Below are 72,089 nucleotides of genomic sequence, written 5' to 3' on the forward strand. Positions count from 1 at the left end.
AGTGCAGCTTTATCGCTAAGGAAAATGTGCCTTTATTCACTTATTTTACCATCAGAGCATGAATTTTTTTTTGTGTGACTGTAATGCTCTCATGGAGGTTGACTTTTCTTCTTCCTGACCTTAGGAATAATAACTTACACTCTGTCGGGGCTAGCAGCACCCTTGTGATCTGCCAGTTCTTCCAGTGTCTGTTATTGGCACTGAGCTCAGACAGGAGATAGGATGGCCTTTCAACTTGACATATTAAGCATAGAGGGAAAACTAACCTTTTAAGTGTCTTCCAAATTTTGACTTTAAGTTATGAAATTGAAAATGATAATGCTTTAACAATAAATATCAGAATAAAAAATGTTTAAGGGCATCATTTGAGATTTTACTTAGTCCCTGTCTAACCCCAAAATACCACCAAACTTGTTTAATGAACCCATAGGGCCAGATTCTCGTATACTGGCGTAAAACTATGCGGGCGTAACGTATCTCGTTTACGCTACCCGGCCGCAAGTTTTACGGGCAAGTGCTTGATTCACAAAGCACTTGCCTGTAAAGTTGCGGCGGCGTAGCGTAAATCCTCTGGCGCAAGCCCGCCTAATTCAAATTATCCAGGTAGGGGGTGTGGATCATTTAAATTAGGCGCGTTCCCGTGCCGATCGTACTGCGCATGCGCCGTCCCTAAAATTTCCCGACATACATTGCGCTAAATGACGTCGCAAGGACGTCATTGGTTTCGACGTTAACGTAAATGGCGTCCAGCGCCATTCACGAACGACTTACACAAACAACGTACATTTTTAAATTTCGACGCGGGAATGACGGCCATACTTAACATTGGTTGCCCCTCATATAGCAGGGGCAACTTTACGCGTCGCAAATGCTACGAAAACGTCGTAAATTCACTACGTCGACCGCGCATACGTTCGGGAATCTCGCGTAAATAGCTAATTTGCATAGACGACGGGGAAAACGACGTCGGCGACACCTAGCGGCGGGAAAAAAATTGCATCTAAGATCTGACAGCGTAAGAGCCTTACGCCTGTCAGATCTAATGGATATCTATGCGTAACTGATTCTAAGAATCAGTCACATAGATTCCCCCGGGCCAGATTAGGACTTACGACGGCGCAAATGGCGTTGCGCCGTCGTAAGCCTTTTGAGAATCTGGCCCATAGTCTTTTCATTGTTGTAGGAGATGTACATGGGGAACATATCAAGGTAAGTTGAAGTGCACTAAAGTTATAGTGGTAACCCAATCCAAGCGTGAAGATAATATCAAGTGGAAAACAGTCTCCAGTCCAAATCCAGGATAAAAGGTATTTTATTAAAAGTGTAATGACAACAGTGCAATCAGATGAACCGTGACAAGCGCCATAGCAAATAAAATTACATACATGTCCTGGTCCCATTAACTTTGCAAGACAATGCAGCCCACAACTCCTGGAGTGATATGGAGATCAGTAATTACAAAATCACTTACTGCCAGTCAGCTTGAGAGAGCAACCACTCCAGACCTGCATGTGTGCAAGGGGAGGATGGGAACCCAACCAAAATGATGGCAGCCCTGTTTATAGAGCAGACATCACCGGAAGTGATGTAATCAGCAAGGCCGTGGACCTCACGTTAAGTGGTGATCCCAGCAGCTGTAACAAAGGTGGGAAGGGACCAGAAACAAGCTTTCACATAGGATAACATGTTTCAAAGCTACACGCTTCTTTATCAGACCCCGTCTTTATGGGACCAGGACATTGTAATGTAATTTTATTTGATACAGTGCCTGTCACTATTCATCTGTTTGCACTGTTGTCATTGCACTTCTCTTTAATAAAATACCATGGATTTGGACTGGAGACTATTTATCACTTGGCATTACTTGCTTGGATGGGGCTACCACCATTTGGTGAGCTGCATCTTACCTTGATATACATTACATAGGCCTATCAAGACATGTTAATGTTTTTAAAAAATATATATCTATTTTATAGTTACATATTACATTTGCTTATTACATGTGCAGACTCATTCTTCACAGTGCAGCATGGTGCTTGTTCTTTACTGCTCCTCTTCACAATGCAAATCTGTGGGTCTTATCCAAACAAAAAGATATGTATACCAGTCTAGGCAAGTGGCTCATTACAGGGCCATCTGAGAAATACTCGAGTGCTGGTCTAGCTTGTTGCACTCCGGCAAAGCAGTGAGAAAATGAATCACCCTACTGCAGCGACTTTTTGTTATTGATTGAGCAGCATAAGGGGTCACCTCTGATATATTTCATGCTAGAAAGCTCTGTTACTATTCCATAAATAAGAAAAGTTACTGAAGCCCAGAGAGTTTACTTTTCCAATCTTATCCAAACAGCTGTTAAGCAAGGAGGCAGGCTAGTTACATTGAAATACAGAGCTTGCTAGATGGCTAATCTTCAAATTCATGTATTTAATACAATAGGAATAAAAAAACATGGAAATAGTGACAGTCACATAAAAAAATACTTCAAAGTACCCCACAATATTAACAATATGCACTGCCTGAACATGTATTAAATGTTACCCTTATACCAGTCCATATAAACTAAGGACTTTGGAACTTATTTCAAATTAAACATTTAATTAAAACTATCTTGTTTGTAAAAAGATTACCCTTGTATCTTTTTTTTTTTTTTTTTTTGCTTTGCTGAATTTTGTAAAAGTACTTGTTCTCAATGTGTTAAAAAAAGGTATGCTTTAGACCTTTATTGATTTTTTTAAATCAATTGGTTAGGTCTTAAATCTATTTAGATCTAGGTTGAAAACAACATCTTTTTTTTAATTTCTTAATATACCTAAGGTCTCCAAATTTGCTCAGATTTTATATTCTATATTCTATATTTATAAGTGTTTACAAATTTAATGTAACATGTAAAAATGCTGCATGAAGCTAAAAAAACACCAGGAGAAAAATTCTAAAATATTCTTACCTCACATCCTTGGCTTCCTCCTGTAGTCACCAGGCAAGAATGATGTCATGGACTTTCCAGTAGAATCCTGGGAATGCAGAGAATCCCAAATCTCAAGAGAAGATGCTCCAGCACAGTTCTGAAGTACCTTATGTCAGTGCTTTTTGTAGCAAACATTCCCTAGTAAATAAGCCTGGGACCAGTTGCTCTGTTGTTGCTGCGCTGGAGGGAACCTGCCGGAGCGAGGAGTAAGACAAGTATTTTCTTCTTGATCCTCTGCCCCTAGACTAAATGAGCATTTAAAACTGGCAAAGTGGAGGGACCCCCTAGAAGTGTGGATTTTTTAATTTGACTGGAATTGGGCCTAGCTATCTTTGGCTTTAATACTTTTTGAGTCTCTCTTAAGCCTGTAAACAGAACTCACAATCTGCATACTTGTTCTAGGTCAGTGATTTATAAGTCAGTAAAGCCATGGAACATAACACCCAGACAGTGAGCACTTAAAGTAGAAAGGGTTAGTAATGGCTTTTGTTGATGTATAATCTCAGCACAGGTTTTCTTGAAAAATGTAATGGTTTTAGTCTTATTCCCATAACAATAAGTATGTTGAAGCAGTTATCACAGACAAGATCTTGAGTTGTCATACATGTTAAAATGATAAATGAGCAGGTCCCTGGTGTATAGTTCATACTTTGCATAAAATGTACACACTATGGCATGTTACAGATATAATTAATAAGGAGAAATTGTGGTTCTCTTAACACTATGGTATCAAATCCTTCCAGGCATGCATGGCAATAACTAAAAAGCTGTAATAAAGTGTAAACCATTAAGAAATTTCCCCCTTTTATGTTTTGAAGACTCAGGTATAGAACAATCCTTCCAGGCATGCATGGAAATATACAAATGGATCTAAGGCAATAACTAAAAAGCTGGAATAAAGAGTAAACAATTAAGAAATCTTCCCCTTGTATGTTTTAAAGACTCGAATATAGAAAAATAAAAAAAATGGCTACATGTTAATTGTTTGTGTATTTGTAGCTATTGCTTTCCCTGGGAGAGTGTTATCAGTGCAGACCAAAGATAACATACAAAACAAAGGAGGTAGAGGGCCCTCTGCATCCAGCACCATCCAGCACCAATGTCAACTTAGCCTTAGATTTTTGGTATGGGATGATTTCCTCCATAGAAAGACTGAAGTGCTGAAAGATCTTAAAGAGGAACTTCACTCTCTCAATCAGCATTGACTATTTTTAATCCTTGTGATGCTAGCATTTGTTTTTGCATTGATTCAGTTTAGTTTTCATGCCTAGGCAAATGATGTCACACATCCCAGAAGTATTCAAGAGGGGAAGAGTTTTTTTTATAGCTAAGCACACCCTCTTGCATGCATGCCTGAGCAAACGGCAAATGCTGTTACTTGCGCTACTATAATATTAAAGCAGAACTCCAGACAAAAATAGCACAATAAAAATATATAGCCTGGGAAAAGATAAAATAACAAAATCAGATTTTGCTGCAATATTTGCCTTCAATTTAGAGATCTTCCCCTCCAAACTTTTTGGTTGCTAAAAGGTCTTCAGTATGATGGCCAGCATCATTCCAACCCATTTTGTCTGAGCTCAGGTCATCCTGGACTTGCATTGAGCCTGCTTCATGTCATTGTGGCCTTTGAATTCATATGTGATCACAGTTATGGAGCTGTCCTGTTGATATGCTTGTTGCTTCCAAATGTATGCAAGTTTTCTACCTTTTCAATAAATTACGTAAGAGATGGTTTTACACTATGTGGACACATCCTGTTGGAATTCATGATCAAACAAGAGGGCTGGTCATTGTGGAGAGTTAGTGGGGTAGATTCAGATAGATTAGCGGATCTTTAGATCCGCGTAATCTATCTGATTTACGATCCGCCGGCGCAAGTTTTTGAGGCTAGTGCTGTATTCAGAAAGGACTTACCTCAAAACTTGCGGCGGCGTATCGTAAATCCCCCGGCGGAATTCAAATTCCGCGGCTAGGGGGCATCTACAATTTAAATCAGGCGCGTCCCCGCGCCGATCCAACAGCGCATGCGCCGTCCGCGATTTTTCCCAGCGTGCATTGCTCCAAATGACGTCGCTAGGACGTCATTGGTTTCTGCGTGAGCGTAACTTATGTCCGGCCGTATTCTGAATCGACTTACACAAACAACGTAAAAATTCAAAACTCGGCGCTGGAACGACGGCCATACTTAACATAGGATACCCCTCACATAGCAGGGGTAACTACCGTATTTATCGGCGTATATCGCGCACTTTTTTGCCCTGAAAATCAGGGCAAAATCGTGGGTGAGCGATATACGCCGATACCCGCTTTCCCGCGCTGAGTTTTGAATACTGCGCCGACATATACCGAGCGCAGTACACTCGGGTATAGTCGGCCAGTCTCGGCTTCTTCCGCGGTCACGTCCTGGACGTACAGGACGTGAGCGCAACAGTTGCCGAGCCTGCCCGAGTGTACTGCGCTCGGTATATGCTGGCGCAGTATTCAAAACTTGGTGCGGGAAACGAGCGGGGAGGACGCGAGGATGCCGCAGAAGGACGCCGGACCCGCCGAAGAGGACACCGGACCCGCCGAAGAGGACACCGGACCCGCCACAGAAGGACAACCGAAGCCGCAGAAGGACGCCGGACCTGCCGAAGAGGACACCCGAAGCCGCAGAAGGACGCCGAACCCGACGAGGCCGCCGATGGACGCCGTGCAAGACACCAAAACTGTAAGTACAAAAATAACTTTTTTTCCACGGGATTGGGGGTCACTTTAGGGGTGTGCGGTATACGCGGGAGCGCGTTATACCGCGATAAATACGGTATACGCCGGAAAAAGCCGAACGCAAGCGACGTAAAAAAAAAGCAATGGGCGGGCGTTCGTTTCTGAATCGGCAGAACTCCTCATTTGCATATTCGTCGCATACAAAAAACGAAATGCCACCTAGCGGCCAGCGGGAGATTGCAGCCTAAGATCCGACGGTGTAAGTCACTTACACCTGTCGGATCTTAGGGAGATCTATGCGGAACCTGATTCTATGAATCAGCCACATAGATCCGACCGTCGGAACTCAGAGATAAGACGGCGTATCAGGAGATACGCCGTCGTATCTCTATCTGAATCCGGGCCACAGTATCAGATCTTTAGTGAATATTCCTTTGACCATCATCCTGGAATTTCCACCTTTATGCATGTTTGACTCATTGCCGCCGGCTTTGGAGTCCATACATTATGGTAAGCGTGTTTACTCTCCCTCCTGGGTAGTGGATGCACGTGTTATGCTGACTCTTTGGCCCCATACACACGGGAGTATTTATCCGCGGATACGGTCCAGCGGACCGTTTCCGCAGATAAATCCTCTCGAGGATTTCAGCAGATTTTAATGCGATGGAGTGTACTCACCATCGCATTGAAATCCGCGCCGAAATCCTCTGGCGATGACGTGTCGCGCCGTCGCCGCGATTATGACGCGGCGATGTGCGCGACGCTGTCATATAAGGAATTCCACGCATGCGTTGAATCATTGCGACGCATGCGGGGGATCCCTTCGGACGGATGGATTCGGTGAATCTGTACAGACCAGCGGATCCATCCGTTGGGATGGATTCCAGCAGATGGATTTTTTCTGCATGTCAGCGAATATCCGATCTGCTGGAATCCATCCCAGGGGAGATATATCCGCGGATAAAGATCCGCTGGCGTGTACACACCATAGGATCTATCCGCTGAAACCCATTTGCTGGGATTTATCTGCGGATGGATTCTATGGTGTGTATGGGGCCTTTGAGTGGACACTGGTTCTCTCTTATAACTATTAGGCCCCATACACACGACCAAACATGTCTGCTGAAACTGGTCCGCGGGCCAGTTTCGGCAGACATGTTCGGTCGTGTGTAGGATCAAGCGGACAGATTCCGAGCAAACATTTGCCCGCCGGGCCTTTTCCCAGCGGACAAATATTCCTGGACTTGTTTTAAAACAGCCCGCTGGAATCCTGTCCGCTCGGACATGTTCGGTTGTCAGTACACAAAAGCAGCGTACAAAAAACCCGCGCATGCTTAGACAAAATGAGGGGGCGGGAGCGCTCGTTCAGGTAAAACTTGCATTTCTTTGGGATATGGCACATTCGTCATTTCAAAGATTTATTCTAGCAAGAGAACAATGAATAAAACGACGCAATAAACAACAGTTTATTGCGTCGTTTTATTCATTGTTCTCTTGCTAGAATAAACCTGTTCTCTTGCTGATGCCATTTCAACTGAGTTGCTTGTGATGTAATATTTCGTAAATGTTTTCTAGCCCAGACATGGCTTTTTTTTGGTGGTTCTCCACATGTATTTTAGGATTTTTTATTTTTAGTTAATGTTCATTTTGTCTTTATTTTTTGGTTGTTTCTAGTTATGTCACCATTTTTTTCATTTTGGTACTTGTTATATTTTTAATTTTTGTCAATTTTTGGAATAAATTTTTTTTTTTGGTTGATTAAAATAGTTTCCCATGTTGGCACACCAAATGTCCCCCCCCCCCCAAGGATTATTTTTTTTTGTAAATGACCCATTGTATTTGTTTTTAATGTTTGATGCCTAATAATCCCCACAGTATAACAAACAATAGACAAGTTTTCAAAATAAAGCAAAAAGCCATTTATTTTGGCAAATGCAAATTTAAACAAAAAACAGAACGGCAGCACTTGAAGAGCTAGCAAAATACATGCAAACTTGCATTTTCAACATGATGAAGGATAAACTAGCAAACCTCAGGAGGCACCCAAAAAAAATCTGAAGCAGCAGCACATAACCAAAGGAACCCAAACTGTGGTAGTCCAAACAAGATGTCTTTTGTGGGGAATCAAATGGAAGGCAGGGAATCAACGTTTCCTCCTCTTTCCAGCCTTCCTTCCAGGCTGCCTTCCAGCGGATCTTCCACGGACCCGTACACGGCCCGTTGCAGGTGGGGATGATGTGGCAGCAGGAGGATGGTGTTCAGCAAGCCGGGCCGGGTCACATAGCCCAGTGTCTGTGGTCAGCAGGTCCCTCTCCATCCACCAAAGGACCTGGTTGATCAGGCCCTTTGCCAGTCTCCTCTGCTCCTTCCCCCCTTGATTAAGATCGTGTGCCACGGAGGCACTGTAGGCCTCTGTGGGGTTGAAGGGGGCCCTCATGATGGCACTGGCCTCCTGGATCATACGGAGGCTCGCCTCCTCAACAACCCTTAAGTGCCTCCTTCGGCCTGGAGGCCTCACCTGGGGGGAGGAGCCTGGCTGGTGGTGGTTGTCCTGGGTGGGGGGACCTGCTGTACGCCACTGGGCCCGGCCTCCTCCTGGCTGCCACTGACCCCTTCGGCCTGGCTGACAGTGACTGGAGGATCTGTCACCTCCTGGCTGGTCCCTTCTTCCTGTGTCAAAAAAAGTGACATGTTTTAATATTTATCCCAATCAAATCACACACATTTTCATGCTTGATTTTATATTCTTTGGGTTCATTTTAACTTGAACAGACTCTCCTTCTGACCCCTGCAGTTGTCATCCCTGACACCTATTTGTGTCGCCACAATTTTTTTAGATATTTCCCAGCTTGGCTTTTATTTTACAATATCAAGTCAATAATCCAACAATAATTATTTAGCCCAGAAATATTTGGGAAACTACTATACCTCATCAGTGAAGAATCGCAGATCTGACTCTCTGTCAGCCAGGCCCTCTTCTTCCGACTCTGCAGGGCTGTGTGGATCTTGGGAAGGTCCGCTGGAAGGTAGCGTGGAGGGAAGGCTGGGAGTCAGACTTGACATCGATTTCCTGCCATCCAGTTGATCCCGCAAAAAAGACATCTGTTTGTAATACCACAGCTTGGGCTCCTTTGGTTGTCTTGCTGCTGCTCCAGATTTGTTTAATTGGTGAGCTTTGTACGCTCTTCTATTTGTGCCCCTGAGGTTGGCAAGTTTATCCTTCACCATGTTGGCAGTGCATTCTGGCACCCATGTTCTCATGTAGTTTGCTAGCTCTTCAAGTGCTGCCGCTCGTACATCTTTATTGCAATAATTAGGTTGCTTAGAATCCCACAGGATGGTCATCTCTCGGAATTTATCCAGCAAGTTCTGGATAACTTCCTGGGTTTGGAGTAGGTCCATTGCTTGGCCTTTTGAATTGATCTTAGTTTAGTCTAGATTAACAAAACATAAATAAGAAAAAAACAAGATTGTAAAACGGCTCAGCGTTGACATTGATAGAATATGTGTCTCCAAATTTATGACCTAGATATAAATACAAACACAGTGTCTCCTGTTTCAAAAAATCTGGCCAGCTCTTCCCCATTGGTTGTCCCAAAAATAGATTTTATACATGCAGCCCCTTTGGTTACATTGCAGTAAATAAGTGGAACCTAGAACCATACCCAATTATTACAAATGAGAGCATTCATCTAGGCACTCTTTCATGTGTAGATATCCTGCCCCTCAGCATTGATGACATAAAAGACACTTCCTAATGACCTCTGTCCAACCAACACAGAACAATACTTGGCCTGATCTGAATACACCATTCCAAAATTTAAATGAGGTATAGCATTGTTCTCATGTATATTTTGTGATATGTCCAAAAGCATTTGGCAACCAAAATACCATTGTGGTACCCAAGAGACATAATAGCTTAACAGGCTGCAACCAACAGATCAAACCCCCATCCCATGGCTCTCCATTTTCTAGGCCTCTGCTGATCCCATGTTGAAATTTCTTACCTTCGTCTCTCTAGCTCCTCGATTCTCACGCTCGACTAATTACAGCGTAACCTACGTAATCACGTTGTAGATAAAATTTGTTTTCAGGGAAATTGGCGCTGCTAAGTTGGTACAAGAATGTTACTTCAAAGTGTTATGAACAGGTGATTAATCCTATAATCAGTGTCGGGTTCCCTCCTACGGCTGGCTCATGTGTGGAGCCACCACTAGGGTAAGGGTTCCCCTTTTATTGGTATTCAGTATATACCCGCGTGGTTCCTTAATTGTTATGATCACCCCGTGTGTGCTCCAAAAAATAAATAAAAATAAAAATAAACCGGAAAAGAAAGATAAGGGACTATTCCACACTTGGTTTCCCTTTTTCTTAAATATAGCAGTACTAGAGGTGTGTCACTTTTACTTCATCCACTAGGTGTCACTCTTGTGCCCATTGGTGGAAAGATTAATACATTAACAGGTGTGTCAGATCAGTCCCCTGTTAGTGTAAAGTGCTAAAAGAGTGAATAAAGGTCATAAATGTCACTTCTGATTTTTTTATAAAATATATATAAAGTAAACGTGTGTATCATAAATCTCTAAATGATACTAGGAAATATTGTGAAAATTGGGCTCTGTTGAGTCGTGTTGTATCACTGCTCTAATAGAAAAAAATATATGTTTTAATAAGTCATACCTGTATTTGTGACAAAAAACATGAATCCCACAATTGGGGTGTGCCACCCTCCGTGATTATGTGCTCCTATCTAGATATATATTTGTGCAATTGTATAATAATGGACGCATCCACTGAAAAATTCCTGTGCTCCACCAATTAACAAACGGATTTACAATCTATACCTCTGATTCCTCAGTTGGGGATATTCAGGTCTGTGACCACCCTGTGAGGTGGGTGTGTAGTCAGAACTGAAACAGATCACAGGTATGTCAACAGTACATCAAATTCCCCATAGGTGGTATACCCGTAGTTATTATTCCAAAATACCCGTAGTTATTATTCCAAAACCGGGTCAGGCAAAACAAAACAAAACCAAACAGAATATTATGGCTTATATATCAGAGAAAAAAATACATATATAATAATGTCTGAAATGAGATTATAAATGACTAAGCAAAAAACAGTTCATTCCTCAATCAAGGGAGTATTATCAATGCTCTCAAGAAGGACAGCCAATTTTTCTTTAAATCCCTGCAGACATTTCTCCCGTCTCCCCACTCAGACGTGGTTCACGATCCCCCCTGCTGGGTCCCCACTCACCGGAAAGATGTCCCCTCGAGGGGGTGTAGAGCTTTACTGAGTGAGCTTCAGTTTGCTACCTGGTGGTGGATGATGTCCTCTACTCGGATGCCCAGTGTGTTGTAAGGTGATATCTCTCCAGTGCACCGTATCTTAACTTAATGGGTGATGGATGTATAAAAAACAGAAAGAAGAATCCACATAGGGTAGTATTGTAGGTACTTGGTAATCGATTTAATGGCAAAAAAGAGATTATACCAAGTTTAAAATGAAAAATGTTGATCAAAAAATAATCACGTTGTTTGCCTTTTATACACTCCGCGTATGTATGAAACGCCGCCCTCGTCACATTTGCCATGCCCCTAATCAATGTGTTTCGGAAATATGGTGTTAACTGTGTATGTTCTGTAATCGCTCGAATAGTCTCCGCGTAACCTACGTAAACACGTTGTTTGCATTCTCTACACTCCGCGTATGTATGAAACGCCGCCCATAATCTCTGTGGGAAGGAAAGATTGCGATGTCACACGAGCGGGCACGATGCTCTCAGACCGCAAGTGAAGGGACAGAGGCAGGGACGTCCCGAACCAGGCAAAAAAGATACAAAGCCACTAATATGGGGTTCGACAAAATGGTGGAGTTAGTTTCCATCATGCGGAGGAAGGACTATGATGTGAATTAGGGCCATACAAGACCCCTAACCGCCGAAAGGCACACATTATGGACAAGGTGGCGAGGAGAATGCAGGAGATGTTTGGGGTCACCAGGTCCAAAGAACAGCTCCGAAAACGCTGGTCCGACTTAAAATTGAGGGAGCCACATCAGATGAAGAAGATCCTTAAAATTCTGCGTAAAAGTAAGTTAATTTTTTTTTGGGGGGGGGGATTGTCTGCAAGAATGTGTTGACATGTATATTTCGACATCTGCCTCCTTGGCCTGCTTGTACTTTTGAAGACATGTTGAAATTTAATGTTTTTTACGTAAATACCTACCTTTTGAAAATAGTGTTTTTAGTAAACCACGTAACATCATATCGTTTCTCATAAATGCAAGGTTATTCCAGGAACAACACACCTGGACATGGCTCACTGGCCAAAAACTTGGTTTGCAAACATTGTCTAAAAGCTAGTTTTGAAAAATCAAATTAAGAGAATGTGAAAGGCAAACAGGATTCATTCTCAACACTGATAATAAAGCAGATGTTTTCCCATCTGCAATGCAGAGCACCTGTGTCTCCAAAATAAATGTCAATTTTTTGGTAGGGTCTCCCAGAAATAAAGTTTAGGGGGGACATCCATGTGTAAGAAGGGGCAGGATCAGAGCTTGGCATAGAAGTCTGTCAAAAATGTAGGTTTGGTGAAAGAAAAAACAAAATAAATGAAAGCCTCTTCTAAGCAATGTATGCGATTTCTGCTCTCCAATATCTGTGTGCTGATGAGTATACCTTTTGTTTTGTGTTATTTAGGGGAAAGAAGACGCCAGCATTTGGAGGAGGCAGAGAGGGCCAGACAAGGCCAAAATCTTCCATCTCGCCATGTGGAGGAGGAGGAGGATGTGGAAGGAGAAGAGGATGTGGAAGGAGAAGAGGATGTGGAAGGAGAAGAGGATGTGGAAGGAGAAGAGGATGTTGAAGGAGAAGAGGATGTGGAAGGAGAGGAGGATGTGGAAGGAGAAGAGGATGTGGAAGGAGAAGAGGATGTGGAAGGAGAGGAGGATGTGGAAGGAGAAGAGGATGTGGAAGGAGAGGAGGATGTGGAAGGAGAAGAGGATGTGGAAGGAGAAGAGGATGTGGAAGGAGAAGAGGATGTGGAAGGAGAGGAGGATGTGGAAGGAGAGGAGGAAGGAAGAAAGGAGGAAGGAAGAGAGGAGGAAGAAGTAATTTTGGATTTAGAATTTATAGCAGATGAAGGGCAAGTTGAGGAAGAAGAATTTGGCGAATTGGAAGAAGGTGGATTGATGGATGAAGGAGGAGTCGATGATGATGGGGAAGTGGTTGAAGAAGGAGGAGTCGTGGAAGATGATGGTGAAGTGGTGGAAGAAGGAGGAGTGATAGAAGATAGCGAAGTTGTGGAGGTGGAAAGGAGCAGACCATCAGGTCAGTGTCACCCCAGCTTTATTTGGCAAAACATATGTAGATAGGCCTCATAAAATATTTTATTTTTGATTGCCCATTTTTATTTTTTTAGGGGATGAAGATGGTGTTGCAAATTTTTCGCGTGCAAGTGCTGCTATAATTATTTAGCAGGTAATGGAGTGCAGCACCGAAATGGACAATATGCGGGAAAGGATGGTTGTCATGGAACAGAATGTAACAAATGTCCTTTTGGAGTGCAGTACGGAAATGGACAATATGCGGCAAAGAATGATGGTCATCGAAGCTAATTTTAAAAATATTATTGACATGATGGGCCGTGTCAAAGACTGAAACACCCCCCGCCCATCCCCCGCCCCCACAACCATTTTTACTTTTTGAATAATGAATACGCCAAAATTTTAAGATGCACACACAGTGTGCCAACATGTGCTATCTGCCATGACAGGATATCGATTGTCTGTGCTTTGTGGGTACAACCCCCTCCTCGCTCCTCAAGTAGTTGAGAGGAAGGGTTTGCTCCCACAAAACACAGACATTGATCACCCATGATGTCAGATAGCACATGTGGCCATTTGTCTGTTTAACCAATGACATTTGGCGAATTGACACTGAATGTGTGCATCTTCAAATTTTGGCGTGTTCCAGTGTGAAAGCACACCATGACTGACTGCTGTTGTGAATTGTTTACATTTTTTTATGTAAGTTCTATTGGTTGGCCATTTTGACATTTTGACCTAAGAAAAATGTGAGAAAAGCAACAACCCAAAACAAAACAAAAAAGAAAAATTTGGGATATATCTATATATTTCTAATTATATATCTTCAAAAAATAAGATAAAAAATTATGAAGTCTATATATACATGAAAAAAAGAAAGCTTTATTTTTCAAAAACTAAAAAAAGAAAAAAAAATCACATTTTGTAGGAAATAATGAAAAATATTACAAATTTAAAAATATTATATTTTTTACGTAAAAAAAAATAAAAATATGAAAATGTTTTTGAAAAACAAAAAAAAAAAGTAAATATTTTTATATTTTGCTAAAAAGCAGACAAATCTATATTTGATGACCTATATCTTTTTATTTTTTTATTTGTTTTGGAAACAATTATATTGTATATATATATATATATATATATATATATATATATATATATATATATATATATATATATATATATATATATATATATATATATATATATAAATAAAAATTATAAAAAATTCCGTAACAATAAATGTCAAAATTTTAACAAATGTATATTGTTACAAAAAATTTGGTTAAAAATAAAATAGTCAAAAAAGATTTAACCAGTTCCCGACGGCTGTACGACTTTGTACGGCCGTCGGGTGGCTCTGAATCTCTGGGAGGCCGTGTTTTTACGGCCGCCCTTTTCCTCGTTCCCCGCGCGCGCTCCCGAGCGCGCATCGGGGAACTCCTGTACTGGCCGTGTCCCTTGGACACAGCCAATTACAGATCGCGGTAAATAGCCAATCACAGCGGCTATTTACAGCGCGATTCTGTGGCCAATGAGAGATGATCTCAAATGTAAACGTATGAGATCATCTCTCATTGCCGGCTCTCCCTCCTCACACACACAGCGCGTGTGAGGAGAGAGATTGTCTGTGATTGTCTGTGAGTAAAAAAAAGCATCTAATGTGAAAAAAAAAAAATGTGCCCAATCAGTGCCCAGTGATACCAGTGTCCATCTGTGCCACCAGTGTCCACCTGTGCCACCAGTGCCCAGTGCCCACCTCTGCCAAGTGCCCACCTCTGCCAAGTGCCCACCTCTGCCAAGTGCCCACCTGTGCCAAGTGCCCACCTGCCACCTCAGTACCCAATCAGTGCCCAGTGATACCTGTGCCACCAGTGTCCACCAGTGTCCACCTGTGCCACCAGTGCCCACCTGTGCCACCAGTGCCCACCTGTGCCAAGTGCCCACCTGTGCCAAGTGCCCACCTCTGCCAAGTGCCCACCTCTGCCAAGTGCCCACCTGCCACCTCAGTACTTTTCAGTGCCCACCTGTGCCACCTCATCAGTGCCTACCTGTGCCACCTCATCAGTGCCTACCTGTGCCACCTCATCAGTGCCTACCTGTGCCACCTCATCAGTGCCTACCTGTGCCACCTCAGTGCACATCTGTGCCGCCTCATCGGTGCACATCAGTACCCATCTCAGTGCCCACCTGTTTCGCCACATTAGTGCCATCTGAGCCGCCTCATCAGTGCCATCTGTGCCGCCTCATCAGTGCACATCTGTGCAATCAATCATCGCACATCTGTGCCGTCTCATCAGTGCACATCTGTGCAATCAATCAGTGCACATCTGTGCCGTCTCATCAGTGCACATCTATTCCACCTCAGTACCCATCTCTGCCACCTCAGTACCCATCTCTGCCACCTCAGTACCCATCTCTGCCACCTCAGTACCCATCTCTGCCCATCTGTGTCGCCTCAGTGCACATCTGTGCCACATCTGTGTGAAGTCGCCAGCAACAATGTCTAAGCGTCTCTATTCCACCGAGCAGGCATTTGCAATTATTGCCGCAAGTGACGAGAGCAACGGGGAGCTCTCGTCTTCCGATTCACAGCTGGATTCGGATGTGGATGTAGACTACGAGCCAGTCTACAGCAGTGGAACCGATACAGGCTCAGAGGGGGAAGATAATCAGCCCGCCAAAAGAAGGCGCTCTGGTGAGGCAGTGCCATCCACCAGCACCGTCATGCCATCCACCAGCCCCGTCATGCCATCCACCAGCCCCGTCATGCCATCCACCAGCCCCGTCGTGCCATCCACCAGCACCGAAGTGCCATCCACCAGCACTGCAGTACCTCGGCAGCAAAGGCCAAGGACCCATGCAAGCCTTCCCTATGCCCTTCAGTACCCCTTGTGGCTTCCTCCAAATTCCGGAGAAGCCAACATTCCCCCTTTTACTGCCCAGCCAGGAGTCCAGGTAAACACGGACAATTTTTCCCCAATACATTTTTTCAATTTATTTTTTACTGAGGAACTGCTTTCTAGCGTTGTGGCCCAGTGCAACCTATATGCCCAACAGTTTATCACCAACAACCCCACATCGTCCTATGCCCGTCCCTACAATTGGAGAGATCTAACAGTGGAGGAGTTCAGAATTTTTTTAGGCCTCACCTTTTGTATGGGACTCAACCCAAAAAACGAAAAACATTCATTTTGGTCCAAACGCCCCATTTATCATATGCCCGTCTTTTCTGCATCAATGCCCCGAAACCGATATTTCACGATCCTGAGGTTCCTCCACTTCAATGATAACACCCAGTGCCTTCCCCGAAATGACCCAAATTTTGATAGGCTTTTCAAAATTCGCCCCTTATTAGATTATTTTTCAGAATTATTCCCCCAAATATATACCCCGGAACAACACATTTGTGTCGACGAGTCCCTAGTAAAATTTTGTGGCCGACTTAAGATCAAACAGTTCATTCCAAGCAAAAGAGCCCGCTATGGGGTGAAGATGTACAAGTTATGTGAACGAGCCACAGGGTACTTGTATTCCTTTTTGGTGTACGAAGGGAAGGACACCCAGCTGAATCCCCCCGATTGCCCAGACTACTTGGGATCAAGTGCAAAAGTTGTCTGGCAACTTATCACCCCCCTCCTGGATAAAGGATACCACCTGTACGTGGACAACTTCTACACGTCTCTTCCTCTGTTCCACAACCTGCACCGAAAGAAGACGCCAGCATGTGGCACCGCCAGAAAGAACCGGAAAGGCTTTCCTCAAAGCCTTGTGAATACAAAGCTGAAGAAAGGGGAATCGGCGAGTCTGCGCAACAAGGAGGTTCTGGCAGTGAAGTGGAGGGACAGAAGAGACGTGTACATGTTGTCGTCCATCCACAACGATTCCTTTGTAGAAACCCGCAGAACGCGTGGCACCACCATCCAAAAACCCACCTGCATTCAGGACTACAATTTGTTCATGGGGGGAGTCGACCTAAATGATCAAATGATGGAACCATATCTACCCACAAGACGCACGTACCATTGGTACAAGAAAGTAGCAATTTATTTTTTTCATTTGGCCGTCTACAACTCCCATATTATTTACCGCAAATCCACCCAAAACCCCCTACCCTTCCTTGGCTACCTGGAGGAAATTACCACTACCCTGATATTCCCGGACGACCTGCCCCAACACATCCGATCAGATGTTCTAAGTCGGCTCTCCGAACGGCACTTCCCGGATAAGGTGCCTCCCACAGCATCAGGCCGACGAGCTCAAAAAAAATGTAGAGTGTGTGCCAGTGTAGGAGTCAGACGGGACACAGTTTATTATTGTGCAGAGTGTCCTTCACAACCAGGCCTCTGTATAATTGACTGTTTCAAACGTTACCATACTAAACTAAAGTATTAGTTTAGTATGGTAAACGTAATCCTCCGTTCCTGCCTTCTCACCCCTTATGCCACTGCCTGCTTTGTAACTGACCCCGGCTTGTTATTGGACCACCCTTCTGCCTAATGATTTTGTAATACCGCTGCCCGATTTGGAATTGACCCTGGACTGTTTTTCGACCATTCTTCTGCCTAACGATTCTGTACTGCCTCTGCCTGATCTGGAACTGACCTCGGACTGTTTGACCATGCCTTTTGCCTGCCTCTTGGACTGATCTTGTACCCTGCTACTGGACTAGTGGGATTCAACACAGGGGTCTCACATATGTGAGGGGCGCCAGAAAAGTTTTTCTGGATGAAGAAAACTTTTTTGTTTTCTCATGCTAGATTAGGGTCTGGTTGCCCGGAGGCTTCAAAGAGATTTGGGTGGGAGAAGCCTCTACCCCTGTCCCCATTCTGTCCTGAACGAGGCCCTCCTGCTGCCTGTAGGACCTATGCCATCATGCCTCTGCCTGTTGCATGAACTGACCACCTGCAGTATCCCTGCCTGGACGTTGCTGACCAGTCCCTGCCTGCTGCCTGGACCAGTGCTATCCTGCTGTGTAGAACTGCGCTACTATTACCAAGGTAATCTTTTGTTTACGCTTTGCTCAGCATAATGTATTTTGGGGTGTAATTCTTGGTATGTGCATGCTATGTGTCTCTGGAACACCTGACGGTGTTCCTTGCATGTTGGATCTCTATATGTGGTCAGGCTGTGTAGAAGTCTCACACATGGGGTATCGTTTTACTCAGGAGGAGTAGCAGAATGTATTTTGGGGTGTCATTTTTGCTATGTACATGCTATGTGTTGGAAATATCTTATCAATGGGCAACTTTGTGTAAAAAATATGCGATTTCATTTTTTTTTCCACATATTCCAAAAAATTCTGGAAAAAAATGAACCGTTCAAAAGACTCATTATGCCTCATAGATTATACGTTGGGGTGTTAGCTTTCCAAAATGGGGTCATTTTGTGGGTAATTCCATTGTCCTGGTGTTCCAGGGCCTTCAAACGTGTAATAGGTTGTCAACTAGTTAGATGTGCAATTTATGCTCCTAAAACCCCTGATGGCGCTCCCTGCATGTTGGGCATCTGTATGTGGCCAGGCAGTGAACAAGTCTCACACATGGGGTATCGTTTTACTCAGGAGGAATAGCAGAATGTATTTTGGGGTGTCATTTTTGCTATGTACATGCTATGTGTTGGAAATATCTTATCAATGGACAACTTTGTGTAAAAAAAATGCGTTTTCATTTTTTTTCCACATATTCCAAAAACTTCTGGAAAAAAATGAACCGTTCAAAAGACTCATTATGCCTCATAGATTATACGTTGGGGTGTTAGCTTTCCAAAATGGGGTCATTTTGTGGGTAATTCCATTGTCCTGGTGTTCCAGGGCCTTCAAAAGTGTAATAGGTTGTCAACTAGTTAGATGTGCAATTTATGCTCCTAAAACCCCTGATGGCGCTCCCTGCATGTTGGGCATCTGTATGTGGCCAGGCAGTGAAAAAGTCTCACACATGGGGTATCGTTTTACTCAGGAGGAATAGCAGAATGTATTTTGGGGTGTCATTTTTGCTATGTACATGCTATGTGTTGGAAATATCTTATCAATGGACAACTTTGTGTAAAAAAAATGCGTTTTCATTTTTTTTCCACATATTCCAAAAACTTCTGGAAAAAAATGAACCGTTCAAAAGACTCATTATGCCTCATAGATTATACGTTAGGGTGTTAGCTTTCCAAAATGGGGTCATTTTGTGGGTAATTCCATTGTCCTGGTGTTCAAGGGCCTTCTAAATTGTAATAGGTTGTCAACTAGTTAGATGTGCAATTTATGCTCCTAAAACCCCTGATGGTGCTCCCTGCAGGTTGGGCATCGGTATGTGGCCAGGCAGTGGAAAAGTCTCACACATGGGGTATCGTTTTACTCAGGAGGAGTAGCAGAATGTATTTTGGGGTGTCATTTGTGGTATGCACATGCCATGTGAGAGAAATAAGCTATTACAATGACACTTTTGAGAAATTTTTTAAATAAAAAATAAAAATCTTAATTTTGCAAAGTGTTTTGGGAAAAAAATTACAACTTCAAATAACTCACCATGCCTCTTACTAAATACCTTGGGATGTCTACTTTCCAAAAAGGGGTTATTTGGGGGGCATTTGTACTTTCCTGGCTTGTTAGGGTCTCAAGAAATGAGATAGGCCTTCAAAACATCAGGTGTGATCAGATGTGATAATTTATTATGATTTGCACTATAGCTTGTAGACTCTAAAACTTTCACACAGACCAAATAATTTCCAAAAAATTTGGGTTATTTTTATCAAAGACATGTAGCAGTATAAATTGTGGCCAAAATTTATGAAGAAAAATTAATATTTTGCAAAATTTTATCACAGAAACTAAGAAAAAAACATTTTTTTTCTAAATTTTCGGTCTTTTTTCATTAATAGCGCAAAAAATAAAAAACACAGAGGTGATCAAATACCACCAAAAGAAAGCTCTATTTGTGGGAAAAAAAGGACAAAAAAATCATTTGGGTACAGTGTTGCATGACTGAGTAATTGTCATTCAAAGTGTGAGAGCCCTGAAAGCTGAAAATTGGTCTGGTCAGGAGAGTGTTTAAGTGCCCAGTATGGAAGTGGTTAAAGAAAAAAACAAAAAAATATGACTCCAAATTTTAAAAACATGTTTGGCGAAAAAAAAGCCTACTTTTTGGTGTGGTCATGAACAAGCTGAAAATAAAAAGCTTGACCTCAAAATTGAAAAAATGAGTGGCTTCTTATTTCTAGACTCAATACCCTGTTTGTAGATGAGTGAATAATGTGCAAATGTGGTTATTTACTAAAAGTGGAGAACTAAATTTCGCACTATAAGTGCAGTAGTTAGTTTGAGAACCAGGAAGACAGATAAAAAGAGAAAAAGCAATAATGACAAACAACTGTATAAAGTCCAATGGTCAAATAATGTATTAGTTCTGTGAATATTTCTTTCTTTTGGGGGCCGAATTAGAAAGAAATATGATCTGGCATAGCAATGGCCCCCCGACCCATGAAGTACTCAACATATTTGTCGCGTACCTCACGAGCAGATTCGGGGGCCAAGCCAGCGCGACCAGTGTCCAGCCCAGGAAGGGTATCTGAGGGTAGTCTTGCCTTAGAACCGATTTCGGGTAGGTACGTCTGGGAGTGCCTGCGTAAAAAGTTGTGCAAAATGCAGCAGGAAAATACAATGGTGTTCAATTTATATTCCGCCAAGTGCATCGCTGTCAGGAACAGGCGGAACCGGTTGGAGAGGATCCCAAAGGCATTCTCGACTACCCTCTGAGCCCTGGCCAACCGATAATTGAACACCCTCCTCTCTGAGGTGAGGGTCCTCTGGGGAAAAGGCCGCATGAGGTGAGGTCCAAGCCCGAAAGCTTTGTCCGCTACAAACACAACGGAAGTCCTTCCACATTATCTTCATCTGATGGCAATGCCAGACCACCAGCTTGGAGACGACTGTAGAAATCTGTCCGCACGAACTCTCCCCCATCAGACATCCGGCCGTTCTTCCCCACGTCCACATATAGAAACTCATACTGTGCCGACACCACCGCCATCAACACAATACTATGATAACCTTTGTAGTTTAAATAGTAGGACCCCGAGTGGGGTGGGGGCACTATGCGGACGTGTTTCCCATCTATTGCTCCACCGCAGTTCGGAAAATCCCACCGCTGGGCAAATTGGGAAGCCACAGACTGCCATTCCTGTGGTGTGGAGGGTAGCTGTGGGGACAAACAAATAAAGAGATTTAGTACTTTGGCACATAAACATTGCAAACATAATCCTACAAGCATCCTTGTGCAACTTCACAGTATTCAAATTGCATTTCTAATTTGTGCAGGGATAATTTCGGGGCACAAATATATAGGCCCACTTAATTAAGAGATTCCACAGCCCTCTGATGGGGACAAAAACAGTTTTAAGGGGGGGGTTTGAACTGAAAAAAAAAAAAGTACAGATAAAAATAGGCTAGGTGGGGTTGTCCCTAGGATAGCATGCTGGACAGGTTAATATTGGGTAAGGTACAAATATGCAGGTAGGCCAAGAAAAAAAACATGGACAGCTTATATCAACATGCATAGGGAGAAAGGGGAACGTTAGTTAAACACACAGCATATCTGGGAAATAAAAGAAAAAGTTAGTTGCCCACATTATTAAAGACAGATTGTGAGGTTAAAATGAGGAAACTTACCTTAATATACTCCTCCTGCAGAACTTTGATGATGGCAGTACACGTGTCCGGTATGATGACCCCAAGCGCCTGCGGAGAGATGCCTGTCGAGAACTTGAGGTCCTGCAGGCTCCTCCCAGTCGCCAGGTACCGCAACGTGGCAATAAGCCTCTGCTCGGCCGTGATGGCTTGGCGCATCACAGTGTCCTGCCTCGTGATATAGGGGGACAGAAGATCCAGCAGACGGTTGAATACGGGGTCCGTCATGCGGAGAAAGTTCCTATAGTCATTAGGATTATTCTCCTGGAGTTCCCTAAGCAGAGGCATATGAGAGAACTGGTCACGCTGGCGCAACCAATTCTTGGCCCAGAAACGCCTCCTCCCCCTGTTCCTGGCCAAACTACTGGAATGATGAGCATATCCAGAAGCCATCCCATAAACAGCACCAACTCGCGAAAATTGACGCTGCTGCTCCATCATGGCTTCAAACCAGCCGGCTGGTCAGTCAAGAACACACTCCTTCAGAAAGCACTCGCAAATCCAGCACTACCTGCAAAGAACGCGCGACAAACAGATACGAGCGGACAGGACGCAACTGCAAAGCAGCACGACCTGAAAGCCTGTACCCGATTGCCAACTACAATCCAGCAAGCACACGCACTGAACCCGAGAATACTACCTGGTAAAGCGCGGAGACCGAAAATCGCGAATCGGCTCTAACCAAACCTTCACTAACACGAGCAAACCCGTAACTAGCAAAAGCGGAACAGAGGGCGGCGCCATTGACTTTGGGCTTTCCCTTTATAGTGACGTCGTACGTGGTTTACGTGCAGCGGACCAAAAGACAAATCTGCTTTGTACGCCGGAAACTGCCCGTCGGACTGTTTCAAACGGACATGTTTGGTCGTCTGTACAAGGCCTTACTGGAACAGATCTTATTTTTCAACTCTCTACATGTGGATTGTTTTGATACACATTTGTTGCTTTTTATCTACAGTTCCTTACCTGTGGATTTTGTCCCTTTTTGGACTTTTTGCACATATTTGTTTATCTGCACAATGCACTGTATTTGACTTATGGTATTAATACTGTTTATGTATATTCATTTATTCATTTGTACCACATTTAGCACTACACTTTTTCATCTCTTCATCCTGGACTTAGAAGATGAGCTCATCTCTGCTTTCTCCTCCGATCACCATACTTCTTGTCAACACAAGAACTGATTGGCTGTTTGTGCCGCTTCTTCCTCTCACACTCCAGCTCTGCTGTAGTGTTGAGCAGAATACACCATATTTGATTTCGCGATATATCACGAATATATAGCCGAATATTCGAGAAATATTCGCTAAATTCGAATATTCGTGATATTTTATCGAAATGAAATTTTTGCGAAATTTCGCTATTGCAAATGCGAAAATAATTGCGAAATTTCGACAACAGCGGAAGGAGCACTCTGATTGGCTCAGAATATTCGTGATATTTTACAATACAAAATAATTGCGAAATTTCGACAAATGCGGAAGGAGCACTCTAATTGGCTCAGAATATTCGTGATATTTTACAATACAAAATAATTGCGAATATTCGGCAAATGCGGAAGGAGCACTCTGATTGGCTCAGAATATTTGTGATATTTTACAATAGAAAATAAAAAGTGTTTTGCATTGGTGGTGATTCTTTACTCTATCCATCTGTCACAGCCGTTTGTCAATCAAACACCTTGAAGATTGAACACGTTCATGCTGCATGCTTTGGACTTTTTTTCACTTCACATATCAAAGACATTTTTATGAAAGATTATTTTTCTATTATTGGGACTATATTTCTTTATATATTTGTTTCACTGTGTATTTCACAAGTTATTTGCGCTTGCTTATTTTATAATTTGCCCACATGTCTTGTCACTAGACATATTTTTTATTCTTGTAGAGCGACTCCATTTTCTGTCTTGTATTAATTTATGTTGTATAACATTTTTGAGTTGCTGCTGTATTCTCCCCTTTTTTTAAGGTATGCGCAATTTTTTCCTTCTTACAAAAAAAAATAATATCAAACATACAAATATTCATAACAGAAACATACATAAAGCCCCCCCCCCCTTTTGCATCAGAGACAATCAGAGTTCTCCTACCACAGTTATCGAAAATTCGCAATCATTTTCGCATTCGCATTAGCGAAATTTCGCAATTTTTTTTTTTTATATTCGGCAACATAAAAGGATCGCCTCAGCTTAGCTACTCGGCCCAGGGTCTCTAATCATACCAGCAATGCTTTTAGACGTCGATAGGATGTGATCTGTTTTAAAAATAAAATTGAAAAAATGTGAATATTCGGAATAGCGAATATTCACCGCAAAATTCAAAATATATCGCGAATACTCGAATATGCCATATTCAAGCCGAATATTCGCAATACGAATATTCGTGAGCAACACTACTCTGCTGTACAGGGACTGCAAGTGGTTGAAATTAAACCTTATTCAGATACTTACACTACTCGCATTAAAAAAATATATTTAACGAAAACAAGTTCTAATGAATACACATCTGCATAAATGTGTGTCGTTTATAGCTGTTAAGAGTTTGTGTTTAAAACATGTCTAAAAAGCACAAACAAGGTTTAGATTAGGGCAGACTCCTGTTCTTTGCTCAGAAAGTGTCATGAGATTAAAGGATTTGTGCTCATATCACCTGTGACCTTTTATGCATTATGATTAGAGATTGATTTGTCACTCTGGTTCCTTACGGCTAGTTTTTCTAGGTAGGTCTTTGGCACACTGAGTAAAAGGTCACCCTCTACTGAGCATTAAGCAGACACACTCCACTTAAGCTCTTTCACTATTGTCAGCCCTTGCTGATAAGTTCACTTCAATCAGCCTAGCTTTAGTGCATCATAATGTCATTATTTAGCCATATGATTCCTGAAGGAAATATGATTTCTGTGTCAATTACTGTGACTGACTGGCCCATGGGAAGTGTGCAGACATAGAGACTTTGCCTTTCATCTTTAATTTCACTAATATTACACTCTCAACATATAGTTTAATAGCCCATAGGAGCCTAGCAACAGACAGTTCTTTTTATTTTTTTATTAAAAAAGGTTTCATACTGTAACGAAAACTCCCCGTGGATAAAATGAATGACTATTGTTGTTTGACTTCGAGTCGCTAACACTTAACATGCTATCTGCAAAATATAGTAATTCAGGAGCAACTAATGAGCCTCTTTTGCTGTTTTTCGATGTTCTAACATTATAAAAAATGTGAAATCTGATTGTTTATCAGTAACTGCACTTTGCTTTTTGCAGTGCCTTATAAAAAAAAGATTATACTAGCCAATACTTAACATTTCACTCTCATAGACTGTGTGCCGGGATGTTCTGTTTTTTACAACATTTTACAAAATTCTGAGAGATACAAATAACTTTACAAACATAAAATCATATACACATGTATTACTACAGTGTTAATCTATATTATTTGCAAAGAACCACTGGCAAAACAGGTCTTTATTTTTGCCTGCTGCCCTAATGCTAAAGATTTGTCATATACACTATGGCCCGGATTCACATACATTGGCGCATATTTATGCCAGCGTAGCGTATCCAATATACGCTACGCCGACGTAGCGCAGAGAGGCAAGCACCGAATTCACAAAGCACTTGCCTCCCAAACTGCGCTGGGTTACCTTGGCGTAAGCTGTCGTAGGTGGAAGTGGGCGTGAGCAATGCTAATGAGGCGTGACCCCATGCAAATGATGGGCCGAGTGCCATACAAGTACTTAAAACGAACGGCGCATGCGTCGTCCCGTGGACGGATCCCAGTGCGCATGCTCAGAATCACGTCGGAACTACTCCCTAAGATACGACAGATCACTGCCTACGACGTGAACGTAACCTATGCCCAGCCCTATTCATGTACTACGTAAACAACGTAAAATACGACGGCTGTGTTCCCTGGTCCATACCTTAGCATGAGTTGCACCTCATATATGGGAAATAACTTTACGCCGGATGTATGACTTACGCAAACCGCGTATATTATGCACCGGGCACAAGTACATTCGTGAATCGACATATCTCCCTCATTTCCATATTCGAATAGGAAATCATTGGGAGTGCCACTTTCGGCCAGCGTAAATATGCGCCCACGATACGCCGGCGTAGGAAAGTTATGTCGGTCGGATGAAGCCTATTTTCAGGCGTATCTCAGTTTATGGGCACGGCGCATAGATACGACGGCACATACTTACACTTATGCGGCGTATCTCGAGATACGTCGGCGTAAGTGCTTTGTGAATCCGGGCCTTTGTTTATAGGTAGAACATTTTCTTCTACTTGCTTCTTTCATAAATGTTATACATACTAGAATATATATAATACTGTATTTATTGGCGTATAACACGCACTTTTTTCCCCTGAAAATCGGGGACAAAGCAGGGGTGCGTGTTATACGCCGATAGCGCACCTCGGACTCGGAGGGGAACGAGTGCCGCCGGAATTCACCGAGCCGTCATCTTCCCTTTACTCGGCTTTGACGTCACACACACAGTCCTGCCTCCACCACCGGCATTGGACCAGTGTTCTGTCAATCACAGGAGCTGGTCCAATGCTGATGGTGGAGGCAGGACTGTGTATGTGACTGCAGACGCCGAGTGAACAGGAGATGGCGACTGTACGAGATGACGGGCGGCTGCATGAGGAGATAGTGAGTCTGCAAATGGGCATTAGGCTGCAGAGGGACACACAGGCTGCAGAGGGACACACAGGCTGCAGAGGGACACACAGGCTGCAGATGGACACTGACCATTATTTTTCTTCTAAGTGGTTTATTTATTTCTTTTTAAATCCTGAAATTTCTCTCTTAAATTGGGGTGTGACATGTTTGTTATTTGAAAATGCTTTTCTATTTGTATACCTCTATTTCTTTTGTAAAGTCTTGCAAATGAAAATCACACTTCCAGGCTGTGTATTTGAAATACTTGATTATTACAGTTGCTAAGGTAATTGTGTTGCTGGAAAGAGGTCAGTAGCTCTCTTTGGTGTACCACTTGCTCCAAGCCTATTGCAGTAATATATAAAGACATATAAAGAGTGCGTTTAAGGTTGAACAAAGAAGACAACCCTGGTGCAGAATCGTTTAACAAGAACTCAATACACCTCCAGCAGTTGTTGAAACAGTGACTTAGATGAGAACTTAGACTCGACAGGCAAAAATAAACATTGCTGGCTCACAGATTCATAAATAAACCAATGAAATTACTCTTTGTAATTATCCCAGCTTGTATCTTAGCTATTTTGGCAAAACACCTCCATGCTTTTTTTTCAAGTGCTGGAAGAATTAATTTGTTAATTGCGAGAACTTGCTTATTAGTTAAGAAAAGGTTACTACTGGAAAGCAGGCTAGTTAGAGGAAATTTTTCGGAAGGCCCCCTGTAATATTATGATACATGAATAATTACATTTGCATTTTAAGCAAAAGTCTTAGTAAACATAATGAATACAGTGGGTGTAGAAAATAATCAAATTTTGTTGCTTTACAGCCTGAAATTAAGACAGACTTTGTTCTTGTTTTATCCTAATTTTTTTTGTCCTAAGAGACTATAGAATAGGCATATACCTTTAACCACTTACCCCCCGGACCATATTGCTGCCCAAAGACCAGAGTACTTTTTGCGATTCGGGACTGTGTCGCTTTAACAGACAATTGCGCGGTCGTGCGACGTGGCTCCCAAAAAAAATTGGCGTCCTTTTTTTCCCACAAATAGAGCTTTCTTTTGGTGGTATTTGATCACCTCTGCGGTTTTTAGTTTTTGCGCTATAAACAAAAATAGGGCGACAATTTTGAAATAAATGAATATTTTTTACATTTTGCTATAATAAATATCCCCCAAAAATATATTAAAAAAAAAATTTTTCCTCAGTTTAGGCCGATACGTTTTCTTCTACATATTTTACGTAAAAAAAAATCGCAATAAGCGTTTATTGATTGGTTTGCACAAAAGTTATAGCGTTTACAAAATAGGGGGTATTTTTATGTCATTTTTATTATATTTTTTTTACTAGTAATGGCGGCGATCAGCGATTTTTTTTCGGTACTGCGACATTATGGCGGACACTTCGGACACTTTTGACACATTTTTGGGACCATTGGCATTTTTATAGTGATCAGTGCTATAAAAATGCATTGGATTACTATAAAAATGCCACTGGCAGTGAAGGGGTTAACACTAGGGGGCGGGGAAGGGGTTAAGTATGCCTGGGTGTGTTCTTACTGTGGGGGGGGGTGGCCTCACTAGGGGAAACACTGATCCTCGGTTCATACATTGTATGAACCGAAGATCAGCATTTCCCCTGCTGACAGGACCGGGAGCTGTGTGTTTACACACACAGCTCCCGGTCCCCGCTCTGTACCGAGCGATCGCGTGTGCCCGGCGGCGATCGCGCCCGCCGGGCACACGCACGGGAGTCTGGGGCGAGCGGGGGGCGCGCGCGCGCCCCTAGTGGCGGCTGGGAGAGAGGACGTCATACTACGTGCTCTCGCCCAGTCGAGCCAACTTGTGGACGTATAACGGCGGTGGGCGGTCGGCAAGTGGTTAATGGAGGTAATGGAGGTGTTGGCGGTGGTTAAATAGAGAAATACTGGCCACAGAATATCAATAGACATCTCAAGTGGAGTGGCCAACAGGTGCGATGTTCGGACATAAGTATAATAATCTTTAGGTTCTAGGCCATATTCGATCTGAAGTGAACAAAAGGATTTAATAGCAGGTCCTAAGCGTAAATCTGCAATAGTAGATATACCCAAAGATTCCCAGGCCCGGATTCACGTAGCACTTACGCCGACGTATCTCGAGATACGCCGCGTAAGTGCACATATGCGCCATCGTATCTATGCGCCTGACTTTGAAAGCAAGATACGCCTGTAAATAGGCTTCATCCGGCCCGACGTAAGTTTCCTACACCGTCGTATCGCGGGCGCATATTTACACTGGCCGAAAGGGGCGCTTACATTGATTTACGATTCGAATATGCAAATGAGTGAGATACGCTAATTCACGAACGTACTTGAGCCCGGCGCATGAATATACACGGTTTACGTAAGTCGTACGTCCGGCGTAAAGTTATGACTCATAAAGCAGGTGACTCATAAAGTCAGCAGCATCAATGCAAATGGCTGGACCAGGGAACACAGCCGTCGTTATTTACGTTGTTTACGTTGTACGTGAATAGGGCTGGGCGTAGGTTACGTTCACGTCGTAGGCAGTGATTCGACGTATCTTAGGGAGTATTTTCGACGTGATTCTGAGCATGCGCACTGGGATGCGTCCACGGGATGGCGCATGCGCCGTTCGTTCGGCCCATCATTTGCTTCATTTAAATGGATCACTTCCACCTACTTTGAATTAGGCTGGCTTATGCCTACGAATTTACGTTACGCCGGCGCAATGTTGGGAGCATTTTCTTTGTGAATTCCATGCTTGCCTCTCTGCATTGCGTCGGCGTAGCGTAAAAGAGATACGCTACGGCGGCATATATATGTGCCGATGTATGTGAATCCGGGCCCCAGTGTTTAACATTTAAGTACAGGATAAATAGGTGTAAGCTTGTAATAGGGAGATGGATGAACTTAGGGTGAGCGTCCCCCAAAGGCTCACTTAACAGCCTCCTCCAGGCCTGAAGAGAGGCAAGTATAGTAGGTGATAAATTAGGCGGAAATTTTGTTAAAAATTTACTAGAGAGTAATAAATCATGAGGACTGGAATGAGGGCATTGAAAGGACTCCAGTTCCTGCCACCTAGAAGATATCTCACCCGGGAACCAGTATTTCAGTTGAGCTAAAAGAGCAGCTGTGTGGTAATCCTTGATAAGAACATGACCCACCCCACCCGCCATCCTAGAGTTCAGTAACTTTTGGAAGGCACATCTAGCTTTTTGTCCCTGCCAAGGATATTCATTCACCAGGGATTGTGCCTTATGGAAAAACCTATCTGGGACCGGTATAGGAAGATTCCTAAATAGATATATAAACTGAGGCAGTACCATAATTGTAAAGGTCGCTAGGCGGCCAGACCAAGTTGATTCGTTCCAGGATAGGTCCTGCAGTTTTTTTACCAAGGTTGTTGAGAAATTAATTATAATTGGCCTCCACTAGATCATCCACATGAGCAGTCAACGTAATACCTAAATACTTTATACCCTCTGTGTTCTAGGTATAGGGGTATCGTGCTTTAATTCTAGTACAAGTAGAAGCATCAATTCCAAGACCCAAAATAAATGATTTACTATCGTAGACTTTATAATAGGAAACCTTATTAAATAGTTGCAATGCATCATATGTTGCAGCCAGGGAGGGGCCCTCCTCTGTCATAATCATGATAATGTCGTCTGCAAAAAGACTAATCGAATGTGTATGCTTTCCTATCTGAAAACCTTTAATGTTAGGGTGTGTCCTAATGTAAATGGCAAATGGTTCCATCAATTAATTAAATATCAAGGTGGATAGGGGGTACCCCTGTCGCGTACCATTGGAAATGGCAAAGGGAGTGGAAAGAATGCCGTACATGTAAACCTTAGCCGCTGGCTTGGAGTATAAGGCCAAAATGGCAGACAAAATGCCATCAGTAAATCCAAAGTATTCTAGCACTCTGGCCAGGTACATCCAGTTGATCCGATCGAAGGCCTTCTCCGCATCCAACGATAGAAGCAGAGAAGGCCTTCGATGCACCCGTGCTAGGTGAATGATGTTGATCATGCGACGTGTAGCGTCCGAGGTTTTTCTATGTTTTGTAAAACCCATTTGATCCGGGTGTATTAGTGTTGGGAGAATATTCGCTAGGCGCATAGCTACAATTTGGCATAAATCTTGAGATCGATATTTAATAATGAAATCGGTCGAAAATTTGAAGTTGAGGTGGGCTCCTTCCCTGGATTAGGTAGAGCAAAAATCAAAGCTTCCAGCATGTCAGGCGGGAAGGAGGCAGAGGCAGCAGCAGAGCAGAACATTTGTAGCAGAAACGAGGATAATATTGTTTTAAATGTCTTAAAATATTCACTACTAAAGCCATCTGGGCCTGGTGATTTATTCGTAGGAAGTGAATCGATCACCGTTAGAATTTATTTTTCATCGAATGGTAAATTTAAAGAATGAAGCTGGTCTGGTGACAAGTTTTTTAGTCGCTTTTTCAAAATTCTCAAGGAGAAGTAACCTAAGATCATACCTGAGTTTCGTTAGTTGACTACAGAGAGTTGGAGATGCTGTTTGTTTGTTCAAAGTTTCTAAATCAGAAATTCGTTCTGTCAGCTCAGTGATTGGCCGCTGCCTCTGCCTCTTAAATCTCGCCCCCATCTGTATACACATACCACGCATATACGCCTTGTGAGCCTTTCATAGCATAAAAGGACTCTGTACAGAGCCAGCATTGTCACAAAAAAAAATAGTTAAATGCGAACTAAGCGTATCCTTCACCTCTTGTTGCTGCGACAAGAAAGTGTTGAGCCACAACTGACTCTAGCAGCTGTTAGTAATTAAATAATCAGTTTGTGGCCACAGGAGTGCCTGTAGCTTATGCATTGTGTTTACATTGAAAAAGATGTGATCTTACAGCACTTCCTCTGAGTACAGAGGCTGGAACAGAGCTGATTGCATCCAGTAATAGATCCATATTTGAGGTGATCTGTTACACAACAGCTTGAGCAGTTCTTGAACAGGTACCCGCTGAACAAATCTGCCCCCACTATAAATTTATAATATATATATATATATATATATATATATATATATATATATAGTAGGTATATTGTGTCAATCTCGCTCCCTTTCTCGGCGAGATTGAGCACCTACGAGCCCCATCGCGGGAGCCAGCGCCGAGCTGGCTTGCCGCGATGGAGACAGAGCCGTCATAGAAGCGACGGGAGATCCGACTTGGATTCCCGCCAATTCTACACGTGTGCAGCGTTTGTTATGAATCCTGAGGGGGAAGTCCCCGCCGGATTTTAAATAAAAATTCGGCATGGGTTCCCCCCTCAGGAGCATACCGGGCCCTTAGGTCTGTTATGGGTTGTAAGGAGAGCCCCCCTACGCCGAAAAAAACGGCGTAGGGGGTCCCCCTACAATCCATACCAGACCCGTATCCAAAGCACGCTACCCGGCCGTTCAGGAAAGGAGTGGGGACGAGCGAGCGCCCCCCCCTCCTGAGCCGTACCGGGCTGCATGCCCTCAACATGGGGGGGTTGGGTGCTCTGGGGCAGGGGGGCGCACTGCGGGGGCCCCCCACCCCAGAGCACCCTGTCCCCATGTTGATGAGGACAGGGCCCCTTCCCGACAACCCTGGCCGTTGGTTGTCGGGGTATGCGGGCGGGAGGCTTATCGGAATCTGGGAGCCCCCTTTAATAAGGGGGCCCCCAGATACCGGCCCCCCACCCTAAGTGAATGGATATGGGGTACATCGTACCCCTACCCATTCACCTGGAGGAAAAGTGGTAAAAACACAAATAAAAAACACAGGGTATTAAAATATTTTATTAGTCTGCTCCGGAGGCTCCCCCTGTCTTCTTTAGCTCTTTTACCAGGGGGAGCTTCTTCTTCCGATTTCCGGGGGTCTTCTCCTGCTCTCCAGGGTCTTCACCGCTCTTCTGTGACGTCTTCTCCGCTCCGGGGGGTCTTCTTCTATGTTCGCCGCTCTCCGCTCTTGACTCGGCGCACCCCGGTTCTTCCTCCCGCTGTCCGGTGCCTTCTCCTTCTTCCGCTGTTCTGTGACATCTTCTCCTCTTCTTCCGCTGTTCTGTGACGTCTTCTACTTCTCCCTTCAGGCCGCTGTGCTGTGACGTCTTCTCTTCTTCTCTTCTCCCGATGCTGACACGTCGCCTCTTCTCGCTGCAATGATGGATGCGTGGCTTGCATCGGATTTATATAGGCCTCACAGTCCCATCATGCTCTGGTACCTACCCATGTGATACCTACCCACGTGGTACCTACCGGAGCATGATGGGACTGTGAGGCCTATATAAATCCGATGCAAGCCACGCACCCGCCATTGCAGCGAGAAGAGGCGACGTGTCAGCATCGGGAGAAGAGAAGAAGAGAAGACGTCACAGCACAGCGGCCTGAAGGGAGAAGTAGAAGACGTCACAGAACAGTGGAAGAAGAGGAGAAGACGTCACAGAACAGCGGAAGAAGGAGAAGGCACCGGACAGCGGGAGGAAGAACCGGGGTGCGCCGAGTCAAGAGCGGAGAGCGGCGAACATAGAAGAAGACCACCCGGAGCGGAGAAGACGTCACAGAAGAGCGGTGAAGACCCCGGAGAGCAGGAGAAGACCCCCGGAAATCGGAAGAAGAAGCTCCCCCTGGTAAAAGAGCTAAAGAAGACAAGGGGAGCCTCCGGAGCAGACTAATAAAATATTTTAATACCCTGTGTTTTTTATTTGTGTTTTTACCACTTTTCCTCCAGGTGAATGGGTAGGGGTACGATTTACCCCATATCCATTCACTTAGGGTGGGGGGCCGGTATCTGGGGGCCCCCTTATTAAAGGGGGCTCCCAGATTCCGATAAGCCTCCCGCCCGCATACCCCGACAACCAACGGCCAGGGTTGTCGGGAAGGGGCCCTGTCCTCATCAACATGGGGACAGTGTGCTCTGGGGTGGGGGGGCCCCGCAGTGCGCCCCCCTGCCCCAGAGCACCCAACCCCCCCCCATGTTGAGGGCATGCAGCCTGGTACGGCTCAGGAGGGGGGGGGGGCGCTCGCTCGTCCCCACTCCTTTCCTGACCGGCCGGTAGCGTGCTTTGGATACTGGTCTGGTATGGATTGTAGGGGGACCCCTACGCCGTTTTTTCGGCGTAGGGGGGCTCTCCTTACAACCCATAACAGACCTAAGGGCCCGGTATGCTCCTGAGGGGGGAACCCATGCCGAATTTTTATTTAAAATCCGGCGGGGACTTCCCCCTCAGGATTCATAACAAACGCCGCACACGTGTAGAATTGGCGGGAATCCAAGTCGGATCTCCCGTCGCTTCTATGACGCGCACGTTGGAATGTGCTGTCACTATTCCAGTAAGTGCGAGATGTCGGCGAGATCTCGGCACCATGTCGCCGAGAATCAGCGCGATGCTGTCGTGCTAAAAACACAATATCACAAACACCTACTGTAGGCAGGTGTTAAGAAATGCTGTAATGTTAGAATGATTTCAAAAATATATTTTTTAATTGTTAATTTTTATTATTGACTGGACAGAAGAAAAATCTGAAGTAAATCAATATTTGGTTTGACCACCCTTTGGCTTCAAACCACCATCACTTGCACACATTGTATACTTGCACAAAGTCAAGGATATTGTAGGATTAGGATTAACCAAATATACCAAGCACGTCCTAATGATCATCAATTTCAAATGTAGGTTGAAACAGTCATTAACTGAAACAACCACATAGGAGGCTTAAAACTGTGAAAGGAAGAGCCAAACTCTGCTATCAAGGTGTGGTTGTGGTACATAGTTTTTTGTCACAGGTCATATGCCATGCCAAGACTGAGTACAGCAACAAGACAAAAGGTAGTTATACTGCATTAACAAGGTCTCTCCCAAGCAGAGAATTCAAAGGAGACTAAGGTTTCAAGATGTGCTGTTCAAGTTCTTTTGAAGAAGCACTAAGAATTTGGCAAAGTTAAGGACCAAAGACTAGGAAACTTAATGCAGAAGATGAAAAGCCCATCATGCTTATTTCAATTCAACATCGGAAGATGTCCAGCAGTGCCATCAGCACATAACTGGTGGGACTCTGGTACATCCATCTACTGTATGAAGATGTCTGGCCAGAAGTGGTCTTCATGGAAGAATTGCAGTTAAAAAGTCCTACCTCCGATGTGGAAACAAGTGTTTTGAAATTTTTTAGATAGGCAACTCCTCTCCTTATATTGATTAGTGGTTTACTGCAGTAGGGAACAGACACAAAAGATACACTCGGCATCTTTCCAAATAACTGTTCTGTTTTGTTACGATGCAATTGAAGGTTTTTACACACATGATTACATAGGTATTACATTAATATTACAATTGTACTTTTATGGTAACAAGGGGCGTAACATAGGTAGGCTAATTCTAATCAGGACTCGAAAGAATGCAAACATGTAATGAAAACATTATTAGTGCCGTGTGCACAATGAGTGCAGTGTGCAATACATACAAACTAGAATACAATTATATGCATAACTTACACATTTCTTTTACACAAGGTGAAGTGACTCAACTATGCACAAAAACATAGGAACAGGGGTGCAGAAAATGGCAGTAGCTGCTTTGGACTGATGAAAAAAAAAAAGCTGTAGCAAGAGGCAATTTGTTCGCCAAAGGGCTGGATACAATAATGAGTGTCTGCAGTTAACAGTGAAGCATGTTGGAGGTTCCTTGCAAGTTTGGGGCTGCATTTCTGCAAATGGAGTTGGAGATTTATTAAGAATCAATGGTGTCCTCAATGTTGAAAAATACAGGCAGATATTTATCCATCCTGCTATACCATCAGGGAGGCATGTGATTCACCCCAAATTTAATTGCAGTAGGACAATGACCCCAAACATAAAGCCAATGTCATTTGGAATAATCTGCAGTGTAAAGAAGAACAATGAGTCCTGGAAGTGATTGTTTGGCCCCCACAGAGCCTGTCTGGATTTACATGAAGAGACAGAAGGATTTGAGGCAGCCTACACCCACAGAAGATTTGTGGTTAGTTCTCCAATATGTTTGGAAAAACTTACCTACCGAGTTCCTACAAAAACTGTGTGCAAGTGTACCTGGAAGAAATTATGCTGTTTTGATAGCAAAGGGTGATCACACCAAATATTCAATTGATTTGGATTTCTGTTCTGTTCATTTACTTTACATTTTGTTATTTGATAAAAATAAACTATTAGCACTTCTATTTTTGAAAGCATTCTTATTGTACAGCATTTTTTTTCACACCTGTCCAAAACTTCTGTACAGTAGTTTATATGTCCCTCAATTCTGTGGAGGTAAATTGTGGCAATTTATTGGGTGGGTTGGAGCCATTGAGCTACATCACTCAGGAAACAATAAAAACATTACTCAAACATTACAAGTATACAGTGTACAGAGCAACTACAACAAAGGATGTTGCTGCAAGCTTCTGCTAGCAATATTCTAACTACAAGTTGCCATATTTTTATATAGCCTTGTGCATTAACCCTTAGTTCGCTTACAGCACTCTCTGTAATAAACAATTGCCATTCTTTTAAATAAATGACTTGCTTTTGCCATTTTTCATCATCTGATTCATCTCAGTGCTACTGATTTATATGCTATTTGCATGGCTGTCATGCTGATCCTCTAACATAAAGAGACCCTGTCACCATCTTAAAAACTTACAGGTAAATTCACAGAACAATTGTGTATCTTGAATGCTTAATTGCATTGTCTTTCCTTTACATAAAAAAAAATTCTATTTAGTCGCAATGCGCATTTGAACTTGCTAGAAAAAATACCTACTTTAGGAAGTCAATTCCCTAAAATAGCCCTCTCCTTCCTTGTATGTTATAGCCATCTCCTTTTCTGGGAGTGTCTAATTTCTGTCTGTGCTAACCAACTCATCCGCCCTTACCTTCTCATCTCTCCATGACCTTTTAGGTAGCAACCAAGCAGGGAATGAAGAGAAATACCATATAGTGTCACTTGAGAGACAGCCCTGAATATGCTTGGACTGCTGACATCAAATCTAAAATGTTGAAAGTTGGAGAACTCTGAAGGTCTTAGGTGTCTACACAAGGCATGTTTTACAGGCAAATAACATGTATAAAATACCTTACATGCATATATAATCTTATGGGCAGATTGTTGTAAAAAGGAATAATCTAGTAACAGGTTACATGGTACCTGCATTTAGGCGTGTTTTCGTGTAGAAGTGTTTTTAAAGGTGCCCTATTTGAGGGTCTAATGATGTTATCTTAAATAAATGCTCCTAGACATGAATGCGGAAAACACTGCTAAACGCAACTAAACACGGCTAAACTGATATTTTTAAACGCTGGTTTCGAGCGGTCAAGAAAAACATTCAGAAGAGGTTGCCTGAGCGTCCCGTGTACATTAGGCCTCATGGTTAAATTGCTCCTCTCCACGCCCTGAACACAGGGACTGTATCACACCAGCAACTCTTTTTCTGTAAACCAGCAGGGAAGCTCTCAGAGTCGGTAACCAGGACTCCTCTACATCACCCCATAGCATCCATATATGAAACACAGACCAGTAAGTATCTCATAATTTACCAATATTTATTATTACAATCAAACAGTAAGGCAATGCAGATGCACTTACATTTTTCAGTGCCTAAACCTGGCACCCAGAGTAATTTTCTGGCAACTATCACTGCTCCGCAATGCTCAAGGAGACTTGAGATGTAGCATGTGTTTAACACATGCACAGTGTGGAAATTTTTATGCACTTTGTATATTATGTATTTTTACTTTTTCACAGGACTTCAATATGTTGATATTATCTCTTTGTGGTACAGATATTTTATTACACATTGCACGTGGTTTAAGGTAACATTTTTGCTTTTGTACTCACATGCTTTTTGTACTTATGTTATGCACATATGAATAAGAATTTCTGAGATAAGAAGTAAGAAGTAATGCTGCTTTTTCCTCCTTTATATATTATTCTTGGTTGTACAGGGGGTACACTTATCAGCCACTACTGGGTTTCAGTTTAAAAAAAGGGACACGAAGACGAGCATGGGTGTTTCCTGATATTACATATTTGTATTCTAGTTCTGGGTTAGGAAATATTAAAGCTTGGAGTATGACAGGCAAGCAAGAAACATTTTCAAAAGGAGAGGTCAGCAATGGAAGCCTCTTTATGTCACTATAATATAAGAGTATTAATAATTAAAGTGGTCCACAGTGTTCTGACACCACACCCCAATAACTAATAATACATAAATGCAAAATACATACTATCGGCATTTGAGGTATTTATATCACTATACAGGTTTGAATCTGCCAGGACCCACTTGTGAAGCACCGCATTACCAAAGGGTAGTCAACATCTTTCAGGGTATTTGTGATACAAAATATTATGTATTGTATCTGGTGGAGGACCCTGTATTTTTATACTTTACCTCCATCTTTTTTAAGACATGTATAATAATAAACATAAGTTTACTGTGGTAGTTTTTAGATAGAAACCTTTATACCTCAAACATCCCTAGTATGTTTTTGTATTATTATTATGAGAGTAGGAAGCTGGACACCAAAAAAGAAAAGAACAAGCATTCTGTTGGGATCTCATTGGTACTAATGCATTCCAAACACAGGAAGACAGATTGTTGATTTGACAATTTATGACATGGAGTGGGGGGGTGGGGGGGTGGGGATGGATGAGGATTGATAAACAAGAGAAGGGAAAAGGGAAAAAAAACACAAATACGAATGAAGAGGCAGAGGGGAGAAGGCTATACAGGATAGAAAGGGGAAATGTGGTTACTGGTGGGAGAGAGTCAGATGAGGGGACAAAGATAAAATAGTATGCATGAGACCAAAATGGAGTTCATTTGGACCTAATTGAAAAACTTACTGCACTATTATTGCAATATTAATCCGACAGTTATATTACAGCTATACCAATGCACGAGAAACTCAGAAGTGAAGGTATAAGGAACAGAATATCCGAAATTTTAATATAAGCAACAAATCTCACAGACACGTCCCCCCATGCAATTACTGCAAACATTCTTGGAAGTGGTACAATTTCATGTTGGAGATTGTTCAGTATCTGTGTGTAAAACCACTTCTGAAACATAAAGGTTCAAGGAATTTTGCCTAATGAAATAAAAGGGACAGCAAAAAAAAGAGTGTCGTGATATTCTATTGTTCTGAAGCATCTCCATCTTTTTGCTCTTTTCAGAGATAATAATTCCTTGTGGGAGCATATTGTAAGTCAGGCTGTACATTTCAAAGCTTTATGAATGGAGATCTTGAACAATGCTGAACGAGAGGATACAGAATCCCTTATCTGAATAATAAGCAAATGTTAATGTTGTGTGAACATGTTTTTTGCACCCGTTTATTTGAGGTACTTATATAGCACTAACAGGTAGTAGTGGTAACCACTAAGCTACTGTGCTGCATTTAAAAAAAACTCATACAGTACAAGATAGAAACAAGTGGTAAAATCAGGGGACGTTTAAATATAATGCCTGATCCACTAAATGGTGAAATAGTTTACACAAGTTTGTTCTGCTGAAAGCTGGTGATATTTATTTGCTGACAAGCAATGTGAAACTTTTTTTACTGTAGTTCTGGAAGAACCTCAGTGGCCAAGAGACAGAAGCTTTGGAATGTTTTGAATGTTTTCAAACACAAGTTCACTATGTATTATTTTTGTGTTATACAGTAAATGTGTCTGTATTCACTAAAATAAGTGGAACATACTTAACCTGCCTGGCGGTCTTCCCGAGTCTGACACGGGGTTAGATTTTCCTGCTGCGAGCGGTAACCCCGTGTCAGTCACGGGCTTGCCTCGCTAGATCCACAGGCACAAGTTACTTACCTTGTCCCTGGATCCAGCGATGCCACCGCGCTGTGTGAGCGAGTGGGACCTCGCTCGATTCACACAGTGCCTCCGTGTGACGCCGATCTCCGTTCCCTGCGACGTTACGACGCACGGGGACGGAGAACGGCGCCAAATTCAAAAAAGTAAACAAACACCTTACATACAGTATACTGTAATCTTATAGATTACAGTACTGTATGTAAAAAAAACACACCCCCCCTGTCCCTAGTGGTCTGTCCTGTGTCATGCATGTCATTTTATATAATAAAAACGTTTCTTTCTCCCTGCAAACTGTAGATTGTCCATAGCAACCAAAAGTGTCCCTTTATGTCAAAAATAGTTTTAGATCAGCTAAAAAACAGCGATAATAAATTATAATCACTTGCAGAATTGTGCGATAGCGATTTGTGGGGAAATTCGTCATAAAAAAAAAAAAATAATGACAGCAACAATTCTGCAACTGAGCAAATTTCAGTGATTTTGATTTGATTACATTATTGAATAATTTTTATTATAATTATATTATTATTTGTTATAATTATTTATAATTATTTATTATATTATAATTTATAATTTTGTTTTTAAAAAAATGTCATACCCGGGATGCCTATTAGAAGCTTGTTTGGTCAGATTTAAGTGAGTTATTTCTAAAAATTACAGACCTACAATATAAAACGCCAAATTTCCTTGCAAATAATGGTACCGCTTTTAGCATGTTTTTTCTGACAGAATCATACCGCCAGGGAGGTTAAAGGGTTTGTAAAGGATTTTTTTTGTTTTTTATCTTAATAGCTTCCTTTACCTTAATGCAGTGCTGTTTTCATGTCCTCATTGTTCGTTTTTGCTCTCAAGTTGCTGTAATTCTTCTCTGATCTCTACACTTCTTAGTTGTCTGTTTCCTGATAACCACAGTACTGGGAGCTTTCTCTCTGTGGTCACTAATCAAGAAGGTGTGATTACTGTGTGTCTAAAACCCCTCAGCACCAATCAGTTTCGTTTTCCAAACCATCACTGCCCTGTATTGGCTCTGTGGCTCTGTACAGCAGAGAGAGGAAACAACATGCAAAAACGAAACTGGAAACTACAGGTACATTATATGATTGATTTTATCTATTTTTAATCGTTTTTAAAAGGAATCAGTTAACTATTATGTCTCTATACCCTGTAAACAGTCATTTTAGCATATTTTTTTATTTTATTTACAACTCCTTTAAGTGTTTTGGGGGGGTTACATTTAATATGGTCTATGCAGCATGGACATATCTAATGCTGTTTTTTGTGTAAAACTTTTAAATTTTAATTTTAATGTGTTTTTATTTTGGTAGGTAATGCAGTATACCTCTGCAAATATAGCTCCTATAAACTTATCTAGCTGCATCAAGCATATGTCAGTAATCACCCTCTAGGAGCGACACTGGCATTTCATCAGGCAACATTGTGCACATGCAGTTAAGTTTGCATAGGACAGTTTGTGTGTAAGCTATATTGACAGAGAAATGCGCACAACTTCACATCATATTGGTGCATGCAAAAACTTTCTTGAACAAGGCATAAATGTGTTGTCACAAGGTCAAGCTATTTTTTTAGCACATGTAGACTTGTAGAAGTGCCATAAAATAATGTAATGGTGAGAGTAAGGCAGAGTTTAACACATCTTTCCTTTGCGTTTGATTGCCAAAATCTTTAATTATACAGTAACAAAATAGGAAAATTTCTAATCATTAGCTTTGAATTTTTTTCTGGCAATGCTGCTAAATATTTTGTCAGTACAAAAATGATTACTAGGCCTGCAGGAGCTAATAAAAAAACATTCTTAACAGATTATTTTCTTTGCTTTACTATAGAATATGTGCAAAGAAAGCCACATTTCCTTATTTTGTTCATCATATGAAAGAAAAGTACCAGCATACGAGACAGTTTTTCTACAGATGCTATTTTTACATTCTGAAAGGTTGCCTGTATTCTATTATCACATGAGAACCTCAAATCTTTTTTCACATCATTCTTTTTCACATCAGACAATAAAATCAGACATGAATACCTTGTCCAGCTAGGCAGGTGATTTCTTGATCATCTAGCATTGCAGACAAGAATTGGAACTTCTTACCTTTAACTGATAGTTGCCTTTGTGCTAATGCGACTTAAAGTGAAATTTCACTCAAAAATTGGACAATTAGACCATAATTACTTTGTTAAATAACTTTTAGTATGCATTTTAAAACTTGTTCATCGTCTAGTTTAGAAAGACTAGTCTAAGCTAGACAATCAGCAGTCTTCTGTTCTGTACTGACAATGGTTTGCCTGTTGATCTGAATTTGTCAGCTCTCCGACACTTCCTGAAGCTGTTGTCAGTCACTGTGTACATCTTACATCTGTGTACATCTTACAGAGGTTTCAGTAAATCTGCCCCTATCCTGCCCAGTCTCACCACAGTCTAGCCCAGCACTAACCCTATCCTCCCAGACATCGACAGCATGTTTTGGAGCTCCTCTTTTCTTCCTAGCCTAGTGCTATCGAAATAGCACTGCCAAAGAGCAGCAAAACAAAACCCAAAAATTTGGAGTTACTTACCGGTAACATATTTTCCGGTAGTCTTTCAGGACAGCAACCTATGAGAGACCTCGGCTCCTCCCTTCTTAGGAAACACCGCCCAGCCTAGACTTAAAAGGCCTGCTTCCCTGCCAGCTCCTCAGTTCTTCAAGAGCAACTCCGGCCAGCTAGGGAGACACAAGAACACATCATACACCATAAATTGCTTTTTTGATGGTTCCCGAGTCAGGAACCCAAAAGGAAAACCCAATAAGGGTGGGTACACGGTGCTGTGCTGAAATACTACTGGAAAAGACGTTACCGGTAAGTAACTCCAATTTTCCCATATCGTCTTTCAGGACAGCAACCTATGAGAGGATAAGCGAGCACTTACCCTTAAGGTGGGACTACGGCTTATAGGACCGCGTCCAAAGAGCCTGATCCCTTCTGCTGAAAACAAGATTAGCCTCTAGTGTCAGGTAAAAGGTAAGAGAGCTGAATCACATTGCCGCTGCACTGATCTGGCGTGGAGTAGTCTCAGCTTCTTTCAGATCTCCCTACACATAGGCTTGTCCAATTGTTAGCCAATGTCATCTTGCCCAGGTACTGCTGTAAATTATGACCCTTACTAGGAAAGAAACCCCTTACTGACACGCAGTGATTGTCCATAGCAACCAAAAGTGTCCCTTTATGTCAAAAAAAGTTTTAGATCAGCTAGAAAACAGCGATAATAAATTATAATCACTTGCAGAATTGTGCGATAGCGATTTGTGGGAAAATTTGTCATAAAAAAAAAAAAATAATGACAACGACAATTCTGCAACTGAGCAAATTTCAGTGATTTTGATTTGATTACATTATTGAATATTTTTTATTATAATTATATTATTATTTGTTATAATTATTTATTTATTATATTATAATTTCTAATTTTGTTTTTAAAAAAATGTCATACCCGGGATGCCTATTAGAATCTTGTTTGGTCAGATTTAAGTGAGTTATTTCTAAAAATTACAGGCCTACAATATAAAACGCCAAATTTCCTTGCAAATAATGGTACCGCTTTCAGCATGTTTTTTCTGAAAGAATCATACCGCCAAGGAGGTTAAGACAGCTCTCATAGGGAAACATTGATTTTCACACGTCATGCTACATGAGGCTCCCAATGTAGGACCGTTTGTCGGACAAGTGTGAACCCAGCCTAAAACCTGGAAGCTGATTGGACACCAGATTCTGCGTGCACCAATTTTAGTAAATCACCCCCAAAGTGTTAATTTTACAATAAGGTATCCTCACTTTAAATATACTAGGAAGGTTGGATGTAATTCCATGATCAGACTTTGAAGCCCCTTAATTTATATGAGCCATAAATACATAGTTATGCACTGAGCAGATTTCACGGGCATCAATCTTATCAAAAGTCATCAAACAAAAAATTCTAACCCAGATCAACCCAAGAATAGTAGGGTGGGAGTCTATTAAAGTTCTCATTAATATAGTGACTGTCGCCTAAACTCCCCAAATATTCTAAACTGTCTGCAAGAATTAAATAGCATTTGGTAGATCCAACTGCCAAACAGTCATTAGGGGCCAGATTCACGTAGATCTGCGGCAGCGTAATGTATCGCATTTACGTTACGCCGCCACAAGTTTTACGGGCAAGTGCTTGACTCACAAAGCACTTGCCTGTAAAGTTGCGGCGGCGTAGCGTAAATCCCCCGGCGCAAGCCCGCGTAATTCAAATCAGCCGGGTAGGGGGCGTAGAGCATTTAAATTAGGCGCGTTCCCGCGCCGAACCTATTGCGCATGCGCCGTCCCTAAAATTTCCCGACGTGCATTGCGCTAAATGAAGTCGCAAGGACGTCATTGGTTTCGACCTGAACGTAATTGACGTCCAGCCCTATTCACGGACGAGTTACGCAAACGACCTTAAATTTCAAAATTTCGACGCGGGAACGACGGCCATACTTAACATAGGATACGCCACCTAGGGGGCATGTTTATCTTTACGCCGCATATCGCTTACGTAAACGGCGTATCTTTACTGCGACGGGCAAGCGTACGTTCGTGAATCGGCGTAACTACTCATTAGCATATTCTACGCCGACCTCAATGGCCGCGCCACCTAGCGGCCAACGTAAATATTGCACCCTAAGATATGACGGCGCAGTCCATCGTATCTTAGGCATGTTTAAGTGTATCTCAGTTTGAGAATACATTTAGACATACGACGGGCTTAGATTCAGAGTTACGTCGGCGTATCTACTGATACGCCGGCGTAACTCTTTGTGAATCTGGCCCTAGAACTAAAGAAGCATATAAAACACATGCTTGTTTCAGCCAAGTGGGCACATTTATGCACCAAAAAGACATTTCTAAATTTATCTCAAAGGAACATAACCATTTAAAAAAACCTGATAGATATGTCTTGGAGTATTTTTCACAAAGATCAGTTGGCTAGAGGATATATAAGCAATAAAAACTGTCATAGATATACAGATATTCCCCAATCTGATAATAAACATTTTGATTGGGTGGCAATTAGGTAATGTCTCTGAAAAGTTTATTCCACTAGTGTGCAGCTGCAAAAATCTATGTAGTAAGGTCCTAAATATAAGTAGTATTACTGTAATTTCACAGTGACTCTAGCATATCCTGCTCAGTGAAATTCCAAATTATGTTGGATTTAGCGTGCATTATCTATATTTGTACACAGTGAGTGAATGTTCTTATCACTTTATTGCCTAATCAATGCCCAGAGGAATGCAGTCTGTGCACTGTTATCTTTTGCCTGAGCGACTTATAGTAACTGCATACTGTTATCTTACAGCTTTCTGATTTGTACAAGTCTAATTCAGGTTCACAAACACATCAAACAAAAAGCTTGCAATCTTATTTATGGCTATTTTTTTGGGGGCTGGTGAGACCAAGAACACCAGTAATAAATATCTGAACAATCCAACTTTTGTGTTAGAAAAAAGGTTCCCATAGCCTGGGTGATTATGTATGGCACATAATACTCCTGCTTGAGCATCTACTTTTTCAGACTTCTTTTGTATGTATTTGCGCGTATTTTTCCGTATATGCGTTCGCATATTTTAGCGCGCATTTTCTTTGCACAAATGTGTGAAAACCTGTTCTCGCATTCTTGATTTGCACAATATGTAAATTGCATTTGCGTGCATGTGTGTGCATTCACGCGTATTTGTGCACAATTGCACATATGAGGTGTAAATTACTGACCAAAAAGCAGATTTTTAAATTCTTTTTTTCACTGAAGAATGCATGCCACTTGTTCATGCACCTTTGGGCATAGGCACAATATAATTAATGGACTGTATTGTAGCTCGGTAAAAAAAAAAAAAAAAAGCTGTACTGAGCTTTTTCAAGCTGCAAAAAAGGCCAAAAATGTAATGGTAATTTTAAACCTAATTTGATGGTCACCAACCTAGGTATTGGCCCATGGGCTTGGATATCTTTTAGGAGCGATTGAAAATTTGGGTAGACAATGATTGCATCTACTTAAAGTGGAGTTCCACCCATAAATATAACATTACATCAGTAGTTTTAAAAAAATGTCATTAGTCCTTTACGAAAAAAAAATTTTTTTTAGATACCTTCAAAGTGTTGTTGCTAGGCAGAATAGTTAATCTTCCCACTTCCTGCACCTAGGTGCTTAATGCTTCCCAACCTACACCACACAGACTCCTGGGAATGTAGTGGGTGTAACTTTCCAGGAGTCTGTGCACTCCCCAGTCTCAAAGAATCATGTGACTTGGACAGCACAGGTGCTGAAACCTGATCTGACACTGCTTGTGCAGCACTGAGCATGTGCGAGATCTGCAAGGCTGAAATCCAGGAAGTCATACAGTCTGGCTTCATGATGCCCACACTTAAGATGGCCCCAGTCAATTTCTATTTTATAAAGTGTCTAAATGCTGTAACAACCTAACAAAACGGACCTTAGTTTACAGACTAACTTTACTAGAATACATTAAGCTTGTGTATTACAGGGGTATTTATATTTAAAAAGTGAAATTGTGGCCGGAACTCCGCTTTTTTACCAAATGACTGTTGGGCCTGGCAATAATGAGATTCAGAACCAATTTCCTTCTGGAACACTGTTTGGTGTTAACATGAATTGGACTCTGGGTAAACGTCAAAAGTTATCCTTGCAGTATGACTGCCTCCACACTGCAATGGTTAAATGCTCATTTTGGTCTACGCTCTATGGTAACATCAAGATGCAATTTTACTTACCTTATTCCTTATTACTGCAGGTTATCTTTTAGCTGCATGAATAGTCCCCCAAAGCCATGTATATTTGCTGTTCTATTGGTTGCAGGCCCTCTAACACCATCATGTACAATGCAGGACCACCATTAAATGAGGAGACAGAGGGCCTGCCCACAACCAGGAGCCAAGGTAGAGAGGAATAAAGTGAGTAAGATTGCTTTTAGACAAAAATTAGCATTTAACCTGTGCAGAAAAGTGGGAGGTTCACTGCAAGGGTAAGTTAGGATCTGTATGTGCGTTATAATTAATCGAAATTAGTCGATTAATCGATTAAAAAAAAAATCGAACACAAAAATTTTGATCAGTAACAGCCCTAAAAAAATGTATACTTACCTGTCTACACTCTTGCAAAATTCATGTTCTTATTCATATGGAGAAGCTGTCTTTTCTACTTAGGAACGATTGCAATTTTCCCTGTACATGCACAGATGAAGGAAGCACTGGCCAGAGAGTTTGCAGGCTCAGCTGCAAATGGACTGCATAGCCTGAATCTTACAGGAGTGTGGATAAATGACTAGAGAGGATGTGTGCTGGATGGGGGTAACTTAGAGTGTACCTTCACCCATGCATAGCACTTCACGTGCTTCCTTTAACTTCCGTATTATATCACTTCCTGAATGCTCACTAGACTAGGGTGACCAGACATCCCCGGTTTCAGGGGACAGTCCCCTGATTGAGGACACTGTCCCCGGACCAAGTCTGTCCCTGGTTTTGTCCCCAGATTGCATTCAACAGGGGGCAGGGGCAATTTCAAAGACAATCAGTGCAGAATTAAAATAAAAAAATTAGAATTACATACCCCGCTCCGCCGTGCCTACTAGCATAGGGGGGTTGTATTTTTCCCATTATCTGTGCCCCTTTCTGCTGATCATGTGCTGGTTGGAGCGGAGGGAATATTTCTTCAGTTTCGGGCGCATGCCCATTCAGCTCCGCTAACATGTTCTTCTGCCTTGGCTCAAATCCTGGCCAGCCACCTGCCTATCTCCTTGCCTTCCCTGGCGGAGTGATCTTCCTCCGCTCCCCATCCAGTAGTACCCGGGGCCCGAAGAGTAAGGCCCCATACACACGATAGAATTTATCCGCGAATACGGTCCAGCGGACCGTTTCCGCGGATAAATCCTCTTGAGGATTTCGGCGGATTTTCATGCGATGGAGTGTACACACCATCGCATTGAAATCCGCGCCAAAATCCTCTGGCGATGACGTGTCGCGCCGTCGCCGCGATTATGACGCGGCGACGTGCGCGACGCTGTCATATAAGGAATTCCACGCATGCGTCTAATCATTGCGACGCATGCGGGGGATCCCTTTGGACGGATGGATCCGGTGAGTCTATACAGACCAGCGGATCCATCCGTTGGGATGGACTCCAGCAGATGGATATGTTCTGCATGTCAGCGAATATTCGATCTGCTGGAATCCATCCTAGGGGAGATATATCCGCGGAAACAGATCCGCTGGCGTGTACACACCATAGGATCTATCCGCTGAAACCCATTTTCTGGGATTTATCTGCGGATGGATTCTATGGTGTGTACGGGGCCTTAGACTTGAGAGGCAGTGAGGCGGGCGGCGATGGGCAGAGAGTCGCTGATTGTTGCCATTACTAGTAAAGAAAAAATATGTCCCCGGATTTCATTTTAAAAATCTGGTCACCTTACACTAGACCCATTGTTCAGCACCAAATCTTGTACATGTGAAGACAGGCTGAGGGTCTCTGCCAGGTCTAAGGAAACACACTGATACCCATAGCATGTCCTTGTAATTTTTGCAACCTATGTTAAATGTTTATTTGTAAAGATTAAGCATTCGTTTAAAAATGCATGAAGTTAATAAAATACGATTAACCCAAAACAATAACAGTCTCCTTTTTTATTATAGCTGATCTTCTGCTTTAGAGGCACCATGGGAAAAATGTTGATTTTGTGCTGTATTCCCTTCCCTGGCAAAATATTTCTAGAAGATGTAGGTAATCTAACTACAAGTAAAATTGCTAAAATTCACAAACTAAAATGAAAATATACTTTTCCAAATACTGTCTGGTGAAGATAGTGTCATTACTGAAGTTCTGCTGTGTTGCTGCTTGACCTCCCAATCAGTTTTGAATCTATTTATCTGGAGGATTCAGTAAGCAAAAAAATAGGTAACAACACAGTACTCTAAGGCCCCTTTCACACTGGAGGCTCTATACCGTCGGAATTGCCGCGGCATTCAGCCGCTAGCGGTGCGGTATTAACCCCTGCTAGCAGCCGATAAAGGGTTAATACCACCCTCAATGTGCCTCTGCAGAGGCGCATTGCGGGCGATATTACCGCGGTTTCCCATTGTTTTAAATGGGAAGGAGCGGTATACATACCGCTTCTCTCACCACTTCTCTCACCGCTCCAAAGATGCTGCTTGCAGGAGATTTTTTTATCTCCTGCCAGTGCATCGCCTCAGTGTGAAAGCCCTCCGGCTTTCACATTGAGGTTGCTTGGCAGGAGTTTTTCAGGCGGTATAGCAGCGCTATTTTTATCGCTGTACCGCCTGAAAAACTCCTCGGTGTGAAAGGGGTCTTATTTAAATGTGAATGAATAAGAATGCTTATGTGAGTTATTGGGCATCCAAATTTTATTTGGTAAAGGATTCAGGTACATAGCGCTCTATTTCGAGTAAAAACGTTATCATTATTACGAAACATACTGTATATAATGCTCGAGTAGCAACTTGCCTTAGCAAGCCTTTATCATTATATTGGTGATGGCACCTAATTTGGAAGAAATGGAGCTCCCCAGGTTTTCCCCTTTTAGGACTAACAGAAGTAAACATGGACCCATTTGTTTGCTATCTAGCTCAACTAGATCCCACCATCTTCAAAATGAAAAAAACATCCTTTCTCATATCCTGGTGGCGGTAAGATATTCTATTTGCAGCTTTTGGAAAAATCCAGCTCTATATGCAATTGACACACATTTTTCACATCTACATGATCAGATGTCTATAATAGTCTATGGGACTTAGTAAAGGGGAAACAACAACTACAAGTAGATATTGATGGTCAGACTTTCAGGCCAAGGAAGTATATTAAAAAATAAAGTTTAATATCATATTAAATTACAAAGAATAACATGGCAATACAATAAAATTTACAACAAATGACCACTGTATGCACAATCCTCAGAAGTCGCCAATGCACGTTTCGCCGTGGGGCTTCTTCAGGACGATAACAAGGATTTCGTGAGTGACAGAGAACAATTAGTTATATGACAGATGGTCCTATGGTGGATGCATCCATAAGGCATATACGGCATAAGGGGTCGCAAGATCATTAAAGAGCTTGTCCACAAATTTTCAAAGGGAGGATCTTATACTGACCATAGGGTCAAGACACAGATTGCAGACTTGAATTAGGCGTCACAGGAGAAATCGCACGTCAGTTGTGCTAGAATGAGTGGTCCTGGGGCCCACTGGAACAACAGATATCTCAAAAACAGCAAGCAAAACTATCAACCCTGCACAGTAGGTCCTCAATAAGGCGGTTCCCAAAATGGACAACAGTGTTGTGAACTATATAAGAGATGTCTGTCGATAGGAAATAGTAAAGGGTACAATTATATGCAGCTGAACAGAGATGTCGTCTGTGTCCCAGGGTGTACATGAGTGTAACACTCATGTACACCCTGGGACACAGACGATAGTTTTTCTAGCACAACTGACGTGCGATTTCTCCTGTGACGTCTAATTCAAGTCTGCGATCTGTGTCTTGACCCTATGGTCAGTATAAGATCCTCCCTTTGAAAATTTGTGGACAAGCTCTTTAATGATCTTGTGACCCCTTTTGCCGTATATGCCTTATGGATGCATCCACCGTAGGACCATCTGTCATATAACTAATTGTTCTCTGTCACTCACGAAAATCTGCGTTATCGTCCTGAAGAAGCCCCACGGCAAAAACGTGCGTTGGCGACTTCTGAGGATTGTGCATACAGTGGTCATTTGTTGTAAATTTTATTGTATTGCCATGTTATTCTTTGTAATTTAATATGATATTAAACTTTATTTTTTAATATACTTCCTTGGCCTGAAAGTCTGACCATCAATATCTACTTGTAGTTGTTGTTTCCCCTTTACTATATTTACAGATGTGGCCCATGTGAGTGCTATCCTTTTGTATCAACAACCCCTTTACCCTCCCTTTTTCTTCTCTCCCCTTTTTGCGCCTCAGCTTCCTTTTCCTTCCCTTTTCTATTCCCAGCCCTTTCTTTGATTCTAGTCTATGGGACTTATTTAATCTGGGAAGTTGATGCAAATACTAGTACAATGCAGTCCTTTTTTCTCTTTTTAAATTATATCCGTTTCCAGTGTTCTTTAATTATGGCCCACACAGGTACTACTATTACATAATATGGTTATGAGGGGCCCTCCCTTTCATCTGTAATGCTAATGGTAGTTGGTAATCAACACATATTCCATGCCATGGCAGGCCAATTAAATAGGATACCAATCAAGAAGTAAATGCAGTTCTTTGTTTTGTATACCGACTTTACTATTTAAATAAAATTTAAGTATAAAAAAAAGCAATGGGAAATTAGTGTAATACTAGTTCCATGGTTATCTAGATCAATGGTGCCCAACACGTGTCCTGCCTGGGCTCAGCATGCAAGCCATTGAGTTTCAGACCTCAATTCAGGTCTGAAGCACAACCTGCTGTATACCGAATGCCATAATCCTTCATAAAAATAGGGCTGCTAAAGCATAATTCACTGCTATCCTATTAAAACAAGCTAATCGCAGTCAGCTGCTACCCCATTTCCCTTGTATTCATATAGAATCACTGCCAACCTTACTTTCTGTGCCGGGCATACTTGAGTTATCAATACTGGACTGAGTCACAGAGTATTGAGCTGAAACCTGCTGCTTGCTGCAGACAAGGGGCCATATAAGTGGAAAGCAGTAAATGGGGGCAAGGAGCTGAGTCTAAAAATATGTCAGCAAGATGTAAATATATAGCTGTTCCAGTGGATGTGTGGCCAGCAGTGTCACTATCCTCTCTGCTCTCCAAAAGCCCACTGCTAAGTTCAGATTATGAGTGAGAGTAGAGGGCAGGCCACATTTTGTTAGATAAAGGATAGTTGACGGCTGACTCATGACTAGACCGATGGGGTCCTGGATAAGGATCTAGCAGTGGAAATCTTACGATCTCTGTTGACAGATATTGCTCCCCACCCACCTCACTTCCAACACCGGCTTGCCCCTACACTGAAAATCATCTCTAACTAATTGCCTTAGCCCCTTTAACAGCTGGAATTCCCATGACAGACATTCTCCCGAATGCCTCTTCCCCCACTAACATCCCTCTTTGGCCATCTCCAGTGATAGACATCCTGCCCACTTTACTATCCCACCGACCGCACATCTCTTCCTAGATACCTTACCTTACACCCTCCTGGTAGACAACCCTACCTCTTTCCCTGTTGATCTTTATTCTTCCCTGGTCACCTCATCTCATACCTACCCATTTGCCCCAACACCACTGACACACATCCCATTCTCAGTTGCTTCAAACCCTTTAGCTAACAGACGTCTATCTCTGGCCACCTCAAAATCCCCCAACAACCTAACTAACAGTCTTCCCTCTTCAGCTGCCTCACCTCTCCACACTTACTGACAGACATCCCTCCCTGGATGCTTCGCCCCCACTGACAGTTTATCCCTTCTCGGTCATCTCACCATTTTGCTGACAGACATCCCAACCTGTCCAAACATCAAGCTTTCATTTTTGAGCAATAGTAAAATTAGGTCTACCTTGTATAGAGCCAGACCCCTGCATGAAAAAAAAAAGGCAAAGTAAAAGTAAAAAAAAGAAAAAAAAATGCAATAAATTATAAATAATCAAGTCAATAAGAAAACAATTAATTTCCCAAATAATGCCTGTGTCGTTGTATCAATACCATTTTTATATAATAGTATCAAATTCAGGGAACAAATCTATTGTGCAGCCCCTCTCAACAAGTCTGGGCCACACTAGAGGCTCTCTTTATTTACTGGGTTGACCACTACTGAACTAGTCTCAGTCACTTACCTGTCTGCATTTTGTCAGTCACAATAAGAGCCACTAAAGGAATGAGTTGTGAAACTTGTGATTAACTGTAACTGAGTACTTTATAGTTTTAGTGCATTAATTAGTGGGTGTTTCTTGAAAATGTATTTTGACGAGTTGCCACTAAAAATGCAAACATTTACACCTTTTCAATTCTAAAAGCTTATATTTGCTTGTGTAAGACCAGCTAAGGTATATTCATCATAACTTAAACGTATTGTATTCTGCTTTGTGTCTTGATCAAAGCTTCATTTTAGAGTATGTAAATCCCATTAGCTATTTCAAAATAGAGTTCTGTCTTCTTATAAACCTGCACCATACCCTGTGGATTCCATATCCAGCTCCTTATCATAATATCTCTCAAAGGCAGCAAAATCAGTGTGCTTGTTAATTCGCTCATCCTACTTGTTGTGCAGATGAACTGTATCTAGATGGTCCTGTTTGCAGTCCCTGGCGTCATTGAGGAGGCGATATCTGTCCTTTTAAATTATCTTGGCAGATTCCCCCACTGGCTGAAAAAGCTGCCGCAGGCATTTCAGAGCACGGCCTGACCTAGTTACAGCTCAAGAGGCAGGAAAGGAAACTCCAAAGCTCAGAGATTATGGAAGTGGGAGACCAACTGTGAAATGCCATAAAGGAGATCTGACTTAACCCATTAACAGACAGCAATACTGTCTTTAAAATGCCTCATGTTCATAATATAGCATGACTTGCATACAGAGATTGTTACAAAAAGTCTTAGCTTAATATAAAACAGTGTTAATCATGTCCCAGGAGTATAATTAAAATTAGAAAAGTTTGGTTAAAAGAACTAGAGGAGGCCCTCACACATTACAGGGGATATCTGTGAAAATGTAATTATACAATGTCCATCTGTTAGTTAAGTTGCAGATACGTAAGAAGTAATGATTTTCAAGAACACCATGTTTTTTACATAATATTGAAGGATATATTGCATTTTATGATTTTAAAAATGTTAATATAATTTCTACTCAGTCAATGTAAAGAACATTTTCCCCACATATCATGTCAGTCTTCTGTTGATCTGACATTATACAATCATCATAGGAAGAAGTTGAGCGTACATCTTATAGATGGAAAGTTCACAGTGTGGGTGGTAATTCCGGTTGATCTCTAAGCCTATTGGCTATGGTCACTGTGTATAGTACTGTGTCCATATAGTAATCACCCATGTGGTAGATGTATTAAAGAGCAGGCACCTATAGATAGATGGATGGCAGGTAGATGGTACAGGTGACTGGTGCAGATATACCATGTAGCAAGTGGGATGGCAATCAAAAATCTGAATACTTTGCCACTCCCGTTGTTTGCTCAGTTGTCCATCATTGGGCGTCTCCTTGTGCATATGAGGTAGTCGTCCACTTGTTCCTGCTGAGACTTCTAATAAATGTGCTGCAGTGGGGAGACTGAATGAGGCCAGATGACAAGCAACTGTCACTGTCCCTTGCCTGGTTCCTACATATTGCAGGGAACCAGCCAAGGGACGATGACAGTTGCTGGTCATGTGCTCCATGTGCCAAGCAACTTGGCGTCCAGACGTTTTTGTTACATGTTGTATGTATTATCTGTATGTTTTTTACACAAGCCAGCTTGTTTACTTAGCAATGCTGAACAACTTTATGTCTCTCACTGTCATTGCTGTGGTTACAGTATCATGATGTTAGATTACTGTTTCAATAAACTATGTTTATTTTACTATTATTAGCAGCCTGCACCTTCTGTCACTCTTGTAGCCTCCTTTCATTCCCCCCTTGGGGAAAATCTTTTTCTACTGGCAGGGTAAACAGGTGAAAAAATAAATGGGAAAAAGCCTGAGGAAAAAAAAAACCTGAATGTAACCAAGACAATGATGGACTGTTATGCCCTGTACACACGATCGGTTCATCCAATGAAAACGGTCTAATGGATTTTTTCATCAGATATCTGATGAAGCTGACTTTCTTCAGTCTTGCCTACACACCATCAGTTAAAAAAACGAGAGTGTCAGAACGCGGTGACGTAAAACACAACAACGTGCTGAGAAAAATTAAGTTCAATGCTTCCAAGCATGCGTCGACTTGATTCTGAGCATGCGTGGACATTCCATATATATTACAGTGCCAGTGCAAAATATATCCGTGAACATACATACAAAAAAAGTTAAATTCACTTAAATTGAATATAAATAATAAATCTTCTTATGAATTGTGCAATTGAAAAAGTCTATTCAATAAAGTGCTTCACAGAAAAAGCACCATGGTGTTTCGACAATTTCCAACTTGTGCTCCTTTCACCAGGTGAAGTGCAAGCTCACCTTTATTATAGACCACAAAAGGGTCAACTAAACATGTAGGCAAATCAATCTGATGGACCAAACACTTGTGAGATTTAGGGTTCCCTCTCCAAAATAGCTCCACACAGTTCACAAGCAGGTCATAGACAACAAACAGAAAAGATCAGCGTCCAGTAGTGCAGTATCAGCAGGTCCACGTGGGTCACCACCAGTGGAGATATATTTTGCACTGGCACTGTTTATATATGAAATGTCTATATTTTTAGTTATTTATTTTCACGTTTTAGTCAATACCTTACCTTGCTATTGAGGCAGCGCGATCACACTTTTTCCTATTGATTTACTGTGGATATGGGAACACATTTAGTGATTGCAGCAGCTATAGACTATTTATTTCTATCAGTAGGTGGCAGCACGCCACTACCTTATTTACATTTGAAAGCTGATTGGTTGTCATATAAATACCTTTCTGTTATGACATATGCATCTTTGGCCACCATACAAACTGCCAATAGTTTTTAGCAGGGTTAAGACAATTTCTTGATGTATTACACATTTTCTTGTTTTTCTGTGAAAATTTTTATCTAATATACATTTACAAAAATCGTTTGTGTTTTTGTTTTTTTTTGGTAGGTTTTAAAATCAGCTTGCTCTCCATTCTTTTGTTTTAATTCTCACTTAATCACATTGCAGTTTGCAAAAATATCTGTAAAAAAGAAAATGAAAAAAAGCAGAATGGTGCCCATTGTATTATTATACATTGATCATTGGTTTGTTAGCACAGCTGTTATTTTATGTCAGAAATATTCTGGTTTTGTTGGATTTAATACTTTTTCAATTTCAGTTCAATATCTCCTACCTCCTGTTATATACAGTAGCTCTCAGTAATACAAAGATATTACTGTATAAGAACTACTGGCATGCATTGTAATAATAATGTTTACAAGTTTCTTTTAAATGCTTTTCTTCAAACCACTAAGGGAGCAGATCAATAACCAGACGGATGGCTTCATTTCATTATACTGAGGGCCAGGGAAAGCAAATTGTTGGTAGGTCTGTTCTGCCGCATACAGCATTATTAAGTACAAATAGTAAGTTGAATAGGTGCCACCAAAAATCAGAATCATGCATGTGGGATGACAACAGTTAATCTATCAGAGTTTCCCTTTTGTAACAAAGCAATAGCAAATCAATTATACAATGATATTTGTTTACTATATATATATATATAACTATATTAACCATTCCCATATTTAACCATCCTCATTTGACCTCCTGTAACCTGTAATGGTACTCAATGGGCAATGCCTGGAATGGCAAGCTTGAAAAAGACCTACTACTACTGCCAGTCAGAACTATGCTGGCATCGGTGGGCGAATAAATCTGAGGTAAGGTAATCATCCAATCAATCCTGTGTTAACAGATCTGCTTGCAACTTTTTACCAATGGTGCAGAGAGAAGAGGAAAGAAAGATTGTTTTCTTCCAGCTGAACCTGCTTCTGCCACCACTACAGCTTTGGCAGTAGTTATGCCAGTGATTAGAATTATGAAAGAATGATAAGAGTATTTTATGAAAACCAGTGACTCTGATGTATCCGATTGGATATTCTATGCAAACATGTAGGACTCTTCACAGAACCCAAAGACCAGATGAACTTTTCTAAGTAGTTTTCACGTTTTATACTGTTTATTTTACTTTTGTAATATTTTTGTGTAAATATTTTCTTGCATAATTTTTCTTTCATTAAAACAATGTTTTGGAGCACTACCCTTGTAAGGGCCGCTGAGTGATGAAAAAAAGGGAAGGGGATTAGCCTGGTTAAGACAGGCCAGAAAGGGGTTACTATAGGCAACAATTATTGATCAAACTGGAATAAATCAAATTTTAAAGACATTGGGCCAGATTCACGTAGGTGAGCGGCAGCGTAACGTATCGTAGATACGTTACACCGCCGCAAGTTTTCATCGCAAGTGCCTGATTCACAAAGCACTTGCGATGAAACCTACGCTGGCAGCCTCCGGCGCAAGGCGGGCCAATTCAAATGGAGCGTGTGCCATTTAAATTAGGAGCGCTCCCACGCCGGACCTACTGTGCATGCTCCGTTTCGCAATTCCCGTCGTGCTTTGCGCACCGTGACGTCATTTCTTCGAACGGCGACACGCGTAGCGTACTTCCGTATTCCCGGACGTGTTACGCAAACGACATTAAATTTTAAATTTCGACGCGGGAACGACGGCCATACTTTAGACAGCAATACGATTGCTGACTAAAGTTAGGGCACCCAAAACGACGACTAACTTTGCGACAGGAAACTAGACTAGCGGCGACGTAGCGAACGCGAAAATCCGTCGTGGATCGCCGTAACTCCTAATTTGCATACCTGACGCTGGTTTACAACGCAAACTCCCCCCAGCGGAGGCCGCGGTACTGCATCCTAAGATCCGACAGTGTAAAACAATTACACCTGTCGGATCTTATGGATATCTATGCGTAACTGATTCTATGAATCAGTCGCATAGATAGAAACAGAGATACGACGGCGTATCAGGAGATACGCCGTCGTATCCCTTTTGTGAATCTGGCCCTTTATTCCTATAACAATATACATATTGTATCAAAGGTCATACTGGAAAAGTGCAATTATTAAAACTGATTGAATACAATCAAACATTGAATTAATTACCATGGATGAATTGACAAACAAGACAAACATAGAACAGTATATAAAACACTGAACGAGTCCGGATGTATTGCTTTAGCCCATTTTCGCCACGTAGTTTATATTATTTTAAATTGATGGAGTTGGATCAATCATGTTCCCTTTTAAACCCAATCAGTATATGGCCGGCTGTGGGCTAAATCAAGTATGGAGAGGGGAGGGGAGAAACAGCAAGGCTTGTCCTTGGGAACTGCCCTGACCTTGCAAACACCTTGACCCTTCTGACACTCTAAGTTCAGACATGATTTTGGCAAACACTGTTTAGTAACCTTGTCCCAAACAGTACCCAGCACAAAAAAAAGGCAATGAACATGGATTTCAATAAACACTGTTCTACTGAGTACTTTAAAGTGGTTTATGTCAATTATAGAAACAATCAGTTTGCAGCAATACATAGTTAGCTAATGTTAGAAGGTAATCAGAGTTAATACAGGTAACAATGCATAGGCAGATTGAAATAAATAATAATAAACCACTGAGTGAAGCAACATGGATTATAATGGTGCTTTCTAAGGCCGCAGCACTGGGAAGGGAAGTCTGCCACCAATAAAGTCAGGCTCCCCACTGCCACTAATGCAGAAGAAGAGCAAGTGCACTGACTCCTGCAGATGTCCCTGGGTCAAGAGAGCAAGTCTGACAGTTACAGCCAAATTTATAGACTACCCCAGCCACTAGCTACAGTATAGCAGTGAAGGTTCACATGGAAACATGCAGGATAATGCACAAACAGGTCCCCTGGTGGGTGATGTGGGCTCATATGAGGCACGGGGACTAAGCACTAGCCAATCTTCACCAGAGCTCATAATGGTGAGGATGGGTTTTGCTGCATGCTAGTACTAGGTTGCAACCCTTAGGAGGTGACCAAGCCAAGGTCCAGTAGCAGATGTAGCAGGTAGGGATCAAGGAGAAACGTAGTTTGTAGTCAAAGACTGGTAACATGTGGTTGCAGTTTGGGATCAAGGGGAAGCGTAGTCAAGGAACAAACCAAAAGTAGATAATAAGTGATAATAAAGAATTGGACTGCAGCAGGGGTGTAAGGAGCAAGATATTGGCTGAAGAGGAGCACAATAATCTGGCAGACAAGAAGTGCAAAGGCATGGCTTAAATAGGAAGTTCATGGGGAAAGCAAGGAATTTAAGGTTTATCAGAAAAAAAGACAGAAAGTAAAGTCGTCTAAGAGATCAGAGAGAGAGCCATCCAGTATCTCATGTGGCACAGTAAAAAGAGCTACTGCCACAAGCAACCGAGGTCCTGGGTTCAGATCTGGGTCTTGACAGTATTAGCTAGATTCAGGTACAATGGACTAAAGTTACGTAGCTTAGCGTGTTTAGGCTATGCCGCCGTAAGTTAGCTAGGCAAGTAATGATTCTCAATGTACTTGCCTGCTAATACACGGCAGCGTAGCCTAAAGCGGGTGGGCGTAAGGGCGCCAAATTCAAATGTGTGTTAGGGGGGCGTGTTTAATGGTAATGAGGCTTGACCTTACGTTTTTGACGTTTTTCCGTTACTGCGCATGCGCAGGGCGCCTACATTTCCCAGTGTGCATTGCGGCTAAGTACGCCGCACGGGCCTATTAATTTCGACGTGGACATAAACGACGTAAATCCCGATTCGCGGACGACTTACGCAAACGACGTAAACATTTCGAATTTTGCGGTGGGAACAGCGGCCATACTTGACATTACTATTCCAACTAGGGCCCAGCTCTAACTTTACGCGGCCTATCTCTTACGTAAACGGCGTAAAAGTACTGCGTCGGCCGGGCGTACGTTCGTGAATCGGCGTATCTCCTCATTTACATATTCTACGCCGACCGCAATGGAAACGCCACCTAGCGGCCATCCGAAAAATTGCAATCTAAGATAGGACGGCGCAAGCCGTCCTATCTTAGATATGTTTAAGTGTATCTCTGTTTGAGCATATGCTTAAACATAGGTCAGCGTAGATTCTGAGTTAGGTCGACTTATCTACTGATAAGTCGGCCTAACTCTTACTGAATCTACCTATATGTGTAAACTTTTTTCTGTCAGTTGAACTTGGGATTGTCATCTTTGTCAAAAAGCATAGCTAGAGTGTTGATCTCACTTTTCTAAACTGCAGTGAAATAATGTCACTGATCTGCCCAGGCTTGCTGATAGGAAAATTAAGAATGTCCATGACAATGAGGTCATTACTCTGCTTCTTGTCCCTGTCCTCCTGTAAGTAATCTCCCAATACTGACATAACAGAAAAATGCAGTATAGTAGTGGCTGCCCAGCACACAATGTTGTCCCTTCATCACCTAGTCTAAGGCCTGTTGCGCAGAGGATTACAAGAGTGTTCTTTGATCATCTTACTGGAGTTCAGCTCTCATTTATAAGGTGGCCATATCAAAGGGAGAAGGATTTGAGCAATGTAGGTAGATGTTGCTGGTGCAGCTTTTCTCAGAGGACAACAGTAATAATCAGGAAAGATTATCTAACCTGCCAGATCAATGTCCCTCCTGAATAGTAATGAGCGAATCAAGCAATGTCCGGTTCATTGGAAGTTTGCCAACACTGAACCCTTTTAAAATCTATGGGAGCCAAATCTTTTTTTTTTTTCTAGCCTTAGTTAATCAAAGGACGTGGATACCAGGGTACTGCCATAGAGAAATATAAACAAAGGAATAACAACTTTAAAAAAAATACCATTCAGTGAGGACAGGGTCCATTCATATGGCTCAAAGGACAATGTTAAAAATGCACAAATTCTTTAACCACTTTCCTACCAGCAGCATTTATAAACAGAGAAAGGTGGATCAGGATGTTAAACATAAGGGTTGATTTACTAAAGGGAAATCCACTCTGCGCTACAAATGCACTGCAAGTGCACTTGAAAGTTTACTTGTAAGTGCAGTCGCTGTAGATCTGAGGGGAAGCTCTAAAATTAGGGGAAGCTTTGCTGATTTTATCAGTAAAAGATGGAGTTGCGCTGAGAGAACTGTGTCATATGCAGATCGCCAGTGAAAAAATATTAACAAAAAAGAAAGTCCAATGAACAATCTAGAGGATTTCTTCAGATGTGCATAAAGATATATAAAAAAGGTGATGTGGTAAACAGTTCAGTGTAAAAACAGCTTGTGAAAACGTGTTCCAGCAAGGGATGTAGAAAAACCAAAATTAGTCCAGGATGCCTGGTGTTGCAGACTCTTACCAGAGTTAATGATCCACAGGATCAAAACGGGCGGATAGCCATACACCTGGGCTAGACAGGGAAACGGATCCACAGCCAGACACAGACACCCGATGATCCAGCAATGGTGAGCAACCAAAAAAAGAAAAAGCTCCAATAGTGTGATATTATATGGTAAATAGGTAAATACCCCAAGTGACTGGCAAACGGACAGTGTGACATAAACGTCCACCTCAGAACACACTGGTCCTTACCAGATTCATGTGAATAAAGGGCAAAGAAATCGTGGAAGATGACTATGCAGCTGTTGTAGGGAAACCTCACGTCCAGCAATCCTCAGACAAGCACTCAGGGCAATGGTCCAACAATCAGAGAAAAAAGGCCACAATAGTGTGATATCGTATGGTAAATTTAATAGATAAAATATCTCACTTACAGGTTAGTAGATAAATATCAGCAGACAAACAAAGTTCCGACCGGTACGGAACTGTTCCTCACAAGCGGTGACGTCAAACACGCCTCCTCCCAACGTTTCATCCAATAGGACTCACCCCGTGATCAAGTCCTATTGGATGAAACGTTGGGAGGAGGCGTGTTTGACGTCACCGCTTGTGAGGAACAGTTCCGTACCGGTCGGAACTTTGTTTGTCTGCTGATATTTATCTACTAACCTGTAAGTGAGATATTTTATTTATTAAATTTACCATACAATATCACACTATTGTGGCCTTTTTTCTCTGATTGTTGGACCATTGCCCTGAGTGCTTGCCTGAGGATTGCTGGACGTGAGGTTTCCCTACAACAGCTGCATAGTCATCTTCCACGATTTCTTTGCCCTTTATTCACATGAATCTGGTAAGGACCAGTGTGTTCTGAGGTGGAGGTTTATGTCACACTGTCCGTTTGCCAGTCACTTGGGGTATTTACCTATTTACCATATAATATCACACTATTGGAGCTTTTTCTTTTTTTGGTTGCTCACCATTGCTGGATCATCGGGTGTCTGTGTCTGGCTGTGGATCCGTTTCCCTGTCTAGCCCAGGTGTATGGCTATCCACTCGTTTTGATCCTGTGGATCATTAACTCTGGTAAGGGTCTGCAACACCAGGCATCCTGGACTAATTTTGGTTTTTCTACATCCCTTGCTGGAACACGTTTTCACAAGCTGTTTTTACACTGAACTGTTTACCACATCACCTTTTTTATATATCTTTATGCACATCTGAAGAAATCCTCTAGATTGTTCATTGGACTTTCTTTTTTGTTAATATTTTTTCACTGGCGATCTGCATATGACACAGTTCTCTCAGCGCAACTCCATCTTTTACCTATATCATTATTTGTTTGTATAAACATTTTGAGTTTGCAGCTATCACATATTGTATTAGATAAGCGCACTTTTTTCTTTTACCACTGCTGATTTTATCATCCAATCATGTGGAAACAAAAATGCTGTTTTTAATTTTCCTTGAATGTCTCCCTCAGATCTACAGTGACTGATTATTGCTAGCGGCTGCTATAGCCGCTATCTATAATCAGTGTCTTCCCCCAGCAGGGATGGCATCCCCCGCTGGGAGAAGACAATGGCATGGCAGGGGGGATTTGCGCATCAACACTGTCTGTGTTGATGGGTAAAAATAGCAAATGTTGTTCTTGCAACCCATGGTTGCAGGAAAGAAATTTGCTCCGTATATGGCCGGTCTAATGTCGCATACACACCATCACTTTATGTGATGAAAAAAAACGACATTTTTAAAAACATCAATTTAAATGACCGTGTGTGGGGGGAAAACGTTGTTTTATGTCTTGTGAAAAACGACAAAAAAAATTTGAAGCATGCTTCAATTTTATGTGTCGTTTTTCAAAACGTTGTTTTTTGTTTCACAAAAATTGACCGTGTGTAGCAAAAAACGAAGTTTAAAACAACGTTTTTAAACCCGCGCATGCCCAGAAGCTAGTTATGAAGCAAGCTTTAATGGAAACAAGTGGTGAACGTAACCTCGCTTTGCTAGAGCATTGTGAAAAACGATGGTGTGTAGGCAACTTCGTCTTTGAAAATTGAAGTTTCAAAAACGTCGTTTTTTACTTCACAGAAAATTTCGTTACATAAAGTGATGGTGTGTACGCCGCATTACACCTGATCAAGGACCTTCATGGTAGAATTACTAAGAATTATTTTAATAAAAGTTGCCGATTTAAAAAAAAACATTGAAAACAACTTATGAAATTACATTAACATGTTAAAACTTGTTATGAGATTTTAGTGATTGGGTTAAGATCTACTTTAATAAAGTCCCTTGAATGGAAAAATGTATCTTGTTCTGCATATCAGTGCACTCAATTTTAATATTCCTTGCTCTTTACTTTGTACTGTACTGCTGAAGTTCCATTTCATCCAACCTAATCGGTGGTATTTATAAGGGTGAAGTGCTATGCACATTCATAAAGCTATATTCTTCAAACTATATAACAAGAGTGAAGCAAAGCAGAGATAAAACCAAAGGAAGATGTTGGCACCAGACAATTTTGTTGTTTGATTTCTCCATTATTTTGAGTACCTGATATATTTTGTCCACTCTATGTCCGAGACAGAGAAAATAATTTTACACATAAAAAAGCAACTCTTTGAAATCTTCTCTAAAAGCAGGACTTCACTAGGCAATCTCCTTGATTGTCAACTTTCTCTGCAAAGAGTGCAATTCCATGTGTTCTAGTACAAGCAATATACACAGGCCACTTATTTGTTCTATGTCTAGTGCTTTATATAAATATTTTCAATGGTGAAATTGGTTAAAATAAAGTACATACAGTCCTTTATCTGGTGTGTTTCTAAATATAAGTTAATGAAAACTAAAAAAAATACCAAATCACCATGTGCTGTACCCGTACTAAAACAGAACAATTAAAGTAGATCAAAATCCAAATACTAAACTCTTATTTAAGATTTAACATGTTAATGTTAGTCTAAAATGTTGAATCTCTTTGAATCTGCAGCTTTTATTTAAATAATGATTATGCCATGGAGGTTCAGGCATTACCTAAAAGAGGGTGAAAACTGTCCCCCAGTTGTGATGCTGTGTTGTCACTGTGTCAGCCTGAAGTCCAATCTTTGTCAAAAGTTTGTAGAATTTACCTCCGCAACATCTCTAAAAATCGCCCCTTTTTAAGAAATAAAAACCACCAAGCTCCTCATTAACTCCCTTGACATCTCTCGCCTTGACTATTGTAACTCCCTTCTCATTGGCCTGCCTCTCCATAGGCTATTTCCTCTTCAGTCTATCATGAATTAATGCTGCTACCAGACTTATCCACCTTACCAACCTCTCAGTGTTTGCCAACCCTCTCCTCCAATCCCTATGAAGTCTCCCAATCGCCCAGCGAATTAAATTCAAAATACTAACTACAATATACAAAGCCATCCACAACTCTGCCCTGAGCTACATCACCAATCTTTTCTCCAAACATCACCCAAACTGTCCTCTCCGCTCTTCCCAAGACCTACTACTCTCAAGCTCTCTCGTCTCCTCCTCCCATGCTTGTCTCCAGGATTTCTCCAGAGCCTCTCCCATCCTCTGGAACTCACTACCTCAACCTGTCCGGCTATCCCCTACTCTTGCTACCTTCAGGCGATCCCTGAAAACTCATCTCTTTAGGGAAGCCTATCACGTCTCCAACTAATCTTTTATCACTTCCATCAGCTCATTCCTCACAGTTACAATCTTTTGTACCACCTTCCCCACCCTATTAGATTGTAAGCTCTTCTGAGCAGGGCCTTCTTAATCCTCTTGTATTTTATTGTATTATAACTGTATTGTCTCCCTGTTAATATTGTTAAGCGCTGCGTAAAGCTATATAAATCCTGTACAATAATAATAATAATAATAATGTCACACATGCCCCTGATGGAGATATCAGGTAGCTGATTCAGAGCAGTGGTTCATACTAGTAGATACTGAAGAAAGTGCATATAGAAGGGAAATGTCTGAATGAGACTGGAGAGATCAACAGCACTGAGATGTTAGGGCTCATGCCCACTGCAGCTCAAACAAGCTGCTTTTACAAGTATTTGAGCTTTTATTTCTGTTTCAATGGTTTTTATTAGTCTTTTAAGTAAAGAGTTTAAGTGTCATCAAATAGAGCAGCAAACAATCCTTGCGTGCTCTGCACGTATTAAGTCGTAATGAAAAAAAAAACACAAAAAAATATTTAAAAAAAATACAAAACATAGTAGAGTAAAAATAGTGAAATTATACTGGTTAACAAAAGAACAAGCAACCAAGCATGGAAGCAATACAACAATGCAACAAATGAATGCCATGCTAAATAAAAAACAAATATGGACCCAACTCATGGGACAGGTCCTGAATTGCGTCCCCGCTGCATAATATCTAATGTTGGAGGCCAATCAGTGACCAATTACGAAATATTGAAGTACCTGTATTCTATCTGTATTCAATAGTAAAGACATTCCAATTGGCAACTCATGTTTCAGATAGTTAGAATAACTAGGTCGTTGCGTAGGATTCCTTGAGATTTTATTTCTATGCCTAAAAGCTTGAAGAAGCTTGTGATATTCTGTGCTCCTTTGCACGTTCCTATTGAGCTTCTTTGAGTTTATTTAATTTTTTTTGATCTTTTTGAGCAAAAGCATTTTTTTTTTAATTTTCACAAGCTTAGCTTAGCTTATTTTCCCTTTTTTTTCTTTGTGCTTTCAAGCTTTTTTTATTTTTCACGATTTTTCGCGTGTTTTTGGGCACTTGGGCGTCTTTTTTGCTCAAAAGTTCCTCTCAAAAATGCAACAAGTTTGATTGTTTTGTTTTTTTTGTGCCTGTAAGAGCATATGCCTGTAAACTTCTGAAAAAGCGGAAATGTGCATGGACACATTGGCTAACATAGAGTGGAGTTTCCAGGCAGAAAAAAAATGAGAGCTAAAAAAAAAACTCAATAGGGTGTTGGAGCAGCTTCTTTGAGCTTCTTTGAGATGCAGTGTGCCTCAGTGCATACATTGAATGTTCTTGACGTAGAGTTTCACTTAATAATATATATTTTCCTGGTGTTTGTATATATCTTCTAGTAGTAAACCTAGTCAGTTAAATGTAAACATTTAGACAGGCTTAGGCTTATGTTTCCATTGTATTTAATTGTTTAAGTCATCAAGATATTATAGTCGAATCATTTTTTGTGGCATCTTGTTTTCTTGTTAGTTCTTGAAAGAGAAAATTGTCACTTGTGTCCCATTAATATTAAAAATCAGCTTGCATAAAATTTTAGCACGCCACTTTGTGATTTTTTGCAACCATAAATAGTGTAGTTTAGTTTCTCATACATGGAAATGTGATCCGTGATGTGCTATTAATTTTATTCCTGTCATAAAACTCTCTTTCTGGAGAGTTGTGTGTATAAATTGAAGCAGAAATTTAGTTTTCCCTTTTTTGTCATCTTATGTTCATAAAGTTTATAGCATTATGACATGTAGTGAGAGAAAGCTTTGTATCATAAACACAAAGATGTACAATGAGAAACGAACAGCAACCATCTTTAAAATGTTCTGAGTTTTAGGGCAGATATAAAAGCAATTACAACAGCAGTCATTAAGAGAGAATATTGCCAAAAAAAGAAAAGTGAATTATATATATATATATATTAGTCTTTAACTAGTGGAGTATGGTGATTATGTAAGAATTTGAAAAATAATATGTAGAGAAGATCCCTTAATCACGTATCATATAGAAAGATATTTTACTAGGCTTGTTTTTGAAGTATTGTGTGTCATTTTTCAAGCCCAGGGGTTAAATTGAACCCATGGCCAGGCTATGGACATTCAAGTATTTACATCTCTTTAAAATGCAGTAAAAATTCTTTAAACCAACCCAACACTGTCCTATGTAGCAGCAGATGCTTTGGAGCAACTAAATATTAAATTAACAGTGGAAGGGTTGAAGTTGTTCTTTCAGCAGCTCAGCTGTAACATACAAGATTTGCATATGCTTGTTCTGGGGAAGTGACCCACCAATTAGTAATTCAAGGATGAGGGTGACTTAAGAAAAAAGAACACAGCTCCAGGTCAGCCAGCAAACACTCCACCTAATAGCACAAACAGGTGCTGTCCCAGCTCACAGCTGATGCATAATGTGAAGAAAAGGCTGGATGGCTGCACTACTGAAAACCACCTTTTTTTAGGAAGATTCTTGTCAAAACAGGTAAAAACTTCTGAAAAGCAGAAAAGGATTACGTTGACCCCCTAACGCATTTTGCGCTATGCTAGCGCTTACTCATTGCAGCCCAACTTTGCCCCATCACCAGGTGCAACTAAACAAAGCGATTAGCAACAGAAAAAAACATTTAACACCTACATAGACAAAAAATGAAACCATATAACAAAACCACAATGACTGAACTAAAAAAAAAAAAAAAAACAATTTTAAAAATATAAATAAATGAAATCATTGCAAATTTAAAATAATATGCACAAAGGAAAAACTATGACATTTCTAAACCCATTCTGGTTAATAAAAAGTTCTTACTACTATTCCTTAGTTGACAGACAAACCCAAGTCTGACCATAGGAAGCATATACTAAAATAGATCACTGGTGTCACTCATAAAAGGAATGATGTCCCACTCAAAATTGAGATCCATTGGGTGTCTAGTTTGCAATTGGAAAATCCAAAATACTTACCATTTGCACAGGAGCCTAAACAGGAAAACTCATTTTTTCAACAGCCTGAATGTAGATGGCTATGAAATCACCAACTATGGCACTTATTAAAAAGTTGGCAACATTAGTCAAATTATTTTTATCTTACGCATGGTCATGGAGGTGGTCTCAGAGCCTCCTAGTGGTTTGGCCAACATATTGAACCTGAATAACATATATTACAAATTTCATATTGCAGTTCCCAAAGGAGAGCCAGCATCTAGAAAACAAGTCAAGGGGGCAGATCCACATACATTTGCGGCGGCCGCAGCGTATGTAAGATACGCTACACCGCTGTAACTTACTTTGATTTTGTTTGAATCCTCAACGAAACCGCGCCATAAGTTACGGCGGCGTAGCGTATCTCTCGCGGCGTAAGGGTGCAGAATTCAAATTCGGCGAGTAGGGGGCGTGTTTCATTTAAATGAAGCGCGTCCCCGCACCGAACGAACTGTGCATGCGCCGTCCGTAAAAACTCCCAGGGTGCATTGCTCCAAATGACGTCGGAAGGACGTCATTGATTTCAACGTGAACGTAAATGGCGTCCATCCCCATTCACGGACGACTTACGCAAACGACGTAAACATTTCAAAATGAGTACGCCACCATATAGCAGCTTTAACTATACGCCGGAAAAAGCCGAACGGAAACGACATAAAAAAATGTGACGGCCCCTCGTACGTTTGTGGATCGTCGGAAATAGCTAATTTGCATACTCAACGCGGAATACGACTGAAACGCCACCTAGCGGCCGCCGAAAAATTGCATCTAAGATCCGACGGCGTACTAAGACGTACGCCTGTCGGATCTAACCCAGATGCCGTCATATTGTTTTGTGGATACCAAAACATAGATACGACGCGGGAAATTTGAAATTACGCGGCGTATCAAGAGATACGCCGGCGTCATTTCTTTGAGGATCTGCCCCAAGAAGTGCAGTTGCCATTCTTCTATCCTGTTGCTTTCTAGAGCTAGGAAACATTTACATGTGCATTGTTAAACATAACTGTTCTAAGAGCTGGTAGCACAATGAGGCAGATGTTCCAAGGCTTAGTTTGCTAGGTAATTATTTGGAATGTCAGTAAATACTTTTTTTATTTGTTTTGAATAGCAATGTGCTATTTTATAGCATAGGAAGGTATTAGATCTTCCTAAAACTGTATATTGCTGTCTGTGTATTGGGGAAAATTTGAGGGGCAATACCATCTTTGCTGGTTGTAACTGTAGTGCTTACCCCCCAGAGGAGCCGCTGATGTATGGGTTCCCTGATTCCTGGTGACAACAACCAATTCTGATAGCGCCATGCCCTCTGACACACCAAAGCTAGATAAAAGAACATCTATTTGGGCGACACACCCAGCAAAGTGACAATGACTTAAGCAGTAAATCATTAGAAAGGCAAAATGATATGTTACACTGATAATCATTTGTAAACTAACTATTGCTAAACACAGCCTCACTGGGTTCCCAGATCCTGACTCAAAGGGGTAAAATCTACACCTCCTGAACTACAGGGGAGCCGAACATAAGGTTTATACTCATTCAGAGGCTGTTTCAGTCCCTCTTATCCCCTCCCACTTGGCTAGAATCCCAATTTACGGTGAAACTGACCCTTTAGGAGTGCAGTAACAAGCTGGTGGCCAGTGGTTTCTCATCACTCAGCATTCTGCTGTGGAACCTCCGCTCTCTAGTTGGTGTCCAAAACCGCTCAATAGCCTCCTTCCTATGGGTTTCAATGGCAAAGGTGGCCACTCTGGTCACCTTAGCAACAATTACAGGTAAAGCTAGTGGTGCTCCAGGCTCAGGTGTCCACTCCCATGGCTCACTGGGTTCCTTCACTCTAAGTCACAGTCCCTCCAACAACAGCAGTGGTAGCAGGCAGGTGCAATGGGTTATCTCAGCCCAGGCACAGGGTCAGCAACACACCTACAAACTTCACAGCTCAACTCTTTCCTTCATTCCATGTGAGTCAAGGCCCTGGCTTATCAGTCCTTTTCCCCAGGCAACCAATCCTCCTGGGACTTGTAGTCCCACGCAGCCTTTTTTAGTGTAAAGTTTCTAGGTAGGGACTACATTTCCCACAATTCCCTGCAGCGAATGACCCTGTTGATACTCTTCCCAGCTGCTAAGCACCCAATCACTGTGTCACTCTGTCGCAGGCTGTGTGTGGGATTCTCATCCAGTGGCTGCATGAGCAGTGCCTGTATACAAAACGAACAATGAGGACATGAAACCAAGACTGCAGTAAAGTAAAGGAAGCTATTTAGCTAAAAAAAAATCCTTTAGTGACCCTTTAACTCTTCCCAATTATACTGCTAAAAAGGGGGTCTGGAGTTCCACTTTATTAGTAGCTTGCAAACAGTGGTATTTAAACATTCAAGCCTGCTAAATGCTCTTTAAAGTTATAACCAGTATTCCCATTAAGGTCCCACGTCAGCTCTCTCAGAACAGAGTTGAAGAATGTGTTAACAGTGTGAAGGCACCTACTTGATGTTTTTCAAATGATTTGTAATGTTGTTGAACACAATGCCCTTTAGACTGGTGTTTACAAGCTAAAACTAAAATACGCCCTTGTAACCTGGGCCAGAAGAGGCTCATTATCTTACATCTTAAAGCTAAGTGTGATTTAACCATAATTTGTTGATGTACTTTTAAACAAGGCCCAGTCATCTCTAAAAATATCTTGTCGCTAGCTTTCAGAAATCAATAGGCTTTTAACACATGTGTGTTATAATAAAAACAGAAAAAAAAAATTACACGAAAAGCCTTAGAGGATAATGTGCTGAAAGATACAGAATTTTGAGACTGTCCTTTGCCAATACACAGAACATAGTCTACTATGCTCATGTTCATTATGATGCAGAACAAAACCAGAAGATCAGAGATACAGTAATGTGGAAATGTGTGATGTCTACATACTGGACAGCAATTATACTACAGAAATAATTTACAGTACAATAACTTGCTTGTAAAGTTTGCAAAGGTTTGTTGAGAAATTAAAGAGACTCTCCCTTATCGCCAATGCCCCCCCCCCCCCCCAAGAAATCTTTTAAATCCCATCCTACCTTTTTTTTTTTGCATTCTGTAGTCATCTGCCACTCCACTGCAGCCCATCAGGTCCCGTGTCCCCAACTTCTTGCTGATGTTATGGCCCCCTAGTTTTTGCAGCTGGCCTCTTAATGATGCAGCGTCAAATCCTTCCTTCCTTTTGCAGTGCTGTCTGTAAGCTGGTGCATCCTGGGATATGCATCCCACAGGACTACATGAGGGAGAATTATATGTCATGTTTGCCTAGGCAAGATTGTAAGTTGGGCAGGAAAAGAAAGGTTAATTGACAACCCTGTAATAATAGGGAAAAGGGGAAGGGAAAAATTGTACCTGATGCAGAAAAAACTGCCAATGTATAGTGGCGACTATATAGAGTAGGCCTTCCCTATGTGTGGGATTTTACCGTAGCCAATCAATATAGGCACAAAAAAAGGGGGGAAATGCCCCAGGGAGACCCCAAGAGGGGAGGTGTCCAAAGAGCAAATAGGGGCTACTATAGGTAAAAAAGCGGGCTATACTCATGAACCAAATGTATACAAAATATGCAATTTATTAGATAAAAAAAGGGTCGCTACAAAATCTCGATTCATTGGCAGTAAAAAGTGCAGGTGCAACTAATGAAACAAACAATTGATCCATGTGATTGAGCAGCATGCACCAGTATAGATTACTATGTGCTGAAAAACACACAAACATACATAAAAGACAATAACGAACATGAAACAAATATTATTAATTGACAACCCTCCCATCCCCCAAAAAAGTCATCTTTTTTTTTAGATTGTGGAGGTGGGAAGAGGAAACTACAGTACTGAAATGTCATTTTGGTGTGAAGGTCCACTTTAAAAGATAACTGATCTGTTGAAATGTTATCCTTGTAGGCTACACAGAAACAAAGGAAGGCTCAGCATTGTATTGGAAGAGATCATTGTGTTCCTTTTCACCAAAACCTGCAGCCTCCAGGCTTTTGTTTTCTTCATATTGTGCTGTTAAAAGAAAAAGAAAAAAAAGGGGGAAACAAGAGGATCACCACTCCAGGTGGGTTGCTATGTAGAGTAGACTGACTCAGGATACCGTGGGTGCTGGCAATGCACTGACCATGCATAAGATACGAAGAGAGGAAATGGATAGCCGCACTCCAATAACCAAAAAGGTTGTCTTTTTATTCAAACGAACAGCAAATACATCACTTCACAAGGTTACAGCAAAGGAACAGGGGAACAGCCGACGCGTTTCACACTGAGCTAGTGCTTAATCATGGCTAAAAAAAAAGAAGGTATGAATGCTGAGAAGCACAGACATGCCAATTTTTTCAAAGGCTATGAACATGTATACCTTGCCCTTCTTGCTATTATCTAAATAAACTACACTAAACACATATACAGTAATGTTGGAAGGGCAAGGCAACAGCTTTATTGATTCACATAAGTAACTTATAACAAAACAATACCAAATGCCTGCTAACTTCCAGTTGACATAATAAAGACTAGTGCCAGCCACAAGTGATGTGAGAACTCAACATAACATACATTCAGAGCCTGTTCTAACCCTCAAATCAGGACAGATATCTAACTAACTAAGATTCAATGGAGGCTTCAATCAGAAGTCCTTTTCATTGACAAGGTTAGCTGTGACAACAGCAATGCGGCAGCTGCTATAGTTAAACTCACAACTTTATCTCACAGCTTTTATCAGATGTCAGGCACCCTCTACATCCCTACCAACCAGTGTTGTCTCTCAGCCCATTCATTTGCTGACCTGGAATGCTAAGTTACATAAAGGGTAGGGGTATTGGCTGACATCACTGGCCAACCATGGCCATTCACCAAATATGCCTATATTTGGTCAGTGATGTCTGCCACGGTCCATGTTTCTTTGTTTACATTCACATTAACTTCGCACATTTCTTTTCTTTGGTTTTACATGTTTTATTAAGACATAAACATTATAATTATAATTAGGGTTGTCCCGAACCACTTTTTTAAGACCGAGTACAAGTACCGATACTTTTTTCAAGTACTCGTCGATACCGATTACTGATACTTTTTTTAATGTCAGGTGACAGTTTTAAAGCACA

Source organism: Rana temporaria, chromosome 1 (assembly GCF_905171775.1).
Source record: "Rana temporaria chromosome 1, aRanTem1.1, whole genome shotgun sequence".
NCBI lineage: Eukaryota > Metazoa > Chordata > Amphibia > Anura > Ranidae > Rana > Rana temporaria.